General features: G+C 43.7%; 1 pseudogene; it reads left to right on the forward strand.

Annotated features, from left to right (window-relative positions):
• The first annotated feature begins 29,132 nt into the window (after window positions 1–29,132).
• On the forward strand, window positions 29,133–29,250 carry LOC126274596 (5S ribosomal RNA; annotated as a pseudogene).
• Window positions 29,251–72,089: the final 42,839 nt, after the last annotated feature.

Raw genomic sequence — 72,089 nt, forward strand, 5'->3', positions numbered from 1 at the left:
TAACAGGAATGAAAACTATCGGTGCTACTTGGAAGGCCAGTAAACCGATCACAAAACAGACTTTTGTCAACTTCGAGATATGTGGGGCACGATTTGAACAAGAGGTTGTCGTCGTGCCAAACTTAATTACGGAAGTAATTATCGGGTTAGATTGGCTATTAAATTACCGTGCAGTGATTAATTGTGAAAGCAAAACTTTGACATGTACATCACAAGATAAAACAATAGTAGTTACTTTTGACGAAGCAGGAGATGGTGTGCATAGGCAATACCAGCCTATACACATTGTTAACTGGCCGGATGGTGTTGACGTAGGTATGAATTTTAACTACTGTAACGTGAGGAATCTCGGCATTGACAATAGTGTAGAAAGTGTATTGGAAAGTATTGTAGACGGTGTGTCAAACGTAACACACGAACACAGACGAGGCCTGTATGAAATGACAATCAGGAATAAGAGTGTGTTTTCGGACAAACCGGGACTTGTGGAAGGATATAAATGCAAGTTGCATGTAATACCGCACGCATCATTCTTCGTGAGGCCGTATGCTATACCGCTGTCCAAAAAGGAAGCAGTGCAACGGGAGATAGACAAGATGATCGAATGGGGAGTGATTGAAAGAAGTACGAGTCCCTACAATAACGGTTTGGTCATTGTAGCAAAACGGGATGGCAGGGTGCGTATTGTGATTGACGCACGTACGTTGAATAGGGTCGTTCAACGCGAAACAGACAGACCAGAGAGTATGGAGGATATGTTGCAACGTTTTCATGACCTTAAGTTCATAACTAGCCTCGATCTGACGGCTAGTTACTGCCAAATAGAACTCGAAGAAGAATCTAGACCATACTGCCGTTCGGACTTAATATATCTGTGTCCGTATTCATCAGGGCCCTAGATAAAGTGCTAGGGCCGGCTTTGAGTTCAAGATTAACTGTATATAGAATGAGGTTTTCACTCTGCAGCGGAGTGTGCGCTGATATGAAACTTCCTGGCAGATTAAAACTGTGTGCCCGACCGAGACTCGGAAGTTTGGAAGGTAGGAGACGAGATACTGACAGAAGTAAAGCTGTGAGTAGCGGGCGTGAGTCGTGCTTCGGTAGCTCAGAATGTAGAGCACTTGCCCGCGAAAGGCAAAGGTCCCGACTTCGAGTCTCGGTCGGGCACACAGTTTTACTTTGACAGGAAGTTTCTTAACTGTATATGTTGACGACCTATTGTTGGCCAATGCCACTTGGCATGGCCATTGCGACCTGTTAGATGAAGTTTTTAGAGCATTGCGCCGTGGCGGAATGACTCTAAAGCTAAAGAAATGCGAATTTGTGGAGCAGGAACTGAAATTTTTAGGGCATGTAATTACCACTGCTGGTATTGCGAAGGACCCAGAGAAACTAGAGGCAATAACGAATTGTCCTCCACCCAAGTCTAGGAAACAGTTAAAAAGTTTTCTACGGCTCACAGGATTTTACCGTAAATTTGTAAAAGGACAAGTGTTTAATGATGAAAATCTGAATAACCTCTTACGCAAAAATGTTCCGTTTGTGTGGACTGACGGATGTCAGGCCGCTTTCGAGAGATTAAAAGACGAGTTGTCAACATCTAACATACTATTTCATCCTGATTTATCGCTACCCTTCCATCTGGGAACGGATTCGTCGAATTACGGGGTGGGGGTAGAACTGTACCAAGAAGTTGGTAAAGGAGAGGATAAAGAACACCGGCTGATAGAGTTCGCGAGTCGAATTTTATCAAAAAGTGAGCGAAACTACAGGATTTCTGAGAAGGAGTGTCTCGCTATCGTGTGGGGATTCAAGAAGTTCAAAGGTTACCTATGGGAGCGTAAGGTGATTATTCCTACGGACTATAAGGCGCTCACTTATCTGAAGGATTGTAAACTACTTCACGAAAGACTGACTAGGTGGTCGCTGTATTTACAGCAATTTAACTATGACGTCTGTCACGTAAAAGGGACCGACAACTGCGTAGCGGATGCGCTGTCGCGGTTGCCCGAGTCTAATCAAGATGAGGCACATGGAGTGGTCAAATTATACTATTTTAAAGAAGTTGAGGGACGTAAATTAATAATGAACATCTGTAAGAATCTACGTCGTCATCAGAACGACGATGGGGTGTTTAAATATGGTGAAAACCCGATATATACGATAATATCTTGTACATAAGGAAGGGTGAAGATAGTAATATTTGGCGGGTATGCTGGCCCACCAAATACGTCACGGAAATAATAGACTACTACCATTTGTCGTATGGTCACTGTGGACCAAAGAAATGTACGGAAAAGCTGAGTGAGGTAGCGCATTTTAACAACATGTTAAAACGCGTTATTGACCGAGTGAAAACTTGCTATTGCTGTCAGAAGGTGAAGGTTACCAACTATACGAGTCGTGGTCCTATGCAAAGTATAAGGCCTAACGACAGCTTTGAATTACTGTGCGTAGACTTTTACAGGAACTTTGCCTATATTTTAGTAATGTTTGAAGCTTTTTCCAAGTTCATCAAACTACACCCGATTAGTAAAGCTACAGCCAAAGCGGTCTACAGTAAGCTTGTTAACGAATATTCTGTTCATATTGGTAAGCCCAAGGCGATTCTATCAGACAATGGGGCACAATTTACTTCTAAGTTATGGAATGAAGGCATGACAAATAATGGGGTCGAAGTGATCCATATATCCGCTTCCTGTCCGGCTGGAAATCCCGCTGAGAGGTATATGCGTGAGCTAGGCCGACTTTGCCGAACCTGTTGCCACCACAACCATAGGGCATAGGGTAAATATGTAGCAGAATTTGAGAGAATTATGAACACCTTGAGACATGAGTCTACGGGATTTTCTTCAGAGGAAATCCTGTTAGATGACAGAAGTAAAAGTTTAGTGGAAGAGATAGTCAAATTCCCTCCATGGATTGACATTAGTATTGATGTGAAAAAAAATCGTTTACGAGAAATAATGAAGCTAAAAGCCGATGCTCGCATACGTCGTCATAACGCTAAAGCGCGTTTTTCTAAGTTTGCAATCGGAGACTTAGTAATTGTAAAAGCACATGAGAAATCGAGCGAGATAGGCAATGAAATCTATAAATTTAAGTTTGTTTGTAATGGACAATATAAAGTCATTGGTATGCCTCACACAAATTCTTATTCCTTAGAGTATCCAAGCTCTGGAAAACTATTAGGTATACGGAACATTGTAGACTTGAAATTGTACCAACCAAGGATTGATTAATACCACAGAATGGGTAATTTGTACAGTATGTAAATAAATATAGAGTGTAAAATTTAAGGATTTGCTAGGTTGCCATGCTTTTGCCTGACCAAGAGCTCATTAAATAAGTTGTAATTAATAAGTAATTAATTTTGATTAAATGATTCAAGAAAAGGAATGGACAAGGTACAGGGACACAGTACTAGAAGTGGCTAAAGAATGTCTTGGAACAGTAGTATGTAAAAGTAGGATGAAGCAAACAGCTTGGTGGAATGACACAGATAAGGAAGCCTGTAAAAGGAAAAAGAAGGTGTATCAAAAATGGCTACGTACTAGACAGAGAAAGTTATGTTGAAGAAAGAAACAAAGACAAACAGAAACTGCAACATCCAAGAAGAAATCTTGGAGAAGACTTTGGAAACAGGCTGGAGACTATATGTCAAGCTGCTGGAAAACCATTCTGGAGTGTAATTAGCAGTCTTCGAAAGGGAGGTAAGAAGGAAATGACAAGTATTATGGACAGGTCAGGAAAATTGCTGGTGAATTCTGTGGATGCCTTGGGCAGATGGAGGGAATATTTTGAAGAGTTGCTCAATGTAGGTGAAAATACGATCAGTAACGTTTCAGGTTTCGAGGTAGAATGGGATAGGAATGATGATGGAAATAGGATCACATTTGAGGAAGTGGAGAAAATGGTTAATAGGTTGCAGTGCAATAAAGCAGCTGGGGTGGATGAAATTAAGTCAAAACTCAACAAATACAGTGGAATGTCAGGTCTTAATCGGCTACACAGGATAATTGAAATGGCCTGGGAGTCGGGACAGGTTCCATCAGACTGGACGAAAGCAGTAATCACACCAATCTTTAAGCATGGAAACAGAAAAGATTGTAACAACTACAGAGGTATCTCTTTAACCAGCGTTGTGGGTAAAATCTTCTCAGGTATTGTTGAAAGGAAAGTGCGAGTATTAGTTGAGGACCTATTGGATGAAAATCAGTGTGGGTTTAGGCCTCTTAGAGGTTGTCAGGACCAGACCTTTAGCTTACGGCAAATAATGGACAAGTGTTATGAGTGGAACAGGGAATTGTATCTATGCTTTATAGATCTAGAAAAAGCATATGACTGGGTTCCTAGGAGGAAGTTATTGTCTGTTCTACGAGATTATGGAATAGGAGGCAAACTTTTGCAAGCAATTAAAGTTCTTTACATGGATAGTCAGGCAGCAGTTGACGGCAAATTGAGTTCATGGTTCAGAGTAGTTTCAGGGGTAAGACAAGGCTGCAACCTGTCTCCACTATTGTTCATATTATTTATGGATCATATGTTGAAAACAATAGACTGGCTGGGTGAGATTAAGATATGTGAACAGAAAATAAGCAGTCTTGCATATGCAGATGACTTAGTTGTGATGGCAGATTCGATTGAAAGTTTGCAAAGTAATATTTTAGAGCTAGATCAGATATGTAAGGACTATGGTATGAAGATTAGCATCTCCTAAACGAAAGTAATGTCAGTGGGAAAGAAATATAAACGGGTTGAGTGCCAAATAGGAGGAACAAAGATAGAACAAGTGGACGGTTTCAAGTACTTAGGATGCATATTCTCACAGGATGGCAACATAGTGAAAGAACTGGAAGCAAGGTGTAGCAAAGCCAATGCAGTGAGCGCTCAGCTACGATCTACTCTCTTCTGCAAGAAGGAAGTCAGAAGGAAGTCAGTACCAAGACTAAGTTATCTGTGCACCGTTAAATCTTTCGACCAACTTTGTTGTATGGGAGAGAAAGCTGGGTGGATTCAGCTTACCTTATCAACAAGGTTGAGGTTACGGATATGAAAGTAGCGAGGATGGTTGCAGGTACTAGTAGATGGGAACAATTGCAGGAGGGTGTCCACAATGAGGAAAACAAAGAAAAACTGGGAATGAACTCTATAGATGTAGCAGTCAGGGCGAACAGGCTTAGATGGTGGGGTCATGTTACACGCATGGGAGAAGCAAGGTTACCCAAGAGACTCATGGGTTCAGCAGTAGAGGGTAGGAGGAGTCGGGGCAGACCAAGGAGAAGGTACCTGGATTCGGTTAAACATGATTTTGAAGTAATAGGTTTAACATAAGAAGAGGCACCAATGTTAGCACTGAATATGGGAACATGGAGGAATTTTATAAGGGGGCTATGCTCCAGACTGAACGCTGAAAGGCATAATCAGTCTTAAATTATGATGATGATGATGATTATGATGATGATGATTCAAGAGTAACTGACTGTTAATCAAGTGAAAAATCCAAGCTGCTAGTTTAAGTCACAGTAGATTAAGGAATGTAAATATGATTTTGAACTAGCTGTAAGATTTCATGATTATGTGATTTACTAGTCATTGTCGATGTATTTAGACGCTGTTTTAAGTTTCAGGCTAGTACATGCGTGTGATGATGGACAGTGTTGAGTTATCCACTGTAATAGTGTTAATGGACTCCTTGAGATTACTCGGGCGTGAGTTTTTTCCGTAAAAATTCAGTGAAACGGACGTTCAGGAAATGCCGTTACACAGGAAAGTGAGATCAAGCGTGCCGCACAGGCGGGCGCAACAATACTGGCGAGGCGGAGCCTCTGTCGGCATTCTTTGTACTTGCGGGTACGGAAGGTGGAGTTGTTTTTCTTCCCGGACAGCCTATGTGAAGGAATTCTGCTGTCAATATTTATGTTTTTGTCGATCTGTTGTATATTATTTTCTTGTTTAGCGTTAAGTGGACTCTCATAACGACAATATTAATTATTAAAAGGTTATATAAAAAAGTGTATTCTATGTAATTAATTATTAATTTGCTTATTTTGATCTACCTGTTTTTATGACCACGTACGCTGATTAATTTTGTAAATAGTATTCCATTTCTTCATGCTGTTAGCAATCTTGCTGATTTAGAGTAAAACCATTTTCTGTGTTTTCTATGAATTTTAATGTATCGTTAACTTGTTTTCTTTTGTGTAAGATGACAGACTGGAATAAGTTTAGAAGTGTCTCCACTCAATTATTATGGTCTACAATTGGCTTATGGTTAATTAGAATAATGCAAAATTTTCTTGATATTTTGAGCATATGCATTTCCGGTGATTTTTTTCCGTTTTTTGGACATTTTCTGAGTCTGTTTAGGTTACACGAACATCCTCAGACAAATGGTTCAAATGGCTCTGAGCACTATGGGACTCAACTGCTGTGGTCATTAGTCCCCTAGAACTTAGAACTACTTAAACCTAACTAACCTAAGGACATCACACACATCCATGCCCGAGGCAGGATTCGAACCTGCGACCGTAGCAGTCGCACGGTTCCGGACTGCGCGCCTAGAACCGCGAGACCACCGCGGCCGGCATCCTCAGACAATGTGGGACACATGTAACGCTGTAAATGCGTATCCTCCTATTTCCAACTACCGTACTATAAATTTTTTCCTTATTTTGTTACCTGAAGATTACTTGAAGATATGACATTTCTGTGTCTTTATATACTGTAATTGTTTTCCTGTCTGTATGTATATATTTATGCATTTATGTCGATGTATAATTGATTTGTTTTGCAAATACACTCCTGGAACTGGAAAAAAGAACACATTGACGCCGGTGTGTCAGACCCACCATACTTGCTCCGGACACTGCGAGAGAGCTGTACAAGCAATGATCACACGCACGGCACAGCGGACACACCAGGAACCGCGGTGTTGGCCGTCGAATGGCGCTAGCTGCGCAGCATTTGTGCACCGCCGCCGTCAGTGTCAGCCAGTTTGCCGTGGCATAAGAAGCTCCATCGCAGTCTTTAACACTGGTAGCATGCCGCGACAGCGTGGACGTGAACCGTATGTGCAGTTGACGGTCTTTGAGCGAGGGCGTATAGTGGGCATGCGGGAGGCCGGGTGGACGTACCGCCGAATTGCTCAACACTTGGGGCGCGAGGTCTCCACAGTACATCGACGTTGTCGCCAGTGGTCGGCGGAAGGTGCACGTGCCCGTCGACCTGGGACCGGACCGCAGCGACGCACGGATGCACGCCAAGACCGTAGGATCCTACGCAGTGCCGTAGGGGACCGCACCGCCACTTCCCAGCAAATTAGGAACATTGTTGCTCCTGGGGTATCGGCGAGGACCATTCGCAACCGTCTCCATGAAGCTGGGCTACGGTCCCGCACACCGTTAGGCCGTCTTCCGCTCACGCCCCAACATCGTGCAGCCCGCCTCCAGTGGTGTCGCGACAGGCGTGAATGGAGGGACGAATGGAGACGTGTCGTCTTCAGCGATGAGAGTCGCTTCTGCCTTGGTGCCAATGATGGTCGTATGCGTGTTTGGCGCCGTGCAGGTGAGCGCCACAATCAGGACTGCATACGACCGAGGCACACAGGCCCAACACCCGGCATCATGGTGTGGGGAGCGATCTCCTACACTGGTCGTATACCTCTGGTGATCGTCGAGGGGACACTGAATAGTGCACGGTACATCCAAACCGTCATCGAACCCATCGTTCTACTATTCCTAGACCGGCAAGGGAACTTGCTGTTCCAACACGACAAAGCACGTCCTCATGTATCCCGTGCCACCCAACGTGCTCTAGAAGGTGTAAGTCATCTACCCTGGCCAGCAAGATCTCCGGATCTGTCCCCCATTGAGCATGTTTGGGACTGGATGAAGCGTCGTCTCACGCGGTCTGCACGTCCAGCACGAACGCTGGTCCAACTGAGGCGCCAGGTGGAAATGGCATGGCAAGCCGTTCCACAGGACTACATCCAGCATCTCTACGATCGTCTCCATTGGAGAATAGCAGCCTGCATTGCTGCGAAAGGTGGATATACACTGTACTAGTGCCGACATTGTGCATGCTCTGTTGCCTATGTCTATGTGCCTGTGGTTCTGTCAGTGTGATCATGTGATGTATCTGACCCCAGGAATGTGTCAATAAAGTTTCCCCTTCCTGGGACAATGAATTCACGGTGTTCTTATTTCAATTTCCTGGAGTGTATATTCGTATTTTTACGCTGGGTCTTGCCTAGGGAGAACTATGCTATCGAACGATTACATCGATAGATCGTTTAGAGAACCAAAGTGTTTAGGATCTTTGGTAGTGTTAACTCTGCCGCATGGAGCGCGGGCAGAGGGAGTCTGGCGGGAGTAGGGCGGTGGAGCACGTGTGTTGTGTGACACTCCCGCGAGTTGCCGCGCTTTCGGGGTTTGGCAGCATGTCATTGCCCTCGACTTGCTATAATAGTTTCTGATACTGTGTCGCGGACGGGATGCATTAGCTGGTGCCCATCAAGAGCCCGTTTCGCCTGGTGACAGTGTCGAGAAGAAGGCGCGCCAACCTCCAACTTCTTCAACGGCGACGGCCGACAATGAGTGACTGTCGCCACCTCCTCGACCGACGACTTCAAACCTTCAATCAACCAACAAGGAAGACTGGAAGTACGTAAAGTTTTACAACTGTATGCCAGACTTCAGCTTTTCAAACTATTCCATTAGTAAATTACAGCATCTTAGCATGAAACTTTGTTGCTCATTGTCCCAATTGCATTACCAAGCAGGGTCCCTTCTTTTTCCGGAATGAACCCGAGTGTTGTTGAAATTCAAACGCCAGCATTTAAGTAATATCATTCCATTTCACTGCTTTTATTTCAAAGTTCAATTAAAGTATTCATAGCTGGCTACAATATTTAGATTACACAAGCACAAATTAAGAGTGCGAGTTTTGTTATCATATTTTAGCTTACCTGTGACTGCAGCTCAGCTTGGTACGTACTAAATTTTACTATTGTTAATTGCTCAGAATCATTTAATTCAAGTCCAAAGTTAAATCTCTTATTTCTAAATAGCGTAGATTCAAGTAGCTTTTGAAATGATTGTTGAGGTAGCCCAAGACTAACCTTATTTTATTGAATTTCGTAGTGCTACAGAAACAAAGTTCACTATTCAATTCAGTCACTAAATTAACTTTTAATTTTCCAGTTTTATTAATTCTTTTGCTAAATTAAGTCAGAGCATAGCGAAATTTATTACTTCTGACAAACATTCAGTTTTCACACAAGAAGTTTCAACCATCAGTTGCCACGCTTTTAGTGCTAATTATATGTGCATTAATCTTTCATTTTCAGTTATTATAGTAGATGTCCATAGGACTGGCGACTGTAATTTTCCCCAAATCTCAAATATCTAATTAACGCCAATTAGTTGTTAACGTAACGACTTCACATTTACTTTCTTTATTAATTTTACCCTTTTCTCAAAATTAATTTCCATCAATTTCATTTACAGTTTTCCTTTCCTTTAGATGTAACCCTTTCCTCCCTCGTTACCGACAAATTAACTTCGGTGACGATCGCTTTTCCCAAATTTCCATTAGGTGCACGCGGTTTAATTTTTCACTGTCATTAAGGTCGATAAATGAGGTGGAGGTTACAAGCATGCTCATCGCACGAAGATGCAAACGAACTTCTTCTCCTCCACGACAACGCAAGGCCTGCGTACCCCAGAGAAGCTCACCGAACTTTATTGGGCTGTCCTTCCTTATCCAACCTGCAGCCCCGATCTCATACCCTCTGACGCCCAATGGAGAATGCGTTCCATGGGAAGCAGCACGTGGTTGATGGGGAGGCTATTGTTGCAGCAAGACGCTGGATTCGACGTCCACCAGTAGAATGGTAACATGCAGGCATACAGACTTCCCCAGTAAGGTGGTAAGGCCGCCGAACAGTGCAGGTATGTTGAAAAACAGAGATTTGTAGCCAAAAGAATGAGGAGTGGAATGGTGTACTGGGAACCTGAATAAAAATACAATTAAAAGAAAACAGCCCTCGGTCACTAATTTTTAACGAATTAGCCGGGTTTTGACACTGCTAGGAGTGTCTTCCTCAGAATATAAACTAAAGAATGGTCTATAACATGGTCACAGAATTATGACTAAAAACGTATGATACAAATTATAAGTACGGAATTATCGTGAGAGACTGGCAGTACTTATATGTCATTTGTAAAATAATACATATGCCGAAAGGGCATTAGACACAAAGCTATATAAGATAAAAAAAAAAAAAAGCTGTGATGGCGAGACACTAAGGGCTGCTCTTTACTTTCGTGGTGCAGGTTATCTTAAATATCTTTAACGATAATTCCGTACGCATAATTTGTGTCATACGTTTTTAGCCATAATTCTGTGACCAAGTTGTAGACCATTCTTTAGTTTAAATTCAGAGGAAGGCACTCCTAGCAGTGTTAAAACCCGGTTCATTCGTTAAAAATTACTGACCGAGAGCTGTTTTCTTTTAATTGTAACTATTCACGGTCTCTGAACGTGCAGGCATGTACAAAATTTTGTGAATAAAAATAACTTGCTTTCAGAAAAAAATTTGTTTCGTTACGTACTGAACGCCCCTCGTACGTCACACTATTTGTAACAAGAGAAAAAAAATAGAGAGAGAGCGAGAGAGACGGAGAGGTAAAAGAAATTAGATACTGTTAGAACATACCTAGAAATGTATCTATACAAACTTCATGAGTTAAGCTACCAAAAAAAAAAAAAAAAAAAAAATTGCTCTGAGCACTATGGGACTTAACTGCTGAGGTCATCAGTCCTCTACAACTTAGAACTACTTAAACCTAACTAACCTAAGAACATCAGACACATCCATGCCCGAGGCAGGATTCGAACCTTCGACCGTAACGGTCGCGCGGTTCCAGACTGTAGCGCTTAGAACCGCTCGGCCACCCCGGCCGGCAAACTCGGCTGCAAACTCGTAAACATGCTATCAATAGGTCCAAATGGGGATGATCTCTGAAATAACACCACTTTACTTCGCTGCGCGGCTCAGACGAATGTTGGCCAACATAACCTGGGTAGACACCCAGTTTACGGACGGTGTACAAGACTGTTGTCTCTACTGTGGGAACGCAGTGATCTACCGCAAAGCGACGGCGACACGTGTCTCTTGGCCAGCGACTCTCTTCTGTGTTCCTCTACCGGTCGGGCTGAGCAGTGAGCCTAAAAAGGACGGGTGGTAGTCGCTGGTACAGGCGACGCCCAGCACGTGACCGGCATAGCTGTGCGCTGCTCTTCTCTTCTCTTCTCGCAGCCACCGCCTGACGTATTCCGGTTCCTCCGGCCGCTCCTAATTGCTTATAAGAGGAAGTTAATTAACTGTGACCGCGGGACGGTTTACGTGCGCCGCCTGGCCTCGTGCTTGCAAGGAAACCCATCCTTAGCCGTCGTAAAGTTTGCCGACAACGTATTATGTGTCAAAACGTTAAGGACGCTGTCACCGTGGGCTGTATTTTAGGAGGAGGTTAAAGATCACACAGGCGCCGTATCCCGAATACTGGAGACGATTCTGCATGAAGAAAACGCTGATGTTAGCAGTAGAAAGAATAAAGTGAATCACTGTACACGACATGGCTCTTCGCCAATTACTAGGTGGTCCAGTGGTAAATTTCTAAATTTCCGACCTAACAAACCGACGACTTTTCGGTCAAATCAAGTTACTTTTTGACAACGGAGGTAACGTGGGCCTTACACAGAGGGGTTAACTGTAGAGGAAATTAGTTAATATTAGGGCGCTGAAATATCATTTGGTAGCTTTGTCAATTATCATTGATCAATGGACTTATTTAATTAGTAAGCTAAGGGAAATAAATTTCCTGAATGGGCTCGCGAACAGTGTGAATATTTTGTGAATTCAGTAAAACCGTCTGGGCCATTTAATGTGTGTTTTTATTAATAGCGTCGTTTCTGCTACTGCCATCATCAGATGAAACCTTAGAACTTATAAAACAAGGTTCAGTGTCAATATCAATCAGCCCTAAGCCTAACTGGGTGTGAAGTGATAGCTTATGTTAAATTGCTGGAAACGTTTATGAAACGCAGAATGTCGGGCAGTGAAAAGCCCCAGTACATGTGTTGCCTCCACTTTTGATGACTGAGAACAGTAATGAACATTTCGTTAGTACACTACTGACCACTAAACTTGCTACACCACGAAGATGCAATGTTACAGACACGAAATTTAACCGACAGGAAGAAGATGCTGTGATACGTAAATGATTAGCTTTTCAGAGCATTCACACGAGGTTGGCGCCGGTGGCGACACCTACAACGTCCTGACACGAGGAAAGTTTCCAACCGATTTCTCATACAGAAACAGCAATTGACCGGCGTTGCTTGGTGAAACGTTGTTGTGATTTCTCGTGTAAAGAGGAGAAATGCGTACCATCAGGTTTCAGACTTTGATAAAGGTCGGATTGAAGTCAATCGCGCTTGCGGGATATCGTATCGCGACATTTGCTGCTAGCGTTGGTCAAGATCCAATGACTATTAGCAGAATGTCGAATCGGTGGGTTCAGTAGGGTAATACGGAACGCCGTGCTGGAACCCAACGGCCTCGTATCACTAGCAGTCGAGATGACGGGCATCTTATCTGCATGGCTGTAACGGATCGTGCAGCCACGTCTAGATCCCTGAGTCAACAGATGCAGACGTTTGCAAGACAACATCCATCTGCACGAACAGTTCGACGACGTTTTGCAGCAGCATGGACTATCAACTCGCAGACCATGGGTGCGGTTACCCTTGACACTACATCACAGACTGGACCACCTGCGATGGTGTACTCAATGACAAACCTGGGTGCACGAATGGCAAAACGTCGTTTTTTAGGATGAATCCAGGTTCTGTTTACAGCATCATGATGGTCGCATCCGTGTATGGCGACATCGCGGTGAACGCACATTAGAAGCGTGTATTCGTCATCGCCATACTGCGGCGTGATGGTATGGGTTGCCATTGGTTACACGTCTGGTTCACCTCTTGTTCGCATCTACGGCACTTTGAACAGTGGACGTTACATCCGATCCCTGCGAAACCCCACATTTCAGCAGGATAACGCACGACCGCATGTTGGAAGTCCTGTACGAGCCTTTCTGGATACAGAAAATGTTCGACTGCTGCCCTGGCCGGCACATTCTCCTGATCTCTCACCAACTGAAAATGTCTGGTCAATGGTGGGCGAGCAACTGGCTCGTCGCAATACGCCAGTCACTACCCTTAATGAACTGTGGTATCGTGTTGAAGCTGCGTGGGCAGCTGTACCTGTACATGCTATCCAATCTCTGTTTGACTCAATGTCCAGGCGTATCCAGGCCGTTATTACGGCCAGGTGTGGTTGTTCTGGGTACTGATTTCTCAGGATCTATGCACCCAAATTGCGTTGACATGTAATCACATCTCAGTTCTAGTAAAATATATTTGTCCAATGAGTACCCGTTTATCATCTGCATTTCTTGTTGGTGTAGCAATTTTAGTGTCCAGTAGTATATTTACGTCATTTTAATAATTAAAGTATTACGAGTCATATGTTTTCAGGTTGGCTAGTACTTCCAAGTACATGTGGCAACAACAAACGATTAAACCTTATTTTTTCCTGGGCAGGATGTCAGGTAACGAAGTGTGGAGGCGTGGATGAAAAACGGTTAGTCTACACTGTCAGCCGTTTGTCAGTGGTGCTACTATGATCATGCAGAGAACATCAGGTTGTACATTATATTTCGTGTTGCTGTGAAGGCAGATGTAGAGAGAAAACAACCAATACACTGATGTGTGTACGTATTAATGTAACACATGTAAAAATATCTGCACTTACAACCGTTATAACATGTACGCATACGAGAGTGTTTCGTTTCTTTCCCTAGGAGTGGGAACTAGATGCGTGGCTCACAATCTTTTCTGGTTCTGCAGAATGCCGTAATAGGAAGGTATCAAAACTAGCAATGAATACCACATGGCTGGAATGTCGGCGTACTAACGCGAACTTGTATTTCCAGAATCCAGTTTTTCTGCTCGTTCATTTACGGCGTGAAGAGTGCTCTTTTTTGCTCCCTTGCTTTTACATTTCCGGCATTTTCCAGTGTAGTTTTGGTGACAAGCTGTTAACGAACAAAGCTTCATAATATACGCTTTCATCTTCAGAAAAGCATAAACAGTTCATTGAGAGTCGATGTTTGCTCTTTTCGCTGCGCATACGTATGTCATACTTAATTCTTAATTGACTTCTGTTATCAGCGGCCAACAACGCAGGAATTACAGCTTGCTTTCTTGTGGGTAATAAATCCGTGGTCCAAGTTGTTCGCGAATGCCTGTACAAAATCATCTTCCTACCCATGTTATCAAAACTGCACTTAGAAAGTGAATATGAGTTAAGGATTCTGCCGCTGTTGGTTGTAGCTCCAGTACACACACTTGCGCTCGTCTGCTCAGTGGTGTGCTTTAGTTGCCCGCCACGCGGAGTGGCAGCGCGGTTCGAGGCGCCATGTGACGGATTGCGCGGCCCCTCCCGCCGGAGGCTCGAGTCCTCCCTCGGGCATGGGTGTGCCTCTTGTTCTTAGCATAAGTTAGTTTAAGTAACGTGTAAGTTTAGGCATCGGTGACCTCAGCAGTTTGGTCCCATAGGAATTCACACACGTTTGAAAATTTTGTTACCCAGACGAATTATATTTTCTATACACAAAAAGTCGAACACCGTGAAGACATGGCTGGATGTTAAGGTAACTATGTATACGTACACATCATCAGCGGGTATGTGACTGATTTGAATTTCAAGTCTCGGTTGCATGCAGAATGGTCACCAGACTGTGTTGATAATATTCGTAGCAGTACTGTTACCAGGCTCGGTAGCGCATAAAAGGGGCTTTAACAGCGTCAGACATTGAGTGTTCACCGTGAAGAACACGGAAATGCCGCGTACTCGTGTGAGACAGCATTATCACCATCAGACAGAGTCTGAAAGAGACTTCATCGGGTACCTCCACTTAGCTGGCTGGCCCAGTCGTACTGTTTCCAGATTTGTGTGGTATTCGGATGTAACAGTGGCCCGATCTGGCACTACATGGAAACGTGACGGCGTGTGTACTCATCGCCAAGGTCCCAGTTGGCTACGTTTGACCAACACAACGGAGGATCGGCTTATAGTGAACCAGGCACATCGTAATCCATTTTCGCTATACCCGTCATATTTGATCTCAGTTGTGCTTTTTTAAATACATAACATGTTACGAACAACCTGCATCATCTTCAGATCCATGTAGTTACATTAGTAACTTGTCGACTCTGTATCAGAAACCCCATATCAGAGCAGAGTACTGGCAAGAGGCCCCATTCTTCCACTGTTTTGGAGAGGCACAGAGGTGTTACTCCTGGTGTCATGGTTTGGGAAGCCATCAGGTATAGCTTCAGGTCGTGGCAGGTACTAATTGAGGTATCTGTGATGGCATGCAAATTATGCGTCCTCATGTGTTAGCTCTCATGTGACAGCATCGCGCTGCCGTTTTATAGCAGAGTTATGCTCGTCCACACCAGACATGTGTCACTATGAACTGTCTACGTGACGTTTAGGTATTTACCCAAGGTATTTTACCCAAGAGGATGCCATCATCATTTAATCGTACAGTAAAGCTGCATACCCTCGGGAAAGGTTGGTTGGCTCTGAGCACTATGGGACTTAACTTCTAAGGTCATCAGTCCCCTGGAACTTAGAACTACTTAAACCTAACTAACCTAAGGACATTACACACATCCATGCCCGAGGCAGTATTCGAACCTGCGACCGTAGCGGCCGCGCGGTTCCAGACTGTAGCGCCTAGAACCGCTTGGCCACCGCGGCCGGCCCCTCGGGAAAAATTACGGCTGTAGTTTCCCCTTGCTTTTAGCCGTTCGCAGTACCACAACAGGCCGTTTTGGTTAGTGTTACAAGGCCAGATAAGTCAATCATCCAGACTGTTGCCCCTGCAACTACTGAAAAGGCTGCTGCCCCTCTTCAGGAACCGCACGTTTGTCTGGCCTCTCAACAGATACCCCTCCGTTGTGGTTGCACCTACGGTACAGCTATCTGTATCGTTGAGGCACGCAAGCCTCTCCACCAACGGCAAGGTCCATGGTTCATGGGGGGGGGGGGGGGGGGGGGTGTTTAATTATGATCTAATTAATGCCCAACAATTGTCATTTTAATTCACACAATGCATGAACCGAGATGGCCATTGAGTAGTAGTGCGCTTGTGCTTTGGTTTTCGCATGTGTCCAAATGACAGCAGCTTCTATCATTATCGAAGATAAATTTGAGAGTCGTATGTCTACCAGATCAATAGGTGTCCACTTGTTTTTGGGCTAATCTGACAACTGACATCTTAATAATCAAAATATGTCCTTATATGGACAGAATTATAAAGCAATGACGACAACAAACTCTAATAATTACATATACACTTTCTCTGACATGAAAATATTTTTTTTTAAATAAGGTTGGGGCAAGTGGTCAGTATGGCTACGTAAGAAAACAATGGCCCCTTCGTCCTGAAAGAGACCATGTCCCGCTACTTTTAATACTTAAGACTGTAGTATATCGTATCCTCTGTAACCACGTTAATACCGTTTTCAGATCGTTAGGGATATAATTTTACAAAAATGTCTTCGCAGTGGAAGCCTACGATAACAAATAATTATTCATATCAAATTTCGCGTTTGTGTTACCGATAACTTAGCTTCGCTGTCCATTCAACAAAAAACTTGCAACTCCTCTTCTTCCCTTAGTGGTGGAATTTGAAAAATCTCTTTCCTAGCCGGATCCGATGCCATTCCTCCAAATTTCGTTTTTGTAGGACCAGTAGATAAGGCTATATGTTGTTCCATCAGTCAACCGGTTCCTCCTTTCATATATAAAGGATTTAGTGAAAAGTGTGAGATGTTAAATTGGCAACCGACTTAAAAGAAACAGCAATTTTCTTCAAATTTCTTGGTAGATATGCTGCAGTTCTAAACTTCTCTGTCCTAAATTTGTATAGTTCTGCAAAATTCTACAGAGAAAACAAGAGTATTCGAGAAAATTTTAATCTTGTGAAAAATTTAAATACCAAATTTGCGAAAAAAGTAATGATTACACTTCTGAATAGCTTCCCAACAGTCCTACAGAAAACTCTAACGACGTTTTTTTCTGCAGATAATAGTTTATGATATAATTTGTAAAATGAGGAACCCACTGTCACTACTTGTGAAGTTGGCACCCGACATTCGAGAACTGTACATTTTTTTCAGAGTAATTGGTAGACGACTATACTTTAAGAGTTATCTATACAATATTTGAATAATTTCTGTAGAATTTCTTTAAAATTATGATCATATTTCTAAAAAACTGAATAGCTATGAAGTTGGCACCTGACTTTTGAGAAATGTATATGTTTCACAGAGTTCTTGGTAGATGTGCTGTAGTTCTAAGGATCTCTATTTGAATAGTCCTGTACAATTTCGCGAAAAAAATAACACCATGATAGTGATATCCCGTTTGTGGCTTTGTAAAAACTGAAATACTGTTTATGTATACAGTTCCTGTTCTATTGGCTTAATGCTCTAAATCAAAAATGAAAACAGTCTGAATCGTGAAACAGAACCAAAAAAAGAAGACGCGTAAGGAATAAAGTAGGATCGATCATATCGCTGGAACTGAATTGAATTGAACTCATCGTTTATACAAAATGAGGGAGTATTTAAACAATTTTATCTGAGTGACAAGTTCTTTAAGATAGAATCTTCACAGTGCCCAGTAAATGAAGATGTCAGATATAGTTACTTAACTAAACGACGTAAATTATTCGACTGAGACAGATTATAATTTCACATAACGCTGTAAAAAATAATTTAAAAGAAATAAAAAACGGGAACAGAAGCTGTATATACTTAGGTTGCGTCTTATTATCCCGGTTAGGTTGGTTCCAGGGCATAAAAAAGTATGTTTAAATGAAAATGTGACATGCAATTAGTAGGTTTATAAGCCGTTTTATTAAAGATAATACCAATACACTTTTAATAAGTAAGTTGATACGAAAAAAGTTTTCGCTAAAAAGTTGCTTCCATAAGAATAAGCTTCAGAGATATGTCATTAACGTCTTCGACTTTTCTTTTAACAGAATTCCGTACTGTTCCCCTGTGTAATAAATATTCTGGAGATGGTGTGTGGTCATGATCGTCCTCCAAACGTAAAAATAAGTTGCCGCTGTCTCCAGTAAATAAATGAAAAGTGCACCGAAAGTTCTTAGCACAGTATCTCCACACTGCCTCAGACTCTGGACCGCTTCGCTTTGCAAACGAAATGTACATTAAGAACTTTGAGCATTGCACCGCATCAGCAATCGTAAGTATCGAAATAATTATTACCGCGATAACTAAAAACGCTGAAAAATATACCTCTGTCACAATTTTACTTTAAATGGCTAACTTAAATTAGACAACGAGACGCTACGTAATCTTGCGCAGATGACTAACCCGGTTGGATGTTAGGCAGTTCTGCTGCCTGAAAGCAAAGTTTTCCGATCTCGAGTAAGGGTTTAACTGACCATTTTCGGCAGGACTCTTGGGGTGCTATCCAATACTGTGATCAGAAACATTGTATATTACAGCAATCATCAGATAAATTTTTATCTGCAAACAACAAATGTCCTTAATGTTTTCAGTATTTTTTCCGAATTTCTGACGAAATATTAAACTTTTGTGCGGAGGACACAAGAACTATAGCATACCTACCAGTACCTCTGGAAAAGTGTATATTTATCGAAAGTCAGTTGCCAACTTCACAGCTTTTCAGTTATTCAGAAAAATGATCACAACTTTTTTCGCGAAATTCGGGAGAAGTACTCAAATTTTGAGCAGAGAGCTCTAGAATCGTATCATACCTATTAAGAATTCTGGAAAATGTATATTTGTCGAAAGTCGCATCCAACTTCACAAGTAGTGAAAGTGGGTCCCTCATTATTGCAGTTACGTTATAAATTACTATTTACAGAAAAAATGTCACTAGAGTTTTCTGTAGAAATCTTCCGGAGCTATTCAGAATTGTGCTCATAATTTTTTCGCAAATTGGCAGATAATTTTTTTGCAAGATTAATATTTTTCAGAATACCACTGTTTTTCGCGGAATTCTGCTGAGCTATTCAAATTTGGTTGTGAGAACACTAAAACTATAACATATTTGTTAGGAACTGTGATAAAAATGAATATTTCACAGAAATGGCGTGCCAGCTTCACCAGACTATGGACTGGCAGTGCTATTCGATATTCCTCGATACGGAGAAGCAAGTCCAGTTAAAACGGATGCAAAAACGAATGCTTTCTGATACATGAAGGCTTTTAGCTACCAGTAAAAGCACAGTCTACAGCGCGCCTGGCAATTAAAATAACTAATGCTCTCTCTCACCCACTCATGTGATTGCTGCGGAAAGTTGCTTCAAACAGAGACACGTGGATGCGATATTTTACGAGCGCGAATATAAATTCCACGTACCTCATTCCCCGCAGCGGTTGTCGTATTGCTGCTCCCACTGTCAGCAAAGGTTAAAATCCTACAACGTTAATTAACTGAAAACGAGTTGTAGAGGCAATTTCACAACGGAAATCCCCAGCCACTGTTAGAGATTGTAATTTATTGTACCATGAAGTCTAATAGTTGGGCTGCAGTGTTCACAATTGAAATTACAGTGTAATTGGTTTAGTCATTAATTGGCACTCAGCAACGCAGCCTGTTTTAATGATACCGAAGTGTATTATCGGACTGTTAATCATTCAGTTCAACTACTTACAAGATAAATACGTAAAATCCACTGTTCGAATAGGTTGTTATAAGTTCAGACGCATGACACAGTTCTTGCAATTAACATTTATCCATTCTGGCAGCATTACCAATTCTTCTCATGAGCGAAGTACCATCGACCTGCGAAGTGCTTGTCTAACGATTTAGCGATACGATATCCGAACGAAAAGTATCTAGCTAGCGATATTTAGTCATATTGGTTATATTGTTATACGTCTCTCTTCACTTCACTCGGATGTAATCAAGTCCACGTCATTTGTCCCGCAACCGTCGCGACACGAGTGGTTGTTGTCCAACAACACGATACACGATTTCGGAAATTTTAACGCTCATCTGACTCACTAATGACGATCTGTTAACGTGATATACACAACTTCCTTGATAAGACCTTTCATTAATTCATCAAAATACCGCAGATTGCATTTCTGCAATTGCAACGTCAGCACTGCACGTGACACCCTGTAGGAATGTCGAACCACCACTTTCGACAATCTTGCTTTGCACCATCCGGAGAGACGACTACCGATACTGCCGCGAGATAGACAGCGAAACTACAGGATGCTTACAACTCGTGTTGGCACTCAATCAGAGGGGTCAAAAGAGTGTTTCAATGTTTTTCTGCATCAGGCAGTATGTAATCAGTTTTTTAGCTCGAACTGCGTTGTACCGTAGTTTCAGTTGTGACGTGCGAGTGTTGTTGTTGTGGTCTTCAGTCCTGAGACTGGTTTGATGCAGCTCTCCATGCTACTCTATGCTGTGCAAGCTTCTTCATCTCCCAGTACCTACTGCAGCCTACATCCTTCTGAATCTGCTTAGTGTATTCACCTCTTGGTCTCCCTCTAAGATTTTTACCCTCCACGCTGCCCTTCAGTACTAAATTTGTGTTCCCTTGATGTCTCAGAACATGTCCTACCAACCGATCCCTTCTTCTACTCAAGTTGTGCCACAAACTCCTCTTCTCCCCAGTTCTGTTAAATACCTTCTCATTAGTTATGTGATCTACCCATCTAATCTTCATCATTCTTCTGTAGCAACAAATTTCGAAAGCTTCTATTCTCTTCTTGTCTAAACTATTTATCGTCCGTGTTTCACTTCCATACATGGCTACACTATATACAAATACTTTCAGAAACGACTTCCTGACACTTAAATCTATACTCGATGTTAACAAATTTCTCTTCTTCAGAAACGCTTTCCTTACCATTGCCAGTCTACATTTTATATCCTGTCTACTTCGACCAGCATCAGTTATTTTGTTCCCCAAATAGCAAAACTCCTTTAAGTGTCTCATTTCCTAACAAAATATCCTCATCATCTCCCGACTTAGTTCGACTACATTCCATTATCCTCGTTTTGCTTTTGTTGATGTTCATCTTATATCCTCCTTTCAAGACGCTATCCATTCCGTTCAACTGATGTTTCAAGTCCTTTGCTGTCTCTGACAGAATTACAATGTCATCGGCGAACCTCAAAGTTTTTATTTCTTCTCGATGGATTTTAATACCTACTCCAAATTTTTCTTTTGTTTCCTTCACTGCTTGCTCAATATACAGATTGAATAACATTTGTGAGAGGCTGCAACCCTGTCTCACTCCCTTCCCAACCACTGCTTCCCTTTCACGCCCCTCAACTCTTATAACTGCCATTTGGTTTCTGTACAGATTGTAAATAGCCTTTCGCTCTCTGTATTTTGTGAGTAATTGTACAGTAAATTACTTCTAACTCTGGGTATGATTCATGACGTCCTATCTAATCACAGAAATGACTTCACTTTCATTCCGACTGTTGTTATGCTTTGTATGTACGATTGGTACATTACATTTCTTTGTCTTTGTCTTCTACTACTGCTCAAGTGATATGGCACATTCGATTTCCTGCAATGGTGTAGCAAATGGAAGCAGCATTCGAGCCCTTAACGTCCACGCTGAAAAAAAAATCCACGTTGCAGCATACTATCGCAGAAGCTGTTCGTACTGAAACTTAGTGTACACGATTGAGGATTATACACTGAAGAGCCAAAGGAACTGGTACACCTGCCTAATATCGTGTAGGGCCCCCGCCAGTACGCGGAAGTGCCGCAACTGGACGTGGCATGGTCTCGACTAATGTCTGAAGTAGTGCTGGAGGGAACTGACACCATGAATCCTTCAGGGTTGTCCATAAATCTGCAGGAGGACGAGGGACGGTGATCTCTTCTGAACAGGACGTTACAAGGTGTCACAGATATAATATTCATATTGATGCAGCTCTCCATGCTACTCTATGCTGTGCAAGCTTCTTCATCTCCCAGTACCTACTGCAGCTGGCGGAAACATTTAAACTCAGAAGAGCGTTCCTGGAGCCACTCTGCGGCAGTTCTGGTCGTGCGGGGTGTCACATTGTCCTGCTGGAATTGCCCAAGTCCGTTGGAGTGATGGATGGATGCAGGTGATCAGACAGGACGCTTACATACGTGTCACCTGTCAGAGTCGTATCTAGGCCTCACACCGGTCCCTTATCACTCCAACTGCACACGCCCCACACCATTACAAAGCCTCCACTAGTGACCCCTGCTGACATGCAGGTTCCATGGCTTCATGAGACTGTCCATCCGCTCGATACAATTTGAAACGAGACTCGTCCCATCAGGCAACATGTTTCCAGTCATCAACAGTCCAATGTCGGTGTTGACGGGCCCAGGCGAGGCGTAAAGCTTTGTGTCGTGCAGTCATCAAGGGTACACGAGTGGGCCTTCGGCTCCGAAAGCCCATATCGATGATGTTTCGTTGAATGGTTCGCACGCTCACACTTGTTGATGTCCCGGCACTGAAATCTGCAGTAATTTGGGGGAGGGTTGCACTTCTGTCACGTTAAAAGATTCTCTTCAGTCGTCGTTCGCCCCGTTCTTTTCCAGACACAGCCACGTCGGAGATTTGATGTTCTACCGGCACGCTCTTGGACACGGTCGTACGGGAAAATCCCCACCTCGTCGCTACCTCGGAGATGCTGTGTCCCATCGCTTGTGCGCCGACCATAACACCACATTCAAACTCACTTACATCTTGATTACGTGCCGTTGTAGCAGCAGTAACCTATCTAACATCTACGCCAGACCCTTTCTGTCTTATGTAGGCGTTGCCGACTGCAGCGCCGTATCCTGCCTGTTTACGTATCTCTGTATATGAATAGGCATGCCTATACCAGTTTCTTGGGCGCTTCATTGTAGAAGGTATTAATCAATCCCACCTGATTATTTCTGTAACTTATACACTCCTGGAGTTGGAAAAAAGAACACATTGACACCGGTGTGTCAGACCCACCATACTTGCTCCGGACACTGCGAGAGGGCTGTACAAGCAATGATCACACGCACGGCACAGCGGACACACCAGGAACCGCGGTGTTGGCCGTCGAATGGCGCTAGCTGCGCAGCATTTGTGCACCGCCGCCGTCAGTGTCAGCCAGTTTGCCGTGGCATACGGAGCTCCATCGCAGTCCTTAACACTGGTAGCATGCCGCGACAGCGTGGACGTGAACCGTATGTGCAGTTGACGGACTTTGAGCGAGGGCGTATAGTGGGCATGCGGGAGGCCGGGTGGACGTACCGCCGAATTGCTCAACACGTGGGGCGTGAGGTCTCCACAGTACATCGATGTTGTCGCCAGTGGTCGGCAGAAGGTGCACGTGCCCGTCGACCTGGGACCGGACCGCAGCGACGCACGGATGCACGCCAAGACCGTAGGATCCTACGCAGTGCCGTAGGGGACCGCACCGCCACTTCCCAGCAAATTAGAGACACTGTTGCTCCTGGGGTATCGGCGAGGACCATTCGCAACCGTCTCCATGAAGCTGGGCTACGGTCCCGCACATCGTTAGGCTGTCTTCCGCTCACGCCCTAACATCGTGCAGTCCGCCTCCAGTGGTGTCGCGACAGGCGTGAATGCAGGGACGAATGGAGACGTGTCGTCTTCAGCGATGAGAGTCGCTTCTGCCTTGTGCCAATGATGGTCGTATGCGTGTTTGGCGCCGTGCAGGTGAGCGCCACAATCAGGACTGCATACGACCGAGGCACACAGGGCCAACACCCGGCATCATGGTGTGGGGAGCGATCTCCTACACTGGCCGTACACCTCTGGTGATCGTCGAGGGGACATCCAAACCGCCATCGAACCCATCGTTCTACCATTCCTAGACCGGCAAGGGAACTTGCTGTTCCAACAGGACAATGCACGTCCGCATGTATCCCGTGCCACCCAAAGTGCTCTAGAAGGTGTAAGTCAACTACCCTGGCCAGCAAGATCTCCAGATCTGTCCCCCATTGAGCATGTTTGGGACTGGATGAAGCGTCGTCTCACGCGGTCTGCACGTCCAGCACGAACGCTGGTCCAACTGAGGCGCCAGGTGGAAATGGCATGGTAAGCCGTTCCACAGGACTACATCCAGCATCTCTACGATCGTCTCCATGGGAGAATAGCAGCCTGCATTGCTGCGAAAGGTGGATATACACTGTACTAGTGCCGACATTGTGCATACTCTGTTGCCTGTGTCTATGTACCTGTGGTTCTGTCAGTGTGATCATGTGATGTATCTGACCCCAGGAATGTGTCAATAAAGTTTCCCCTTCCTGGGACAATGAATTCACGGTGTTCTTATTTCAATTTCCAGGAGTGTATAATGCTAATTTTAATTCCAGTGTCTAAACATAAATGTTTTTAAGTTTTAGCGATTGAATGCCAGTGACTAGTTACTTGAGTGCAGTGGTGCCGTTCTCTCCTTTTACCAGGGCGCGCAGCATGCTAACGGCCATGTCACGTTTGTGAAATGCCGCGAGCGCCACGAACCCGTATATTTCACCATCTCGTAGAAAAGGCGCTCAAGGATAGGTCTGTTAATCTGCTCTTTTAGGTACACGCTGTATATATACAAGTCATAACTACTCTAGGGTCGCCGTGGACAGAACTGCAATAATCCTAAAATGTAATTGAGAGACGCTTTGTCATCTAATCAGCAGCAATTACAATAGCAAGGGATTGACAATTACAATTGTGTTTGGTACCTGTTGTTTAAGATGAGAGGACAGAATAATAGAGATATCAGTCGAACGTCTTCTCTTATGTGCCTTGTATCACAGTTCCATCAGTCATGAATGGTGTAACAACAGGAAACTAAAAATTGCAGCTAATAAAACATACTACTGAAAGGCGAATATAAAGCCGAATAACACAACCTTGCAACGCAAAAGAGTAACAAGATATCTAGGTTTAGACATTGACGACAAACTGAAGTTCACTGAACATATCAAGACTTACAACCGACAAAACAATGAAAATGATACACATATTAGCAAGACTAAATACTACAAAGATAATACCTACATATCATATTACACTATTAGAATCTTTAGCATGCTTTACAGCGAGCGACTGGGAGCATCGACAGTGGGTTGCAACACATATAATCATTGTGAGACGTGGCCAAAGAAGTCTTCTTCTCAGGATTTCGGGGATCTTCACCACAACATCAGCAGATGTGCTATGCTTGGTGATAGAGTGCCCCATTGACATCACCATCCGTCAAAGAGCAACAGCGTACTGGTTGAAGGGCAGACAGGACAAAGTATTTGAAATGATAGGAGAGGGCATCACAGAGAGGTGCAACCTCAACCATTGGTGAAATATTACGTCGCCGAGAAAATAGGATTCGCCGGAAAAGGTGCGTCGCGCCCACACCTTTCTTCCAGACGTCAAGATACGCTGAAGGCTAAAACAAATAGATCCCGCATGTGGCTTGGTACATTTCTTCATGGGCCATGGTCTATACCCAAAACGCCTCCATCAGTTTGGTCTCAGCCACACACCCGTGTGCACTTGCAGAGAACTGGGAACTCCTGAAAATGTAACCTTACACTACGACAGACTCATAAACGTACGACCCCGAACTGACTATGGATACTTAGGACAAATTCTACGACTGGAGCATACTGAATGACATTTCCCATAATGCTCACGTACGTTACGCGAATTATACAAACGGAACATACACAAATAAGAACAAACAAACAAGGGAACAGGATACTTGGAATGACACAGAGACAGACACCAACACAGAAAGAGACTCACGTGCAGGAACAGATACAAACAATACACAGATCTAGACGTAGGATAACATTAAACTAAGGAACAAAGAAATGGATCGTCTATCATTTTAATACATGTCTTGAGTAATGCGTGTGATTTAAATGATATATCTGTTAAATAAGCTTAGGTAAAATAATAACTGTAACGAAAATGATGCAATTGGTTATCAGACTTAGATAACGTTTTATCATGCAGACAACACAGACACCATGCACATAACATGTAGAAATAAGGAAACAAAAGATGCGCAAATAACATACCGTTTATGCCCTGTGTAAAGTACATACAACCTGCAACAAATTTAATATAACATTAATACAACACACATCAGTACACATACATTTATCAAATGAGTATTAAAGTAACGTTTTTTCGCTACCTCTAATGTGACAATCTCGATAACTTGCCGGTCCCTGACACCCGAGGTAGGTAAGTAATGGGATCTGTGATACAAATATATGTACTTCCCTTTTACCTTTATTTTCTCCTTCTTAAATGCAAGATTCTTGTTATTTTAGAAAAATTTTCTGAATTTGTAATATGTTATAAAGTCATAGTATGTCATAACCTCTTTCCATACCGGGCAAGGTGGCGCAGTAGTTAACACACTAAACTCGTATTCGAGAAGACGGCAGTTCAAACCCGCGTCTGGCCATCCTGATTTATATATTCCGTGAGTTCCCTTAATTGCTTCAGGCAAATGCCGGGATTGTTCCTTTGAAACGGCACGGCCAACTACCTTTCCTAGTCCTGTGGTACTGATAACATCCCTGTTTGGTCCCATCCCCCGAATCAACTGAAACGTCCCTTGAGAAAAATCAATGAATTACTGTGCGGAATAAACCCCTTACATTATTTGATTTTCAAACAGCTAAGCAAAACTGAACGTACTCAGTCATTTCTCTCTTTACTTATTCTGATCATCACTAAACTGACACACAATATTTTTAGCGCAACGCAATCTGACTTTCAATAATCCCTGCAAGAGAATGGCCCTGACTAACAACTACCTACACCTTCGTGAATCACTCACCTAACAAAAATCTTCATTACTCGAACTACTGCAAAACAGCGAGCGCCAATACTGCCAGCTAAATAAAAGATTCTAACTACTGAAGTCACTAACTACTGATAGGCATAGTTAGCAAATGAAAGATTTTGATAGAGAACAAACAATGTACTTACCTTAACAGTGTTCAAAAGCCATTATATATATATATATATATATATATATATATATATATATATATATATATATATATATATATATATATATATATCATTATATGTCATGACATCCCGTCTTACAAAGTTACTGTCTGTGATGGACACACGTCCAGATCATCCGCTCTCAAAACTCAGCCACATCCACCATTGCTGCAGGCTCACCTCCAACTGCGCAACGCTACGCGCTGTTCACATCCAACTGCCCAACACTACCATAGCGACTATTCCAACAATGCCACCCAACTACAGACTGCACACAGCACAGCCAGTGTTTTCGTACAGAGTGCTACGTGGCGTTACCAACGTAAAAACCTAAACAGCCTACTGACACAATCAACCAACCTCCTTCCATTTTTCTAAAATTCTGTCTTCTATTCATAAATCGTTGATTTTAAGATTTTCATTTCTTAATCACTATTAAGTCTATAAGTATTTAAAGTTCGAATATTATTAATCCTTATTACAAATAAGAAATATGAAATAAGTTTTACATCCTCTATATGCACAGTTTCATATTGTGGAAATGCGACCTTCTTAATAACTAATAAATAGTCATGTTAAATATAATTCTCCTCACAAAACAAGTAATCACTAAGAAGAGAATCGTTATTCACTTTAGCCATCTCAAGAACTCCAGAAATCTATCTCAAGTATTGATACTTTAACATAGTTACAAATCGAATGTAGTCGAATTAAATCGGCTGATGCTGCAGGAATTAGATTAGGAAATCAGACGCTTAAAGTAGTAAATGTGTTTTGATATTTGGGGAGCAAAATAACTGATGATGGGCGAAGTAGACAGGATATAAAATGTAGACTGGCAATGGTAAGGAAAGCGTTTCTGAAGAAGAGAAATTTGTTAACATCGAGTATAGATCCACAATGGATAAAAGTCTTATAGATTTAAGTGTCAGGAAGTCGTTTCTGAAAGTATTTGTATGGTGTGTAGCCAAGTATGGAAGTGAAACGTGGACGATAAATAGTTTAGACAAGAAGAGAATAGAAGCTTTCGAAGTGTGGTGCTACAGAAGAATGCTGAAGATCAGATGGGTAGATCACATAAGTAATGAGGAGATACTGAATCGAATTGGAGAGAAGAGAAATTTGTGGTACACCTTGACTAGAAGAAGGGATCGGTTGTTAGCGCATTGTCTGAGGCATCAAGGGATCACCAATTTAGTATTGGAGGGCAGCGTGGAGGGTAAAAATCGTAGAGGGAGACCAAGAGATGAATACACTAGGCAGATTCGGAAGGATGTAGGTTGCAACAGGTACTGGGAGATGAAGAAGCTTGCACAGGATAGAGTAGCATGGAGAGCTGCATCAAACAAGTCTCTGGACTGAAGACCATAAGCACAACAACAAATGGTTGAAATGGCTCTGAGCACTACGGGACGTAACATTTGAGGTCAACAGTCCCCAAGAACTTAGAACTACTTAAACCTAACCAACCTAAGGACATCACATACATCCATGCCCGAGGCAGGGTTCGAACCTGCGACCGTATTGGTCGCGCGGTTCCAGACTGAAGCGCCAGAACCGCTCGGATTCTTCGGGAATGCATGAATGTCCAGAGGATCAGGCACTTCCACAACTATAGTCGTTGTGAAATACGTAAAATGTATTCGCAGTTGCGAATTTGGGCAACCATGAGTTGCATACTGGAATGACGACAATGTCTGCAATGTAAGGAAATATACACAATGGATGTACGAGAGCAGGTTGTAGACACTTGGTTGACGACATACAGGAGTTTGGGTTTGGCCGTGAAGCGCTCCCGGATAGCTCACGATATGCGGGAAATGCGGGTTCTTTCTCAGATTTTCCACAAACATTCGTTGCATCCTTCCCATTAAACAATTACTGCTAGTCTGTATTCGCAACTGCGAATAAGTGTAATGCATTTCATATCGGCTGTAGTGGCCAACGGTCTTACCGCAGTGGTAACACCGGCTCCCGTCAGATCACAGAAGTTAAGCGCTGTCGGGCTGGGCTAGCGCTTGGATGGGTGACCATCCGGTCTGCCGAGCGCTGTTGGCAAAGCGAGGTGCACTCAGCCCTTGTGGGGCAAACTATGGAGGTACTTGATTGAGAACTAGCGGCTCCATTCTTGTAAAGTGATATACGACCGGGAGAGCGGTGTGCTGACCACATACCCCTCCATGTCCGCATCCAGCCACCCCTGTGGGCTACGGATGACTCGGCGGCCGGTCATAACCGTTAAGCCTTGATGGCCTGTTCGGGCAGAGTTCAGCTTATAAGGGCTGTAGTGCCCTCAGTTCCTGTTCCTTTGTACATGCACATATGTCCGAAGGACATCGTGCTTTTGAACGACAGGCGCTGCGATATCGTATTTATCCGCCGGTACAAGACAAGCGACTTTCACTTAAAACGTCTGCTCTGTACTGGAGTATAAATAACGAATGCACGAGCCAGGCTGCTGACATATAGTTGACGACATATTGAAGTTTGGGTCTGCTTGTGGAACGTCCTAATTCTAAGGAGACAGATTTTCACTGTCGTCATTCTATCAAACATCTGGTGGTTGTCCATACTCGCAACTGCGAAGACATTTCGTGTACATAAGAATTCATTCTGTCGCCATCTGACCGTGGCAGTCGGACGCATTTTCTGCCGTGCTAACTTGGCGTCGCTGGGACCGCTACAATTCACACCACCTGGAAACGAAATGACCGCCGTCTACTTGAAAGCCGCCGAGCTTCTGCGGCCGCGGTTGCGGAAGCAAGTATCTACGTACTACAACTAGCTTTATTACTACACTACTGGCCATTAAAATTGCTACACCACGAACATGAAGTGCTACAGACGCGAAATGTAACCGACAGGAACAAGATATTGTGATATGCAAATGATTAGCTTTTCAGAGCATTCACACGAGGTTGGCGCCGGTGGCGACACCTACAACGTGCTGAAACGAAGAAAGTTTCCAACCGATTTCTCATAAACAAACAGCAGTTGACCGGCGTTGCCTGGTGTAACGTTGTTGTGATGCCTCGTGTAAGGAGGAGAAATACGTACCATCATGTTTCCGACTTTGATAAAGGTCGGATTGTAGCCTATCGCGATTCCGGTTTATCGTATCGCGACATTGCTGCTCGCGTTGGTCGAGATCCAACGCCTGTTAGCAGAATATGGAATCGGTAGGTTCATGAGGGTAATATGGAACGCCGTGATGGATCCCAACGGCATCGTATCACTAGCAGTCAGGATGGCAGCAATCTTATCCGCATGGCTGTAACAGATCGTGCAGCCACGTCTCGATCGCTGAGTCAACAGATGGGGACGTTTGCAAGACAACAACCATCTGCACCAACAGTTCGACGACGTTTTGCAGCAGCATGGACTATCAGCTCGGAGACCGTGGATGCGGTTACCCTTGACGTTTCATCACAGGCAGGAGCGTCTGTACTCAACGACGAACCTGGGTGCACGAATGGCAAAAGGTCATTTTTTCGGACGAATCCAGGTTCTGTTTACAGCATCATGATGGTGGCATCCGTGTTTGGCGACATGGCGGTGAACGCACATTGGAAGCGTGTATTCGTCATCGCCATACTGGCGTATCACCTGGCGTGATGGTATGAGGTGCCATCGGATACACCTCTAGGTCACCTCTTGTTCGCATTGACGGCAGTTTGAACAGTGGACGTCACATTTCAGATGTGTTACGACACGTGCCTCTACTCTTCATTCGATCCCTGCGAAACCCTACATTTAAGCAGGATAATGCACGACCGCATGTTGCGAGTCCTTTATGGGCCTTTCTGGATACAGAAAACGTTCGACTGCTGCCCTGGCCAGCACATTCTTCCAGATCTCTAACCAATTGAAAACGACTGGCCGAGCGGCTGGCTTATCACTATACGCTAGTCACTACTCTTGATGAACTGAGGTATCGTGTTGAAGCTGTATCTGTCCACGCCATCCAAGCTCTGTTCCAGTCAATGCCCAGGCGTATCAAGGCCGTTATTACGGCCAGAGGTGGTTGTTCTGGGCAGTGATTTCTCAGGATCTATGCACCCAAATTGCGTGAAAATGTAATCACATGTCAGTTCCAGTATAATATATTCGTCCAATGAATGCCCGTGCATCATCTGCATTTCTTCTTGTTGTAGCAATTTTAATGGCCAGTAGTGTATTTGGGCGCCGGTGTTTTGGAATGAGGTAAGGGGCTCCTGCCGGTCGCCCTGTGAGCTGGAGCCGCGTGTCCTTTGAGGAGAGGAGTGCGCCTTGCCCACTGGACAGGGAGCGTGGGCGCGGCCGGTAGCCGCTCTGGAGCCAGCCGGTAGCCGCCGGAGACACAGGCGGGCTCATTAAGATGCGCCCGATAACCGACCGGTAGGCGCGCTCGTGCCGGCAGGCGGGCCAGCACAGTCAAGTTTACCACCGCTCCCGTCTGCGCCCTATCGTACGTTCGTCTGCAGCGTTTCGTTCGAGAGAGCGCTATGCAGGGCGCTTGCTTTCAACTGTCCCATGAGCTCACGGGACATAATACTCCCGAAACTACGGAGTGTTTCACAATTCATGATACACACTTCTAGAGGTTGTAGAGGGGACTCAGTATACAGGGTGTGGTAGATAAGTAATGAGACTGGCCGCCGCGCGGCGGCCCAGTCGCTCGCAGGGCGGTCTCCACCTGTACGTCACGTCACGTGGTGGGGGATGTGAGCTAACAATAGCACCGGTTCGCAGTCGTGTCAGAGCTCTGGTGCAGTGAGGGTCGAGCTTCGCGTATTACGTTGTTTGTGTGCCCGTGACACTTGTGAAAACGCTGACGATGGATCGCTCGATAGAACAGCGGTATGCAATCAAATTTTGCTTTCGCTTGGGCAAAACTGCTTCGGAAACTTTTGCTATGATTACGGAGGCCTACAAAGAAGACTCCCTATCAAGAGCTCAAGTGTTCCGGTGGTTTAATGAATTTAAAAACGGGAGGGAATCCGTTGAAGACATGGAACGATCTGGACGCCCTTCAACGAGTCGTGTGGATGAAACGGTGGCCAAAGTGAAAGAACTCCTGGACTCCGACCGTCGTTTAAGTCTCAAAATGATCGCCGATGAGGTCTCCATGAATAAATTTACGGTTCACCAAATTGTTACGCAAGATTTGAGGATGAGGATAGTTTGCGCAAAATTGGTTCCTCGAGTGCTCACCGCCGAACAAAAGCAACAACGAGTGGACGTTTGCCGTGAGATGTTGAATGATTTGGAAAATAATCCGGACTTTTTAGACAACGTAGTAACAGGCGACGAATCGTGGACATTCCAGTACGACCCGGAGACGAAAGCCCAGAGCTTGGAGTGGCACACACCGGCATCCCCGCGGCCGAAGAAAGCAAGAATGTCAAAGTCCCGCATCAAGACAATGCTGATTGTGTTTTTCGACAAGAGGGGGGTTAATTCACAAAGAGTTTGTCCCTTAGGGGAAGACTGTCAATGCCGAATACTACAAAGAAGTCCTTCAGCGATTGCACAGAGCCGTCAAACGGAAGCGACAGGACCTTGCTCAACGCTGGCGTCTCCACCACGACAACACTCCGGCGCACACAGCGTTCCTCGTGACCTCCTACTTGACCCGAATTGGAGTTGAAGTTCTGCCACAGCCACCATACAGCCCTGTCTTGAGTCCTCCTGATTTCTTCCTATTTCCGAAGGTCAAAAGATGCCTGAATGGTCATCGTTTCGACGATATTCCGAACATCCAACGTGCTGTCACGAAGGCACTAACTGGGATAGCTCAAACGGACTACAGTGGGGCCTATGAAGCTTGGAAAATGCGCTGGCAACGTTGTGTCGACGCTTAAGGCGAGTACTTTGAAGAATATTAACGTTTTGTACAAATTGGATCAATAAATTTGTTTTTCTAGACTGAGTCTCATTACTTATCTACCACACCCTGTATCACGTTTTACATCGGAACACATGTCCGGAAACGTCATCCAACGACGTTGCATAACGGCAAAGTTATAGGCGCCTGTAAATGTACACTGAACCGCGAAACAAACTGGTAGAGGCATGCGTATTGAAATCCAGAGATATGTAAACAGGCGCACTAGGGCCCTGCAGTTGGCAACGCCTATGTACGACTACAAGCGTCTGGCTCAGTTGTTAGATTTGTTACTACAGCTACAGTGGCAGGTTATCAAGATTTAAATGAGTTTGAACGTGGTGTTACATTCGGTGCACCAGCGATGGGAGACGGCATCTCCGAAGTAGCGATGAAGTGGGGATTTTATCGTTCCACCATTTCACGAGCGTACCGTGGATATCAGGAATCCAGTAAAACATCAAATCATCTGACATCGCTGCGGCTGGGAAAAGATCCTGTAAGAATGGGACCAACAACGACTGAAGAGAATCGTGCAACATGACACAAGTACAATCCTTCCTCAGATTGCTGCAGATTTCAATGCTGGGCCATGTAACAAGTCTCAGAATGCGAATCATTCAACTAAACGTCATCGACGTGGGCTTTCGGAGTCGAAGGCCAATTTGTGTACCCTTGATGTCTGCACGACACAAAGCTTTACGCCCCCACCCCTCTCCCGCCCAGCCCCCCTGAGCCCGCCAACACCGTCATTGGACTGTTGATGACTGGAAACATGTAGTCTGGTCGGACGAGTCTGTTTCATATTCTACCGAGCGGATGAACATATACAGATATGGAGACAACCTCATGAAACCATGGAGCCTGCATATCAGTAGGGAACTGTTCAAGCTGGTAGAACCTCTCTACTGGTGGATGCATGTGCAGTTGGGGTGACATGGGATCCCTGATACACCTAGATACGACTCTGACAGGTGACACGTACGTAAGCATCCTATCTCATCACGTAGCCAGTGGGATTAGCCCACAGGTGCTGTAATGGTACAGTTGCTGTTACGGTACAGCTGAGCTTCTGACATGCCGTGGTGGATATCAGAATGATCCACATCATCTGGACTAGCCGACAGTCGATCGTTCCCAATATAAAAGGTTCTGCGCAATGATGACTAATAGGATAGGCGTGGCCCTAGCAAACATGGGACATGGCTTAGCACCTCACAAAAGAATGCAAACAGGGTTATCAACTAAGAAATGAAGCAATGTTCTGCTTTAATATCTGTTTATTAAAAAGTCCCCTGTTAAGGTACATGAATCACAAATTATTACAGGATCTATTCGATCGCGAAAAATGGATAGAACGCGAAAATTGATGCTTATGTCATAGTACAGAACAAATCTAAGACCTGAATGTCTCGGAAAAGACAGGTTAGTTAGATGAATGAGATAAAATTGTGATCTACAAATGGGTTAAAGAAAGACAAATCTGCAGTGAATGCACAGTGTCTGCCCGAATCCGCCAGAAGAATGAAAAACTGCCACTTGCAAGTAACAAGACCGATCGAATCAAGAATGAGCTTCAGTCACTCGGGAAAAACATAATATTCGTCGGATACACACTGGCAGAAAAAAATTAGTACATCCTTTTAGAGATTTCTAGTTCACTCAAGATTTATTGTTGCAACAGAGCATATGGAGTACATAAAATTATTGCATTTACATATCAATAGCACTGGCGGTCCAGAGGTACCAGATGTCGACTCATGCTGAAACACCCATGGGTGGCAGTCCAGGCGCGAACTCTGGCATCCAGTCGATCATAAACATGGCGAATACCGTGGTGGGGTACTTTATTCGACGCCTGCTCGACCTGTTGACGTAGTTCTGTAAGAGTTGTTGGCTGACGAGTCGCATGAGTCGCTTCTCTTCTCTTAATACCCCAAATGGTCTCCATTGTAGACAAGTCCGGAGATCGTGCTTGCCAGGGAAGTTGTTGGACGTCTTCCAGAGTACCCTGAGTTCCAGGGACAGTGACTGAACGAGCATTATCCTATTGGAACAACACAACACATTTCTTAAAATCTTATATTGGTGGGGATCCACAGCCTCCAGATGCTGAATAAACGTGAACATGGTCCGTAGCAGGCTGTAACGTGATTTTTTTTAATGACGCGATTAGCTATTTTCTAAATTAGCTAATCACACGATTAAATAAAAATCACGTTACAGCCTACTATGGAGCATGTTTAGGTTTGTTCATGTTGTGTACATAGTTCCACGTAGTGAGCACGCCCACAACTTTCCCACTAAAGCGCGCCCCGCTAAGCACAACAGTGCAGGCGCAGCGCTCGTCCGTCTCCGCACTATGAGATGGCGCTGTCTTAGAGACGGACCAAATTCTGCTTCCGCCGATGCGCGTATTAATATGTTACACAGCCAATGAGATCGCTGCTAACGTAGAACCTTTTCTCCTCGCAGATGACACTCGCGCAGTGATACCTGAACACACCTCCGATTAGTCAGTCTACATTAGTTTGTACCACTCTGCATTAGTTTGTAACAGTCTATAGTCAAGTTTCAGTCTGCACCTAAGGAGATTATCACATTCCTGTACATAGCCAGGAAGATAAATGTATAGACACTTTGTCAAGTATCAGAGACATGTGAGAATAAGATTAACATACCAAGACCAAAGGAACTTCAGATTTTCAATTGTAAATAGCATCCAGAATCAAGTTACGTAAGGTTTATGCTTGTTACTATTTTAATAAAAGTGTGTCAAAATTTATCAAGTTCTGCTTAAAATTGGTCACTGTCAATCTAAGCGTGCAAGTGGCATTTCTATCGTCTGACCTAACGGCAGAAGATAAACACGCCACGATAAGACCACGAGACATATTGCTGACACTCGCCTACTTGGTTAGAGCGACAAGTCAAATAATCTGATGGTGTGTGTGTGCCGAAGGTCTTACAGTACGCACACCACAATTCAGCACCTTCTGCTGCAAGCACAGCAAAAGAACGGGTCTAACAACATCCTGCCCGTACTAAGCGCTGGTTAGCGTCCCCTCCAGAAACACCAAAGGTAAACGAGGGTTGTAGTTATCACCCCCCTCCTCCCCTCCAGACCATAAAATCTGGGATAGGGCAGTGTGTCTTGGACGAATACACCATGAGACAGATCATAGCAGATCTACGACGCACGTGCAAACTACCATGATTGCATGCAGGCAGAAATTGCACAGCATTCCATCTTCCGAGTGATCCTCTGGCGGCACTAGTTCAGCCGTGCACGTCGATGCTGTGGCATGAGTGGGGGGCGGTCTGGTCTGTTTTGCAACATCTCGGGCTGACACGTCTGGGATCGCAAGCCCTCTTATCTGCGTGTGACAGTTGTACGACCTGCCACTGCTGCCCCAACAATATGACGATCCTGGCTACCCAGTGTGTAGCGCGGACGTATACCACCTCGCCTACGAGTGTGAAAATGTTCACGTAACCACTGGTAGTATCGTCGTTGCACAACCGCCGCAGCACGTCCAACTTGCTGGACCATCCGGAAGGACCTACCTGCCACTCGGAAGGCCGTACTTGAACCTCTTTCAGACACCCTCAGTTGGCTGTAGGAAGCACGAGTGCATCTCCGCGGACTGCTTGCTTCACATGTTTGCACCAAACTGAGCCTTCTGCCTGTGAGTATTCCCTATTAAACGATAGACTCAGATGGAGCTCTTATAGCTATGCCACTACGCTGTCTGTTCGCGGACGATGTTGAAACCATCATCAGTACATCTACTATCCCCCAGATGGCATATGCTGCCATCGGATCAGCATCGAGTTCTTCTTTCCAGGTGTACTCTTTTTTCTGACACCTTACTTGATCCTAGCAATAGGCCTACAAAGGCTCTCTAATTCTCGTAAACTGCTCGCCCAAACTGCAATTTCAGCACTTAGTAGCGTGGAGAGATTCGAGCGCCGTGATGTGCTACAGACTGCAACACATCAGTTGCCGACTGCTGGGACACCACTTCTCTACAACTGTAGACACTCTCCTCACCTCCGCGTTCCCACACTGTCTCGTTCCGTGTCACCAACCCAAGTGTTCTCTTCAGCGTCTCCAGATGATGTGGGTTCTGTACCAGCAAGATATTCGTTTTGCCCTCTTCCTGTCAACTTACTTCCCGTGCGCCAATGAAAGAAATTCCCGCAAAATGCTGATATTTTGTTAATAAGACAAATTCTCCCCTACCATCAAAAATTTCACAACATTATCCAATCATTTTACTACAGTGTAAACAGGCCTTAAACAATTCTACCGAGCGAGGTGGCGCACTGTTTAGCACACTGGACTCGCATTAGGGAGGACGACGGTTCAAACCCGTCTCCGGCCATCCTGATTTAGGTTTTCCGTGATTTCCCTAAATAGTTCCAGGTAAATGCCGGGATGGTTCTTTTGAAAGGGCACGGCCGATTTCCTTCCCCATCCTTCTCTAATCCGAGCTTGTGCTCCGTCTCTAATAGCCTCGTTATCGACGGGTCGTTAAACACTAACCTCCTCCTCCTCCTTAAAAAATTCTAAGTTATTCCCCCATTATTCATCTAAATTTTATACTCCAGCCATCCACAGGTTTCAGACATTGGTATGCTGGCTTCCGCTTCTCTGCAGTTCTTTTAAGATTATCCAATGAGGAACACCCTTACAATTTTTTAGACAAGAGGTTGTTCACCCACATGTTAAACGGTGCTAGAAAGTCAGCCTATCGCTTCACAAACAGAGGAAATTCCTGCCTACAATGCAGCTGTGTCGCTTCACACAGAACCCCACTACCTGTTACTGACATCCCCTCACACAGCGTTCTCGGAAGGCAACTCGTCGACACAAGACAAATTTCCTTTGGTATGTGTTTTTCGCAGCATGTCACCGATTGTAAAAAACTAAGATTCTCCGTGGACGCAGGTGTGCATCGCACAACTTTATACAACTTCTTTGAATGTAGGTCTGGGCCCCATATTGGCAAGTGTGTAGTACGCAAAAAATTGAATCAATGCAATTTCTTGTCAGCCGTGGTAAAAAAATGTCTGGACATACATGCGGTACCTGCGACGGGTGGTCACTTCGTCGTTCCCTCCTCTGACAGGCGAGCCGCAAATACCAGGGGGTCGGACCGGACACCAAGTCACTGGCCTGTGCGTCTATGGCCAGCCTGTTTCGTTATAGGCCCAAAAGAACATTACATGCACAGCAAACATTAGCAAACAGAAGGAATCCATGAAGAAGTAGATGGCTTAATACTGACAATCACTGACGTTACTCATAATAATCGTTAAATATTTGACTGACGGGTGAGAACGGAATTCAGATAGTAACGACTTTAAATCACTTACGAACAACACATGAGAGGTTTCATTCGAGCAGTGGGATGCAGCATATCACACCGCACGAAGAAAGAATCTAGGACTCGTGGGCTATCCTTCCCACTGGCCGAGTCTCGGAGCGTAGAATGTGTTATCGATGCAGTCTGAGGAACCGGCGCATTCTTAAAAAAAAATCGCAATGTTAACATTTGAAAGTTCACTGTTAAGAAGCTACTTTCACTTTTCAATTTCTTTTCATTTAATGGTGCGATTTAGTGTTTGCATAAAATTCACAAAGGTGACACTTAACCAGTATCGATTCAGGTTGTCAGTATCTTCACAGAGTTCTCTCTTCGATGTGTGGTCACGTGTCTTTCAGGTACTTTAGCCAGTAAACATCTTAGTCGGTTCGCTAGCTTGCACTAGCAGCTTTTCCAGTTACTTTTCTGCTCCGGTTCCTGCCTCTCCTATTCTCAGAGGGGTGGTGTATGTGTGCTGTCTAGCAGATTTAGTGAGACAGTTTAAATTAATGCAGTGAAAACAGTTAATAACAAGTTAGTGGCCAGAACTAAATCTTGGTTGTTCATTACTGGGAGAGTAAATTCAGAGTATTTCGTGACCTTGTACCGCAATAAAGGTTTTGGATACTGGCGACCGCATTGTTAATTAACACTTTTGTACACAAGAGGCACAGTTAAGTCCGGTAGTGTTACTGAAGTTTCTCTGTGACGCTGTCACAAATGTCTCGATAATAAATCATGATCGCATGTACTGGAGGCGCAGCACTTTTCAAGTATTGGTGTATACATAATCTGTAATGAGAATTCTTCCATCCTATACTTCACAGTATTCAGTCCACGTTGCAAGAGAACGTATAACATTATCGGAAGCATTACGACGCCCCCCATAACACGACTTATATTCCGATACAGCATTGCATTGCTGCGAATATGGACCCTGACACACAATGCCGTGCTGGCGACAAAGCCCAGACGCGCCGACGACTCTTCAAATCGAATTACGAGCTCCGGCGCGCTGCTTAAATGTTCAAATACTGTAAGTTGGTATTAAGTACTCTCACAGGTGTGCAGCAGAAAGAACGTTGTAAGTGGTAACGCTTAACCCGCTAGTGATAATGGCATTAATGGACAAGCACTGGGATGGTGTACACGTTGCGCTACATCTGTACCTCCATCTACAATGCGCAAGTCACCGTACAGTGTGTGGCGGAGGGCACTTTGTGTACCATTGTCACTTCCCCACTCTCCTGCTGCGGTGGCCAATTATCCGCAAGGAGAACAATTATAGGTAATCCTGTGTGCGAGCACGAATCTCTCCAATTTCACATTCGTGACATTTTCTCCAGGTATACGTTAGAGTAAGCAAAATATTGGTGCCTCCAGTCTTCTTTCATCTTCCTTCCTCAATGTCCAGGTCTCCGCACCATATAGTGCAACGCTCCAGATGTAACATTTAGCAAGTCTTTTCCTCAGATATTTGTTTAGTGGTCAACAAAGTAATTTCTATTTCCTCTTGAATCCCTCTTTTGCCATTGCAATTCTTTATCTAATTTCTGTTGAGCAATACATATCATTCATTACTACACTTCCCAAGTAACTGAAGTCACTCACTTGCTCTCTTTCCTTTCGCCCCATTTTCATACGGCATTTTCTCCCATATCCTCCAATTACCATGCTTTCCGTTTCTTCTCGTTAATCTTCATTCCATATTCTTCTAATTTTGTGTTCAGGCCATCTAACATTTGTTCCATCTCTCTTGAACTCCCTGCCATCACAACCATGTCGTCTGTAAATCTTAAGAATAGGGGATGTGATGAGTGAAGAAGTTGAATTGGGAAGAGGTGAAAGACAAGGCTGTTGTGTATCATCAACACTGTTCAGTATATATCTGGAGGAAATTATTAATGTAAGTTTTGATGGAAGAAGAGGAGTTTGTATAGGGGGTCGGAGAGTGAAGTGTATAAGATTTGCAGAACATCCGGAAGCACACTATTACTCAATCACGCCGAGAAAATCTGAGAGACCACAGTAGTAAAATACTGGTCAAACCAGGGTTTCGTAAGTTATCTCTTGCGTTGCTGCACTACACCTCCTGAGAATTCTTCCTGTGAATCTCAGTATGATACATGCCTTACCTGTTATTTGTTTCATGTGGTCGCTCCATCCGAAATCGCTATGTAAGCACATTCCTAGTTATTCTACGGATGTAACTTCTTCCAGCGATTGTTCTGCAATCGTGTAATCAAGCAGTAAGGAGTCATTCTGCCTACTTTTTGCGTTATACGTTACATTTCTTTATGTTTCTGGTCAGTTGCCAATCCCTCCAGCAAGTTTAGATCTTCTTCACGTCTTTCTGCACATCAGCACAAAATTCTAGCGTTGCGACATCTCTGTATACAACAGCACCATCCACGACAAGCCCCATGGAACTTCCGACGTTAGCCACATGATCATTTTGTACAGACAGGTGTTTGACAAATAATATGGAAAGACCAAAACCACAGCAATGCCTAATACGCTGTAGTAAATCAGTCGGCATTCAAAACAGCTTCCAGGCGTCTCGAAATGTATAAATCCAGGTCATATATGGTTTTCAAGGGAATCTTGTACCATTCTTCTTATAAGCGAGTGGCGAGTGATGGAGGTGGGTAGCGATCACGCGACCTTCTCTCCGAAGTACACCACGAAGTCGCAATAATACTGAGATCCGTTGGCTGTGGTGACTAGCGAAGATGAGACAATTCCCCCTCGTGCTCACAACAGCAGCCGTGGACCAGTGTGAGCAGCGACACTGCCACCACAGGGGACACAAACTACACCATGGTATTGACCTGATCGGCCAAATTGGTCACATAGTTCTTGGCAGAAATGCTACTTGGGGCATGTCGAACACCACGGTATGAATGTCGAAACCATATTGCTCTAGTCCATCACGTTTCCGGCATGCAGCCCTCAAATAAAATTTCTTCCACTGATATTTCGGCCGCATATCGTCCGGCCATCGTCAGAGTAAGGCACAGGACTGACGACAAGATGAGAAGCGCGGCCTTATATGCGGTAGTGCGCTTGAGGGTCACCGACGCTGGTCAGTGACAAAGAAATACGCTTACACATGCACCGCCTGTGGCGAAGGCATAATTCATAAATTTTTCTAAGGGGACGTTTCATATGTATGTAACGTCCCTTGGAAAAATTTAAAAATGACAGTGCTGGAAAACCTCTTACGTTATTCGATTTTCAAACAACTGAGCAGAACTGAACGTACTCACACATTCCTCTGTTTACTTATTCTGATCAACACTAAACTGACACACAATATTTTTAGTGCAACGCAATCTGATTTTCAATAATCTCTACAAAAGAATGGCCCTGACTAACAATACCCTAACCTTTCATGAATCACTTACCTCACAAAAATCTTCGTTGCTCGAACTGCTGCAATACAGCGAGCGCCAATACTGCCAGCTAAATAAAAGATTCTAACTACTGATAGGCGTAGTTAGCAAATGAAAGATTTTGATAGACAACAAAGAATGCATTTACCTTAATCATGTTCAAAAGTCATCATATATACATCAGTTCATGATATGCAGTCTTACAAATTTCCTTTTTCTGACGGACGCACGTCCAGATCGTCCGCTCTCAAAATTCTGCCATCTCACTCCCCACATCCACCACTGCTGGCGGCTCACCTCCAACTGCGCAACGCTACGCGCTGTTCACATCCAACTGCCTAACGCTACAATAGCGAATATTCCAACAATGCAAAGCAGCCACATGCTTCACACAGCACAGTCAGTGATTTTCATATAGAGCGCTACGTGGTGTTACCAACATAAAAACCTAAACAGCCTACTTACAATGGAACTTCCTGGCTGATTAAAACTGTATGCTGGACCGAGACTCGAACTCGGGACCTTTGCCTGCAACACTACAGTAGTTCTATAACTCTCCCTCGCGGTACCCCGAAGCTAAGTTTACATCTGAATAGTTCTCTCCGTTGAGAAGAAAACGCTCTTTTGTGTCTGCTAGGTTGTGAGGCTTAGAAACCTAGACAGAAGCGAAGAAAATTGTAATTTTTCCTCCTATCTACGTAATTATGTAGTTATGTAGTTGTCAATTCGTTCGAGCGATGAATCATTCATAATAGGAAACACAGTCATAACTCAGTCACTCATAATGATTCAGAAATATTACTTGTTATGATGAAATCAGCCGATGATTCTTCTTCTCTGCAGGCTCGTGCTTTGCGGCAGTCTGCTAATTAGTTCAAATAAAATGCCTCGTATTTTTGAGAGCGTTGTGTAATCAGTCGGGAAACCTCAGATCATGCGGATATTTGGCGTTGATGAAATTTAACCTCCCGAAGAAGTAATGGAGCTCTTGGATTATATATATATATATATATGTACTCTCGGAAATTGAAATAAGAACACCGTGAATTCATTGTCCCAGGAAGGGGAAACTTTATTGACACATTCCTGGGGTCAGATACATCACATGATCACACTGACAGAACCACAGGCACATAGACACAGACAACAGAGCATGCACAATGTCGGCACTAGTACAGTGTAAATCCACCTTTCGCAGCAATGCAGGCTGCTATTCTCCCATGGAGACGATCGTAGAGATGCTGGATGTAGTCCTGTGGAACGGCTTGCCATGCCATTTCCACCTGGCGCCTCAGTTGGACCAGCGTTCGTGCTGGACGTGCAGACCGCGTGAGACGACGCTTCATCCAGTCCCAAACACGCTCAATGGGGGAAAGATCCGGAGATCTTGCTGGCCAGGGTAGTTTACTTACACCTTCTAGAGCACGTTGAGTGGCACGGGATACATGCGGACGTGCATTGTCCTGTTGGAACAGCAAGTTCCCTTGCCGGTCTAGGAATGGTAGAACGATGGGTTCGATGACGGTTTGGATGTACCGTGCACTATTCAGTGTCCCCTCGACGATCACCAGAGGTGTACGGCCAGTGTAGGAGATCGCTCCCCACACCAAGATGCCGGGTGTTGGCCCTGTGTACCTCGGTCGTATGCAGTCCTGATTGTGGCGCTCACCTGCCGGCGCCAAACACGCATACGACCATCATTGGCACCAAGGCAGAAGCGACTCTCATCGCTGAAGACGACACGTCTCCATTCGTCCCTCCATTCACGCCTGTCGCGACACCACTGGAGGCGGGCTGCACGATGTTGGGGCGTGAGCGGAAGACGGCCTAACGGTGTGCGGGACCGTAGCCCAGCTTCATGGAGACGGTTGCGAATGGTCCTCGCCGATACCCCAGGAGCAACAGTGTCCCTAATTTGCTGGGAAGTGGCGGTGCGGTCCCCTACGGCACTGCGTAGGATCCTACGGTCTTGGCGTGCATCCGTGCGTCGCTGCGGTCCGGTCCCAGGTCGACGGGCACGTGCACCTTCCGCCGACCACTGGCGACAACATCGATGTACTGTGGAGACCTCACGCCCCACGTGTTGAGCAATTCGGCGGTACGTCCACCCGGCCTCCCGCATGCCCACTATACGCCCTCGCTCAAAGTCCATCAACTGTATATACGGTTCACGTCCACGCTGTCGCGGCATGCTACCAGTGTTAAAGACTGCGATGGAGCTCCGTATGCCACGGCAAACTGGCTGACACTGACGGCGGCAATGCACAAATGCTGCGCAGCTAGCGCCATTCGACGGCCAACACCGCGGTTCCTGGTGTGTCCGCTGTGCCGTGCGTGTGATCATTGCTTGTACAGCCCTCTCACAGTGTCCGGAGCAAGTATGGTGGGTCTGACACACCGGTGTCAATGTGTTCTTTTTTCCATTTCCAGGAGTGTATATATATATATATATATATATATATATATATATATATATATATATCCCTTTTAATCGTACAATTTCGTATCAGTTATCTTTTGTCATAAATCTCAATATTCAGCTTACAATTCTTCAAACAATGCTCAGGTTAACCGGCACGAAGACAATCTCGGAAGCTTTTTTCTAACGACCACCAGAGAGAGTACTACAAAGAATAATTATGCGCTCATGGCATAGCTATTGTATGAAACTATTTTGCGCATGGATTCTGCGAGTATGAAGATAGAAAGTTAGTAAACGTCATTCAAGAGTAGAATTGTATCGGAATAATTCATCGAATATAAAGAGATACTACAAAATGATAACAGGTAACGCCGTGCTTTCAGGGTAAGGCCGGCCTGGCAGAAGTGTGAGTAAATTCAGAGTTGCCGATCATCGATGGTGGTGACTGCACGCGCGCCTGCTCTGAGAGAGCGGCGGCTGGACGGACGTGCGATGGCCTCGGCCGATACAGACAGCGCCCGCCGAATCCGGCCTGTGCGGCTGCCCGCCGCTATGACGCCATCGGCGCCGTGCCTCGTGCCTCGGAACCGATCACGCCGGAGGTCTATTGTTCGCGTTCCAGATCTCGTTTCGTCACGACCTGCCAATCCAGAGAGCAGGGGTCGCAGTCCGCAGGAGACTGTACCGCCCTATCCTTCAGCCGTTACCGCTCTGGTTTCCAGAATTCAAGTCAAAAGAGAATAAACAACCAACCGTAACTCACTGGAGCAAGACCGCATCGAATACTCTGACAGTTTAAGGCAATGTGTCGGAGTGTGTGTGTGTGTGTGTGTGTGTGTGTGTGTGTGTGTGTGTGTGTGTGTGCGCGCGTGTGTGTGTGTGTGTGTGTGTTTGTGTGTGTGTGTGTGTGTGTGTTTGTGTGTGTGTGTGTGTGTGTGTGTGTGTGTGTGTGTGTGCGTGCGCGCGCGTGTGTGTGTGTTTGTGTGTGTGTGTGTGTGTGTGTGTGTGTGTGTGTGTGTCTGTGTGTGTGTCTAGGCAGCCCTTTTCTAAATCTACATCTACATTATTACTCTGCAATTCGTATTTAAGTGCTTGGCAGAGGGTTCATCGAACCACAATCATACTATCTCTCTACCATTCCACTCCCGAACAGCGCGCAGGAAAAACGAACACATAAACCTTTCTGTTCGAGCTCTGATTTCTCTTATTTTATTTTGATGATAATTCCTACCTATGTAGGTTGGGCTCAACAAAATATTTTCGCAATCGGAAGAGAAAGTTGGTGATTGAAATGTCGTAAATAGAGCTCGCTGCGACGAAAAACGTCTCTCCTTTAATAACGTCCATCCCAACTCGCGTATCATATCTGCCACACTCTCTCCCCTATTACGTGATAATACAAAACGAGCTGCTCTTTTTTGCACCCTTTCAATGTCCCCCGTCAATCCCACCTCGTAAGGATCCCACACCGTGCAGCAGTATTCTAACAGAGGACGAACGAGTGTAGTGTAAGCTGTCTCTTTAGTGGACTTGTTGCATCTTCTAAGTCTCCTGCCAATGAAACGCAACCTTTGGCTCACCTTCGTCACAACATTATCTATGAGGTCTTTCCAACTGAAGTTGTTCGTAATTTTAACACCCAGGTACTTAGTTGAATTGACAGCCTTGAGAATTGTACTATTTATCGAGTAATCAAATTCCAACGAATTTCTTTTGGATCGCACGTGGATCACCTCACACTTTTCGTTATTTAGCGTCAACTGCCACCTGCCACACCATACAGCAATCTTTTCTAAATCGGTTTGCAACTGATACTGGTCTTCGGATGACCTTACTAGACGGTAAATTACAGCATCATCTGCTAACAGCCTGAGAGAAGTGCTCAGATTGTCACCCAGGTCATATATATAGATCAGGAACAGCAGAGGTCCCAGGACCTTTCCCTGGGGAACACGTGATATCACTTCAGTTTTACTCGATGATTTGCCGTCTATTACTACGAACTGCGACCTTCCTGACAGGAAATCACGAATCCAGTCGCACAACTGAGACGATACCCCATAGGACTGCAGCTTGATTAGAAGTCGCTTGTGAGGAACGGTGTCAAAAGCTTTTCGGAAATCTAGAAATACGGAACCAACTTGAGATCCCCTGTCGATAGCGCCCATTACTTCGTGCGAATAAAGAGCTAGCTGCGTTGCACAAGAACGATGTTTTCTGAAACCATGCCGATTACGTATCAATAGGTCGTTCCCTTCGAGGCGATTCATTATGTTTGAATACAGTATATGTTCCATAACCCTACTGCAAATCGACGTCAATGATATGGGTCTGTAGTTCGATGGATTACTCCTACTACCCTTCTTAAACACTGGTGCGACCTGCGCAAGTTTCTAATCTGTGGCTACAGATCTATCGCTGAGCGAGCGTTTGTATATGATTGCTAAGTAGGGAGCTATTGTATCAGCGTAATCTGAAAGGTCAGTTCTTTAGTCTCCATCCATCTGCTCATAACGGAACACAATTTGCGCTATTTAATTTTATCCATATTTTGCAGCTTAAAACGTGACTGTATTCAAAACATTTGAGGTACGAATTAAACAACGCCTTCAGTCACAACTTTTTCGTGTTTTGTTAACTACACGATGCATTTCGGACCCTGTGGGTCCATCGTCAGGTGTAATTTGTCGTAAGACATGTTTTATTTCTTCTCTTGAATGAGATGAAGTGCCTATTCCTGTCAAGAAAAGGTTTAATGTTAGGTTATGAATGTCGTAAGTAGAACGCGGAAAATATGTGCAAAGTAGTGGAAAATGAACAGTGTAAACTTCCCACATAATCCAAGGAAAGCATTTTTAACGTTTTAGTACTGGCAAACATTCTTTTGTCCGTCATTTTAGTACATGTCACTTCATTCAAGATGTACATTTGGACACACATGTTTATACACACTTTACACATGTTTTTGTACATGGTGTTGTCAAAGATGAATTTATTTGCAGTGCTAAACATGTAACTATTAAACAATTGACATATGCAAGAAATAACGTTAGAATAGGTCTTTAAAATTACTGAAATAACTATGGCTTGCGAAATCTGTTTCTTCATTTAACATAGATTCTGGTTTTTTGATTTTCTGGAGGCATATCTCCAGTTGTTCTAACAGACTTAGGGTCTTACCATTGGCCTCGTTATTTAATATTACCAAATTGTTTTCTACGCTGTTGATGACGTTTCGTTTCCAACATATGTTGTGCAATGACTGCTTTGTCGAGCTTCTCCAGAGTGAATGGATTAACATGTTCTTGAAAACGGGTCTTGAAGTTTCTGACTGTTTTCTCTACATAGTGGGCAGGACAACTGGGGCATGATACTTTGTACACTCCGCTGTTGTTGTATGTTTGTGTATTTGACTCTACGTTATGGACGAGTAGGTTTCCTAACCTATTATTGGTTGAGAATGCAACTGTTACATTTGTTCTCCTGGAAAGGTTGGCGATTTTCTGTGATATGGGGACCAGGTATCGGATACTGGCGAATATTTTCTCTTTTGTCACTATTCAGAAGTAATGTATAATTGCGTTATTGACAGAAGATGTTACTGCTTGATAAAGACTACTTCACACTACGTAATTTCCTTCAGCTCCCAGACATCATATATATTCTTACAAAAAACATGGACTGTCTTGAGGACTCGACTTCACCTACATCCCACTACGATGTGTGTGGTGTAGATTTGAATATTTAAAGAAGACTGACTGTACAACAAAAGACTAAAATATGGTTTGTCGGTTTTAAGAAGAATCTATAGAGAGGGAGAATATTCCGTGGTTTCGAGGATATGATTCGCCTAAAGCAGTTACGAGGAAGGGGAGCCGAGCTTTGCTGGGAAGCCAGCGGTGGAGAGAAAGGGGTCTTCTGTTTTGAGCGCCCGTGTTTAACGGTCGCTCAGTATCAGCTTTTGTTGGTGCAGACAGACTTGCTGTCTTTTCTCTCGGAAGACTGTATAGTGAGAACGGTTAGGCACTGCACTGTTGCGATCTTATACGACTCTGTACTTCACCTCCAGGTAGCGAGTCGTCGTTGATGACGCAGCGTTCAGTGATTGAGAGTGCTTCTCCTGTCTATACTCACGTTGAGACGTTATCTGAATTCCGAACTTGTGGCTGGGAGTTCGCGTATCTTGTCTGTAGAACACTACAAATAAACAGCTGTGATCATGTAAGTGGTACTTCCACTGAGGTTGCACACCACTGTAGGTCATCTTTGGAAGTAGTGTCTTCTAGTGCTTGGTACGTAGATGATGTTGAAACGTCGCCTTTGAACAATTATACATGAATGTGCTTAAACTGACACACAATATTTTTAGCGCAACGCAATCTGACTTCCAAAAGTCCCTACGAAAGAATGGCCCTGACTAACATTAACCTATACGTTTCACAAATCACTTACCTCACAACAATCTTCGTTACTCAAGCTACTGCAGTACAGCGAGCGCCACTACTGCCAGCTACATAAAAGATTCAAACTACTGAAGGCACTAACTACTGATAGGCGTTGTTAGCAAATGAAAGATTTTAATACAGAACAAACAATGTATTTACCTTAATAGTCATAATATATATATCAGTTCATGACACCAATTCTTACAAAGTTCAAAACTCCGCCATCTCTCTCCCCACGTCCACCACTGCTGGCGGCTCACCTCCAACTGCGCAACGCTACGCGTTGTTAACATCCAGCTGCCGCTGCCCAACACTACAATGGCAGACAACAATGCAAACCAGCCACAGACTGCATACGGCACAGCCAGTGATTTTTCATACAGAGCGCGACGTGGCGTTACCAATAAGAAAACGTTAACAGCCTACTTACAATGTCAGTCGTTTCGCGTACTGCAACGCGGTGTAGCTTGCTGTCCAGGTTTCGAGAGGGCGCGTTTCTGGATGAGATATCGAACATATTGCTTCCCCCTACTTGTACCTCCCGAGGAGATCACGAATGTAAAATTAGAGAGATTCGAGCACGCACGGGGGCTTTCCAGAGGTCGTTCTTCCTGCTAACCATACGGGACTGGAACAGGAAAGGGAGGTAATCACAGTGGCACGTAAAGTGCCCTCCGCCACACACCGTTGGGTGGCTGCGGAGTATAAATGTAGATATACACTCCTGGAAATTGAAATAAGAACACCGTGAATTCATTGTCCCAGGAAGGGGAAACTTTATTGACACATTTCTGGGGTCAGATACATCACATGATCACACTGACAGAACCACAGGCACATAGACACAGGCAACAGAGCATGCACAATGTCGGCACTAGTACAGTGTATATCCACCTTTCGCAGCAATGCAGGCTGCTATTCTCCCATGGAGACGATCGTAGAGATGCTGGATGTAGTCCTGTGGAACGGCTTGACATGCCATTTCCACCTGGCGCCTCAGTTGGACCAGCGTTTGTGCTGGACGTGCAGACCGCGTGAGACGACGCTTCATCCAGTCCCAAACATGCTCATTGGGCGACAGATCCGGAGATCTTGCTGGCCAGGGTAGTAGACTTACACCTTCTAGAGCACGTTGGGTGGCACGGGATATATGCGGACGTGCATTGTCCTGTTGGAACAGCAAGTTCCCTTGCCGGTCTAGGAATGGTAGAACGATGGGTTCGATGACGGTTTGGATGTACCGTGCACTATTCAGTGTCCCCTCGACGATCACCAGAGGTCTACAGCCAGTGTAGGAGATCGCTCCCCACACCATGATCCCGGGTGTTGGCCCTGTGTGCCTCGGCCGTATGCAGTCTTGATTGTGGCGCTCACCTGCACGGCGCCAAACACGCATACGACCATCATTGGCACCAAGGCAGAAGCGACTCTCATCGCTGAAGACGACACGTCTCCATTCGTCCCTCCATTCACGCCTGTCGCCTCTGTGCGTCGCTGCGGTCCGGTCCCAGGTCGACGGGCACGTGCACCATCCGCCGACCACTGGTGACAACATCGATGTACTGTGGAGACCTCACGCCCCACGTGTTGAGCAATTCGGCGGTACGTCCACCCGGCCTCCCGCATGCCCACTATACGCCCTCGCTCAAAGTCCGTCAACAGCACATACGGTTCACGTCCACGCTGTCGCGGCATGCTACCAGTGTTAAAAGATTGCGATGGAGCTCCGTATGCCACGGCAAACTGGCTGACACTGACGGCGGCGGTGCACAAATGCTGCGCAGCTAGCGCCATTCGAGGGCCAACACCGCGCTTCCTGGTGTGTCCGCTGTGCCGTGCGTGTGATCATTGCTTGTACAGCCCTATCGCAGTGTCCGGAGGAAGTATGGTTGGTCTGACAGACCGGTGTCAATGTGTTCTTTTTTCCATTTCCAGGAGTGTAGATGTAGATACTAGATCCCGTAGTCATAAAAATGGCAGAATTGGGCAATTGATCAATAATATTAGCTAGGAAATTCGTTAGTATCTCTTTAAGTCTATTGGGCAGCGATATATAAACATTTGTAATATATACAAGAGGTTTTAATCTAGAATAATTGCATAAGCAGAATCAATATTTATCATTTTGTAGTTACTATTTCCCTTAATCATTCATTTATGTAATTTATATATTAAAGAGCAACAAGGAGGAAATAGTATCACCATTAAGAGATCCTAAGATCTGCTTCATGAGGTTGTCAAACAGGGCCAAATCTTCACTTTCGCGTTCAGTATTTTCCGTTCCGCACATTCATTTTTACACCCGCCTGGTGTAGCATCTTGGAAGGTTATACACATATATTGACACTAGATGTGGATCCAAAATTGAACCCTGTAGGACTCACTTTCTGTCAGTAAATTTTTCTAACCTTCCAACATTTTGTGAACTATCCATTACAGCTCTTTCAATCTATTCATTTAGGATGATTCAAAACAGCTGCGTGTAAAACCATCAGTTCCAGGAAACTTGAGGTTTTCTAAGACAGTAACATGATGTACTCAATCGAACGTCTTGGAAAGACCACAAAAAATTCCAGCTGGCCACATTTTGTTATTTGATGAGTAAATGAATAAATAGGATCCTCAGTTGAGCAACGCTTCTGAAATCCAAACTCTGATACGCAAAGCATATATCGAAACCATCCCAACAGGAGTCACGCAGTTGGCAAGACAGACGCCGACAGCGGTCGCGCGAGGCTCCAGTGGATCAAATGGTGGAAGCCCGCTGCGCCACACCTTTAGCGGCTCCGACTATGAGCGCCCTCTGCAGCTGCGGCAGACGATGGCCGTGGGCCCGGTCTCAGTCATAATCTTCGACAGTCAGTGCTAGTCAGCCATCGACAGTTCGCTCATGCTGTAGTAGCAGCAGCCTCACACTGCACAATGCACTCTAGTTTGCTTCTTGTTATAGCTAGACTTAATTACTGTTTGTTCTTTTAATACGTTTCTTCGCAACTCTTGGAGAAGACTACTACAAACAAGATAGTGAACGCATTATTGTGGCCAAGATAGATACGAAGCCCACACCTACTACAGTAGTACAAGTTTATATGCCAACTAGCTCTGCAGATGAAGAAGAAATTGAAGAAATGTATGATGAAATAAAAGAAATTATTCAGGTAGTGAAGGGAGACGAAAATTTAATAGTCATGGGTGACTGGAATTCGTCAGAAGGAAAAGGGAGAGAAGGAAACATAGTAGGTGAATATGGATTGGGGCTAAGAAATGAAAGAGGAAGCCGCCTAGTAGAATTTTGCACAGAGCACAACTTAATCATAGCTAACACTTGGTTTAAGAATCATGAAAGAAGGTTGTATACGTGGAAGAACCCTGGAGATACTAAAAGGTATCAGATAGATTATATAATGGTAAGACAGAGATTTAGGAACCAGGTTTTAAGTTGTAAGACATTTCCAGGGGCAGATGTGGACTCTGACCACAATCTATTGGTTATGACCTGTAGGTTAAAACTGACGAAACTGCAAAAAGGTGGGAATTTAAGGAAATGGGATCTGGATAAGCTGAAAGAACCAGAGGTTGTACAGAGTATCAAGGAGAGCATAAGGGTACAATTGACAGGAATGGGGGAAAGAAACACAGTAAAAGAAGAATGGGTAGCTCTGAGGGATGAAGTAGTGAAAGCAGCAGAGGATAAAGTAGGTCAAAAGACGAGGGCTACTAGAAATCCTTGGGTAACAGAAGAAATATTGAATTTAATTGATGAAAGGAGAAAATATAAAAATACGGTAAATGAAGCGGGCAAAAAGGAATACAAACGTCTCAAAAATGAGATCGACATGAAGTGCAAAATGGCTAAGCAGGGATGGCTAGAGGACAAATGTAAGGATGTAGAAGCTTATCTCACTAGCGGTAAGATAGATATTGCCTACAGCAAAGTTAAAGAGACCTTTGGAGAGAAGAGAACCACGTGTATGAATATCAAGAGCTCAGACGGCAAACCAGTTCTAAGCAAAGAAGGGAAGGCAGAAAGTTGGAAGGAGTATATAGAGGGTTTATACACGGGCGATGTACTTCAGGACAATATTGTGGAAATGGAAGAGCATGTAGATGAAGACGAAATGGGAGATAAGATACTGCGTGAAGAGTTTGACAGCACAATAAAAGACTTGAGTCGAAACAAGGCCCCCGGAGTAGACAACATTCCATTAGAACTACTGACTGCCTTGGGAGAGCAAGTCATGACAAAACTCTACCAGCTGGTGAGCAAGATGTATGAGACAGGCGAAATACCCTCAGACTTCAAGAATAATATAATAATTCCAATCCCAAAGGAAGCAGGTGCTGACAGATGTGAAAATTACTATCAGTTTAATAAGTTACAGCTGCAAAACACTAACGCGAATTCTTTGCAGACGAATGGAAAAACTGGCAGATCCGGACCTCTGGGAGGATCAGTTTGGATTCCGTAGAAATGTTGGAACACGTGAGGCAATACTGACCTTACGACTTATCTTAGAAGAAAGATTAAGAAAAGGAAAACCTACGTTTCTAGCATTTGTAGACTTAGAGAAAGCTTTTGACAATGTTGACTGGAATACTCTCTTTCAAATTCTGAAGGTGGCAGGGGTAAAATACAGGGAGCGAAAGGCTATTTACAATTTGTACAGAAACCAGATGGCAGTCATAAGAGTCGAGGGGCATGAAAGGGAAGCAGTGGTTGGGAAAGGAGTGAGACAGGGTTGTAGCCTCTCCCCAATGTTATTCAATCTGTATATTGAGCAAGCAGTAAAGGAAACAAAAGAAAAATTTGGAGTAGGTATTAAAATTCATGGAGAAGAAGTAAAAACTTTGAGGTTTGCCGATGACATTTTAATTCTGTCAGAGACGGCAAAGGACTTGGAAGAGCAGTTGAACGGAATGGACAGTGTCTTGAAAGGAGGATATAAGATGAACATCAACAAAAGCAAAACGAGGATAATGGAATGTAGTCAAATTAAATCGGTTGATGCTGAGGGAATTAGATTAGGAAATGAGACACTTAAAGTAGTAAAGGAGTTTTGCTATTTAGGAAGTAAAATAACTGATTATGGTCGTAGTAGAGAGGATATAAAATGTAGACTGGCAATGTCAAGGAAAGCGTTTCTGAAGAAGAGAAATTTGTTAACATCGAATACAGATTTATGTATCAGGAAGTCGTTTCTGAAAGTATTTGTTTGAAGTGTAGCCATGTATGGAAGTGAAACATGGACGATAACTAGTTTGGACAAGAAGAGAATAGAAGCTTTCGAAATGTGGTGCTACAGGAGAATGCTGAAGATAAGGTGGATAGATCACGTAACTAATGAGGAGGTATTGAATAGGATTGGGGAGAAGAGACGTTTGTGGCACAACTTGACTAGGAGAAGGGATCGGTTGGTAGGACATGTTTTGAGGCATCAAGGGATCACCAATTTAGCATTGGAGGGCAGCGTGGAGGGTAAAAATCGTAGAGGGAGACCAAGAGATGAATACACTAAGCAGATTCAGAAGGATGTAGGTTGCAGTAGGTACTGGGAGATGAAGAAGCTTGCACAGGATAGAGTAGCATGGAGAGATGCATCAAACCAGTCTCAGGACTGAAGACAACAACAACAACAACAATTGTTAAAATATTCATTGTCACCTTTCTTTTTAAAAGGTTTAACAACTGCATATTTTAACCCATCTGGAAAAATTCCCTGTGCCAGTACTGCATTTCGTAAATCACTAAGGACTTTACTTATTAATTTGATGCAAATTTTCAAAATTCTGTCTAAAATTCAATCATCTTGCCGCCTAACTCGGAATCCATACCACCGTGGCGCGGGCACGAAACCAAACAACACTGGATAGCCAATGCTAACTGCTTCCAGCTTGATTCGATATCTGAGTCCAGTGATGATGATAAAATGCTGGTTCTTGAAACTTCGTAATTAAATTTTCGTAGGATATTAGACAACTATCTTCAGGCGTCGTCTAGTTTAGCTTTCTTATCTCAGTGTGTTTTCTGTGGCTCACACAAACTTGTCATAATTCGAATTGTCATTCTTTGTATACGTAAAAATATCTCGTGTTCGACCTATTTTGTATGGGTCGTACACAATTGAGCAATATTCTAAGATCGTTTGCACTAGTGCTTTGTATGCAGTGTCTTTTTCTTTATTTATTTAACCTAATCTGATTAGGGACATCAGGCCCTCTTTACATAGGACCTGGATTTCACACATACACTACCTTTCTTACATCACAGTTGCCTAAGAAGTATCAATTTCAATGCGACAACTGGTATTAAAATGATCTGACTGTCTGTATTGGCAGTGTGAGTAAATAATACTGGCTATGAACTAATAAAGTTGATATTGACATTACTTCTCTTACTGCACCTGCATCCACTAATAACAGTAATAGAGATATTATGGAATATTCCGTCGGTTCTTGAAGGAACATAGACATATTAACTTGAATAAAATGTAGTAATGTTCCGCAATAATATTTATCATTTCGTTATGAATCGGATTTCGGCTTCTTAGACCGTCGTCAGTTAACTTAATACTAAACTGATAGTCCAAAAACTTCAAGGAGAATTCATAGCTCCACATAGATTGCTATACAGAGATATGTGACATATTTTATGAATATATCGATAGAAAACAAGCATAATCAAATACCTAAAGAGTCTCTGAACAAATCAGGCTTATATATTAGTTCAGAGTCTCTATAGATATTAGATTACGCTTGTGTTTTGTATCGATATAGATATAAAATGTCACATATCTTTGTTCAACGATCTTTGTGCAGTTACGAATTCTGTTTAGTATTAATTTATCTGACTATGGCCTAAGAAGTCGAAAGCCGGTTCATACCGAATAACTAAATATTATGTAGAATGTTAATACATTGTATTCAAGTTGTTATTAACTGATAAAAGTGATAATAATAATAATAATAATGACCATAATAATGACAAAATAACAGTAATGAGAGTGGCAGATACAGAAAGAATTTATCGATGCACAAAATAGGTGTTCTCTGATACAATGAGTTCTTAAGTAGATTGAACAATCTAAGAATCATTATTGTTTCTTTAGTAGATATCTCACTAAGTGTCTTCTGAAGCACGAGATGTTGTTCAGTTCTTTAATGTAATGCGGGAGATTATTCCTGAGACAGATTACTGCTACTAAGAAAAATTTTGATAATGTTGCTGAACGATGGAGTGGGACAGAAAGGATTTTGCCCTAATGGAAAAGATTGTTTCTGTCATGTCGTTCAGATAACAGCGTTAAGGTCGAGGAGAGCTGTGATTCACAGTGTTCGTTGATAAAACAGTAAAGAAGACAGAGGGTATGGAAATGTCTGCCTATCAAAGAGCTGAACATCACTGACATAACGATCTCAGACGTTCATAACCAGTCCCAGGTGCCGTAAACAGGATAACGTCGTTGTAATAAATAATTGGAAATGTATGTGTTTGCACAAGTATCTTTTTCAGGTCAACAGCAAATAGCTTTTTATATTATTATAGGGCATGGGGAGATGCTGATGTCTTCTTGCACATTGCAGTTATGTGCTCAGTACTGTATAAATTTTAACCTTTTATTACTCCTAAACTCTACGCTGAGAGAGAGAAGTTGATTTGGTCTCACTCACGGTCAAATATGGCAGGGATTCCCGATATTTCGTTCTAATGAACAGCCACCCAGTACCACTTAGAATCTGGGTGGGTTGAGCTTTAACCCTATATTCTGCGTCCTGTCTTTTGCCGAATGACTGCATTTTCCCAGCGTCTTAGCAATGTACTGAAACCTGCCATCTGATTATCCTACAACTGAGCCCAAATGAACATCCCATTTCATATAACTGTAAACTGTTACACGTGGTACTGTAGTTGTGCGATACTACGGTTTGTCTTCACTGAGTCTCGTTGTGATTCAGTGATGTTGTGGTCCTAGGATACTACGTTCTGTCGTTCTGTGATTACATAGGGTGAGAAATGTAGCACGTGTCAGAAAATGTCCTTGACCCCAAATAAAATCATTGGACTCGGAAAGTATATAAAAAACGATGATTTTGTGACTGCCTTATCGAAGTGTTTATGGGAAGGTGTTTATGACTACCTTGCTCGTAGTTGGTCGCATATAGCCGGGCGCGGTGGCCGAGCGGTTCTAGACGCTTCAGTCTGGAACCAAGCGGCTGTTACTGTCGCAGGTTCGAATCCTGCCTCGGGCATCGATGTGTGTGATGTCCTTAGATTAGTTAAGTTTAAGTAGTTTTAAGTCTAGGGGCTGATGACCTCAGATGTTAAGTCCCATAGTGCTTAGAGCCATTTGAACTTTTTTTTTTCTTTAAGGTCGCATACATCAAGGAAGGAGTGACAGAAACATTTCTACAGATTTACCACGGCTGCGACTCCTCGCTCGGAGTGAGTTCTATGGTATTCACGCTGGTATAACAGGCTGGCAGCTACATGAATGGAATCCATTCTGTTCAAGGGAGTTTTTCAACGACACGAGCTATACTTGCTGCAGGACAGAGTCGTGGCTTGACACAATTTCATCCCGTAAATGTTTAAATACGTGACAAACAATCAAGGGTTTAATCGCCAAACATCGCAGTTACGCCTGGGAAAAAAGTGGAGGTTTCGTCTTCCGTATCTTCCGTATACAGCTATACAGTTCGACACATATACATTACACTAGCCCGTCAGACGATATTTTTATCATCGTTATTTTACGAATGTTAACGAATTTCCTAATCGCTCTGAATCAAAACACACCTTCCGTCACGTATGAATCTGAATTGAGACCAATCTGTGAGGAGTACGTTCCGAACAATAGAAGCACTTTCTGCCCTAAAGAAATAGTGCTTGAAGTATTCCTCGGAGGTTCTCGGGAGATTTACGGCATCTATTTTGGAGTGTCCGCCAGGATTCTGCAACATTTCTTTTGCGTTCTCTAGGGAGTCAGACAATTACGTGACGATTCTCACAACCTCCTTTGAATACGCTCTTCCCTCTTACTTCAATCTGAGGTGGGCCTATACAACTGAACCTACATAAACGTTCTATTTCCTAACTCTGCACGTTGTTACACACCAATTATTTTCAAAATATGACTGGCTCTCTGACGTAATAACCATACAGTGAAATGATACCACGCTAATACATTTCGTGAAGAGTGCAAATCTGCTTAAGTGTACATTATGAGATAGATGCCAGTCTTTGCGCCAGCCTGTGTGTTGTCAGGTAATAACTAGTTACTACTGCAACTTGTACTGAGTAGAATCTCATTTTACTGCATTGCAAGAGTAGAATGAAGTTGAAAGCTCGCTACATGATAATAAGGACAGAAGATCGGCTTACCTCAAATATTGCCGCTTTCCTGTGCAGTTTTAAATCCGCTAAAAGGGACGTATATCAATCAAGAAAAAGCCCCAAGCTATTTTACAGGATTGATTTCGATGAGATATACCTAAAATGTGTACTTCCACCGACGAAGTGGTCATTTATAACGGAGGGCATCGTAGTGATACGTGACAGTGGATATGTGCTGAGTGAACTTAGTAGTCTCCGTTGCATGTAAACGTGGGTGCAAATCATGTTTCTGGAAGTCGCTGTATTCCGTGCGCCGACCAATCTCCGACTTGGATTTTGGTTTTGGTATCGAAGCTTCTGGAATATCTCCCTGCTTCATCGACGAAATGTGAACTTACCAATCCGCGTCAAGTCGGTTACACCTTCCGCAGGAACAAGCCGTGTTACCTGCTCATCAAGGTAACGGCTAGCGGCACATTGGTGGGGGGGGTCTCGAGCCGTAGACAATCCGCTGTATTGCCTGCGGTCGCGACTGCCAGGCGCCGAACGGAACCGCGTCTCAGGGTTCACGGCTTTCGAGCTACTGCTCCTATTCACTGCCGAACTCTGCAAGGACTCTGCCACGGATCGCTAGCCTTTCCCACGGCTGTGCGTCTCAAGAACTTTCCGGAAGGGAAACGGCTTGGTGTAAGCATACACTCGCACTCTTTGTTGCACTGAGTTAGTACAGCATTGCTTCTACCCAGCCTCACCCAAAGTGCACAGACAATATGTGTCAATTACACAGATGATCCAGTAACGAATTAGAACTTATTTAATATCCACTTGTAGTCACTTAGTCAAGTAATATAGATGGCAAAGGCTTTTTGTAAGGTGCAAAGCCGGCAGGGGTGGCCGAGCGGTTCTAGGCGCTAGTCTGGAACCGAGGGACCGATACGGTCGCAGGTTCGAATCCTGCATCGGGCATGGATGTGTGTGATGTACCTAGGTTATTTAAGTTTAAGCAGTTCTAAGTTCTAGGGGACTGATGACCACAGCAGTTAAGTCCCATAGTGCTCAGAGCCATTTTAAGGTGCAAAACCGATGCTTATTGCCGGGAATAATTCGTGCAAATTTTTATTGGTTTTCGTCGGCGAATCAGGTGAAAGCTCCCATTGTAAAGTGGAGGTAATACCTGTATTAACTTGTTGGAAATTTGTGGTAAGGTCTTCTGGGACCAAACTGCTCGGGTCATCGGTCCCTAAGCTTACGCACTACTTAATGTAACTTAAACTAACTTACGCTAAGGAAACACACACACCCATGCCCGAGGGAGGACTCGAACCTCCGACGGGGGGCGGCGAAGGGGGGGGGGGGGGGGGGGGGGAGCTGCGTGGATAATGACTAGGCGCCTTAGGCCGCGCGGCTACACCCCGCGGAATTAACTTGTTCTTGGAGCTAAGTCAGATAGCATTAAAATAAAATGCTTGTGGGTCAGTATTCATTGTTTATAAGGGGAATTTTATCCAGGACAATTTTCTGTAGGCATTCTTACGTGTACTCTGAATTCACCAACAATCAGGACACCTGCAACCTCCACACACGTTGGTCAGAACACCGTTTTGCCGAAACTTTCGTCATATTCAGGGTGCAACGAAATTGTCTTTCCGGACGTTGAGGACCTGTAATGTGAACCCAAGACGGTTAAATTTAACATAGGGACTTCTCTCCAGAAATGCTCCGTATTCCGGCAATACGCAATATATCACAACACACGCTCAAAACTGCCGAATTTGCGGCGCTACTGGCGAGGATACTACGTAGGTCATTCAATGATCACCTAATGTCCCATGTCCTCTACACGTTTGTTTACATGTAGTTCCAGCACGATGGCACACCATCTCTTTTTGTACGTGCAGTCTGAGATTATCTGGACCAACAGTTTGGGCAGCAGTGGACAGGTCTCGGTGGCCTGCACATTCTCCCGACTTGAGCGCGCTAGACACCCACCTGTGGGGTTTCGTGAAATCCTTGATTTACGAGACCCCTGTGGCGACTGAGGAAGGTCTACCGGCTCTCGGAAACGCTGGATAATCAGGGACTGGTGACAGTGTGCACCGGGAAATGGTGCTGAAGTAATATACCTGATCTGACGTCGATGTTCGTGACATCGGGCCCTACTTGTAAAACGACACGTACCACTAGCAGCAGAAGTCAGACAGCGATGTGTGTTGTATTTTGCGGAATTTAGCTACACTCTGCATGTTCGTCCTCTGTTAGAATATTGCTGCGCCGTGTGGGATCCTTACCAGGTGGGATTAACGGAGGACATCGAAAGGGTGCAAAAAAGATCAGCTCGTTTTGTATTATCACGTAATAGGGGAGAGAGTGTGGCAGATATGATACGGGAATTGGGATGAAAGTCATTACAGCAAATACGTTTTTCGTCGCGGCGAGATCTAAATTTCAGTCACCAACTTTCTCTTCCGAATGCGAAAATATTTTGTTGAGCCCAACATACATAGGTAGGAATGATCATCAAAATAAAATACGAGAAATCAGAGCTCGAACAGAAAGGTTTAGGTGTTCGTTTTTCGCGCGCGCTGTTCGGGAGTTCGATGAACCCTCTGTCAACCACTTAAATGTGAATTGCAGAGTAGTCATGTAGATGTAGATGTGACACCGGCAACAGTAACCGGTAACCCGAAATTGTTGGAGATAAGCAAGAAAAGCATTGGTCATCTTCTCCGACAAAATACTACAGTTCATCGCGAAAATAGTCTTCAGTCCTAGGAAATTTTGGACACGACGAAATTCCGACTAAAACTTGTTCAAACATATCACCGGCTCGTGTCACAAACAACGTGCCTTCTACGAAAACGGCACAGACCAATACCACAGGCATGCTCATACAAACCATACAAAATCTAGAAACTACGAAACAAATATTGGAAATCAGCCCACAGCCATGAGGTCATCTAAAAATGGGAGGTCACGAGGTTGGGATCACTGATTTACTTCAGACTTTGTACGCATTTAGTAGGCCGTTAACACAACATAACGTACAAGTAGAGAGGGGCACTACTCTGGAAATTCCGAGAAGATCACAATCTACTATGTAACTAATGTATCTGCACGTAGGTGCCGACCGTTATACTTCACGGTGGTCATGTAGCTAGCGTTAGAGCTTATGAAAAAAAAAAACGTGGATGAGATAACGGATCCACTCCCGCTCTAACCTTCATTTTTGTATACAAGTGTAAATTTTGTGATATTCAAACACTTTGCACCTACAGTGCTCGTTCTTGCTACGTTAGCAACGACTCGCCGCTACGTAGGTTAACTGCCAAATGGGACCTGCCTATATGTCTGCAGCTCGAAGCGTCAAGGTGCAAAGTAGTTCCGAATACTTTACCAGACTGCATGTATAAGGGATTTCGCAAATCACGACAGGCATTCATTTCAGCAAAACTGTATGCGTTTCTTCATTTACTTGTCGATAGTTATAACTATTGTTGGATCTGATGTTCGGCACTTATGCAAAACACCGTTTTTTCTCAGTACCCAAACATGTATCGCCACCACTGTGCCATCATCAGTGGGTTTTCGTTTTTATTTATTCGCTGATGTGAACATTTTACAATACAGAATAAATAAACACGAAAACCCACTGATGATGGCACAGCGATGCCGAAACATGTTTGAATGCTGAGAAAAACCGGTGATTTGCATAACTGGCGGACCTCACCATCCAACAATTTTACCTGTAAATACGGCCAACACAAGCAGCTGCAAATCAAAATCATGAATATAGTTATAACTATATTTGATCTAATAATTAAATTTAATTACAAATAGTAAGTAGTCAAATAACACGAAATTCCCTGAAATTCAGGCAAATACTCCAGGGTTTTTTAAATTACACTACCGTTCAAATGTTATATAAATTAAATAATATGACTAATGATGAAAAAAGTACGGATTAAAGGTTAAGTTTCAACGGTAACCTTCGCCTCATACACCTTTCTCATCCGTTGCTCGAACGCTAACCACTTCAGTACCATGAACTCTTAACGTCCAGTTGCAACGCAAGATCCACTGAACCACCAAAGAAACTTATGTAGACCTGCGTATTCAAATACAGAGATATGTAAACAGGCAGAATACGGTACTGCGGTCGGCGACGCCTGTGTAAGAGTAGAAGCGTCTGGCGCAGTTGTCAGATCGGTTAATGCTGCTACAATGGCACGAGCGATGGGACGTAGCATCTTCGAGGTAATGAAGTGAGGATTGTCAGAACGACCATTTCACGAGTGTACCGTGTATATCAGGAATCCGGTAAAACATCAAATCTCCGAAATCGCTGCGGCCGGAAAAAGGTCCTGCAAGAACGGGACCAACGACGACTGAAGACAATCGTTAAACGTGACAGAAGTGCAACCCTTCTGCAAATTGCTGCAGATTTCAATGCTGCGCCATCAGCAACTGTCAGCGTGCGAATCATTCAATGACGCATCATCGATATGGGCTTACGGAGCCGAAGATTCACTCGTGTTCCCTTGATGACTGCACGACCCAAAGCTTTACGCCTCTCCTGGGCCCGTCAACACCGACAGTGGACTCTTGATAAATGGGAACATGTTGCCTGGTCGGACGAGTCTAGTTTCGAATTACATAGAGCGAATGGACGTGCACGGGTATGAAAACTACCTCATGAAACCATGGACGCTGCATGTCCGCAGAGACTGTTCAAGCTAGTGGAGGCTTTGTAATGGTGTGTGGTATGTGCAGTTGGAGTGATGTGGGATCCCTGATACGTCTAGATACGACTCTGACAGGTGACACGTACGTAAGCATCCTGTCTGATCACCTGCATCCGTATTCATGTCAGTTGTACATTCCGACGGACTTGGACAATTCCAGCAGGACGATGCGACACCCTACACGTCCAAAATTGCTACAGAGTGGCTCCAGGAACGCTCTTCTGAGTTTAAACACTTCCGCTGGCCACCAAACTCCCCAGAAATTGACTTTGTTGAGCATATCTGAGATGCCTTGCAGCGTGCTATTCAGAAGAGATATCCACCCCTTCGTACTACTTTGGGTTTATGGACAGCGCTGTAGAATTCAAGATGTTGACACGCTACTTCAGCGCTACTTCAGACATTAGGCGAGTCCATGCCACGTCGTGCTGCGGCACTTCTGCTTTCTCGCAGGGGCCCTACGCGATATTAGGTATGTGTACCAGTTCCTTTGGCTCTTCAGCGCACATTAGTTACGTAATAAAAGCGTAAAACGTATCTTGCGATTTTCTTGGAACTGCATGAGTAATGTACCTTACTACTCGCACGCTGTATTGTTTTAATGGCTTACTAAAGCCGTACAAAGTTGTAAGTAAATCTGTGAGCCCCAAGTCGTTGCCTCCTCTTGCAAGAGAACACCGTTACGTCAAGGCTCAAAGCCGATGAGCGTTGCCGCAAATTTCTATTGCACTTATCGTTCACGCTTCGCAGTACGCGATTTGTTGGGGTGTCGCCTGTCACTGATATGGACTTGACATTGGTATTCAACGTCATGAGGCAATTTTCCATTCCTTCCTGTAACCCTAGGCCTAGGCTGTAGCCTTAGCCATAGAGTTATCCTTAATTCAAATGATATACAACGTTATCTAAAATAGATTATAATATTTATAAGATACTAACTAGTATAAAAATGATGATTATGCTGTAAATGTATTAAATAAAGACTGGAACGAAGTTACAGATAGCACACACAGAAACGTTATATGAATCTGTATGTATCCTTTACGAGAAGGTGGTGCAAACCGAATTTGTAATACGTTCTTGTATATTATCATCTTTCTAAGTTGCTAGACAGTATTTTGAAAACTGTAATCTGAATTTTTGTAGGTGTAATTTGATTATTTCCAAAAGTCCATTGACAATACTAACCTCATTTCGTCCACTATGCCCCAAAACAGATGAAAAACTGCAGTATTCCCTTTATCAATGCAATCAATCCAAAACAAAACATTCCTACAAAACCCCTTTACTTTCTCCCCAGCTTTAAAAATATCTGTGTCAAAACCTTTCAGTTGAAGACTGAGCTCGTTAAATTTGTTGAATATATACGTCAATTAAGCTAACTGGCATTCCACTCTTTATCTTCAAAATACTTCGCCATGTCGGATTTCAGTACGTAAGGAAGCATTTTACTTAACTTTTCAGTTCGAAAAGACGAGTCAAAACGCGTCCTGGTGATAACCAACTCACCTCGGTGTGCAAAAACAAGTGTTTCGTGTGTATCAAGAACTATTTTTCTTTTTTCGCAACCAAATTGTAACCGACTGTGACGCAGTGCTGTTAAATTATTTTGGGGTTAATTTCGCAAACAGAAGCAATAATACCGCTTTTTTTTAATGTGTCAACAGCACCATCTGTGGACAAACCTACACACTAGTCTCACTACAAATTTAATTTTAATCTCATAAAATTATCAGAAATTTTAAAAATATCCTCTCCCTTAATCTGCTCCGGTAATTTTTTACATCCTAGAATTATATCAGCAACAGCACCTATTTTAACGTCAGACACTGAACGTATATAAGAGCTTAGAATCGATAGACACACCCAACGATTCATCGATCTGCGTCGCAAAGTTTTTATCCATTTTAATTGCTCAACAATATCTTGTGTCGTATCATGAATTATATGCCCTATACTTGTAACAGAATTCGGAATTTTGTGATTACTTTAGCGGAATTTTTGTCTAATGTTTTATCTGCTATAATCGAAGAACAAGGAAGTCTGAGAGACTCATCTGCGGTATAAGGTGATTTACTTTTTGCAATTAGCAACGCCGTATGTCTCTAGACTCACATTTTTTGGTTTTGTAAAATTATCTATTGTATTTGAACTTTCGTCAAAGTTTTCTACTTTGTGCCTGAAAAATTCGACTACCTTTACTTTGCAATCGCCACGGTTGGTTACCAAGTGTTTGTGAAGTAGGGATGGGTTATCGTTAATCCACAGATTTTTGTTGCAAATAATGCACAGGGGAAGAGGTGGATCATATATATTTAATACGTACCCATATTTAATGTAAGCTTAACTGTAATATCTGTATTTCAAATTTATCGGGTTCGACTTGTTCGTTGACGTTTCAACTTCAGCGCCATTTTCACCGATGTACCGCCGTGGAACACGCTTTGTCGCACTTTCCACTGGTTGTGGTGCAATACAACCGTCACTATCACTTGTTTCGTTGATCTCGTGTGTTCCTCTCATAACGAATTAATCCATCTTATAACAAAAGTTAAAATTTGTAACCAACTACCATAATAATAATGATATTCGACGGCGATAATGTGAAAATCAATTTACAATTACAAAGAATGAGATGTGAGACTCTGAGTAAATAAACCGAACGTGCTCATAACAGTCACGAAAACGTAGTGAGTTCTGAAGGATTATAAATCAGTCGGTAACATACATTCGCAGAAACTGTTATTGTTGTCGGGGTTTTAAACATAAAATACGAATGATTAGCGAAGGCAACTGTAAGGTATTGCTAGTAGAGACAGCAAACTGAATTCTTGGATAGAAATCAGATCTCTCCGGCTGAAATATTTTTCGTTATTTGTGACCATTCAGGAAACATGTTACACTGACTATTTTAAGCTTTATGTACCCCATAAGAACTCCTTGCATATCCCTAGTGATACGCGTACAACAGTTTGAATATCACTGGACTAGAGCACGATCGCAGCTGCTCGTGTACTTCTGGCGTGTGTAGCTTGCCCACGGTGTCTTTAACGAAGCCCATAAAGTCTCTTATTTTGCTGCCGCTCTTGAAAATAAGTCTGATTCCCCTCACTCAGTGTAGAACCTCACGCAAACTTTTACAAACGTACGGTAGGCCGGCGATGTGCCGTGCAGGTTCTTCTTGTAGTCACCATCACGAAGCTACCTGCAGTTATTGTCGAAACAGCGTCAATTCATCACATTTTACGCGGTAACATGCCTATAAATGATTTATTGAAACGAACCCAGGCTGCGAAAGCCTACACTTCTGCAGAAAAGTGATATAACTAAATTAAATACCGATCACGTGGGAATATTACCTGTCCCACATAAAATTTCCTGAAAAGTACCTTGTTTAGTTCTGCTTAATTATATTTTAATAATTGTTGCTTCCTTTCCGTTGTGTAATCCATTATCCTTGAAAACGTTGTGGAAGTACATACATATTGAGGCGTGACCTTTGTAACCCTGCACTACGCACCACGATACTGTCGGTTCAGTGAATAAAGGACGATGTTGTCGACAAAACACAGGGCAGTGGATCTTGGCATTCTGAGGAAAACTTCGACTGATTTTTTAGAAAAGCCCCTTGTTTTCACAAGTACCTCTATTTACAGCACAAAAGCCTACTCTCTTGTCCACGTTCCATTCTTCTACACAAGAAGGCTGAACGGTTTCGGGAAGGTAATCTCATCAAATCGAAAATGGCCCAATATCTCGAAAAAAAAGCAATCAATATAAAGGCAGAACACGGCCTACACCAAATTTATTTGCTTGTCAAAGCAGTCGTCCGGTTATTGATCGAACTGCCATTATTCTGCTGCATGTTACGAGCAACAGAACATCAGAGCTGGTCTGTGACGCTAATAGCTGGTATTGTGTAAACAAATTATGAGCGGTAACTGCGCTTAAAAATTGATTATTATTTAAAGTTTACGGTGGGTTACAACGTAAAAGTTCTACTTGCCGAACCCAGCTTCGACCATTGGCTCGAGCTGCAAAACAGATAATTTATTCAAATGTATGCACCAGAGGCAAAGTGGCAGCTGGGTCAGAAATAACGACGCTAAAACGTGATGAACGTCGAAGGCCTGTTTTGCCCGCGCTGATGTGGCTTGGACGACGGCACCCGGCGCGGAATGCTAATTAATGCTAATTGTCACTGCTCTCAGAGTTGTTAAAACCGAAGTCACGTGTGCTTGCGACGGGTCGTCTGAATGATTTTATCTATAGATCTCCTCGCAGACGCTTCATTCATTAAAAAGGGCACGGACGCTCGTACGGCAGCAGACATTATAAAAGCAGCGAATCTGGTTATGTATATATTGACTAAATCTAAATATATACATCAAAACTACTGACGTGGTCGCAAATAAACAACCCGAGTAGCAGAAGGGAGCGACGAAGTGGCTGATACAATTAGAGGGGCTGTCCTTGAACTTGTCTCAGGATCGACAACCCCTACAGAAGCTGTTCTCCGAGACAGGAACAGCTTCGGAGTTGAAAGATGTATAGCGTGATAATTCAAATATGAACAACAGGAGACAATTTTTTTTTATACAGATTGAAATTTTCATTCCGATTCATTAAGAAAGACGACAGGCACTGCTCTAACTCCGATTGAAAGTGTTCCAACTGTAGGAAGGCTGTTTAGGTTTTCATGTTGGTAACGCCACGTAGCGCTCTGTATGAAAATCACTGACTGTGCTGTGTGCAGTCTGTGGCTGTTTGGCATTGTTGGAATATTCGCTATTGTAGTGTTGGGCAGTTGAATGTGAACAGCGCGTAGCGTTGCGTAGTTGGAGGTGAGCCACCAGCAGTGGTGTATGTGGGGAGAGAGGTGGCAGATTTTTGAGAGCGGACAGTCTGGACGTGTGTCAGTCAGAAAGAGTAATTTTGTAAAACTGTATATCATGACTAACAGTCTAATGAGTACACAGTATGGTTTGAGAGTAAATCGGAGAAAGACGAAAGTAATGAGAAGTAATAGAAATGAGAACAGCGAGAAACTTAACATCAGGATTGATGGTCACGAAGTCAATGAAGTTACGGAATTCTGCTACCTAGACAGTAAAATAACCAATGACGGACGGAGCAAGGAGGACATCAAAAGCAGACTCGCTATGGCAAAAAAGGCATTTCTGGCCAAGAGAAGTCTACTAATATCAAATACCGGCCTTAATTTGAGGAAGAAATTTCTGAGGATGTACGTCTGGAGTACAGCATTGTATGGTAGTGAAACATGGACTGTGGGAAAACCGGAACAGAAGAGAATCGAAGAATTTGAGATGTGGTGCTATAGACGAATGTTGAAAATTAGGTGGACTGATAAGGTAAGGAATGAGGAGGTTCTACGCAGAATCGGAGAGGAAAGGAATATGTGGAAAACACTGATAAGGAGAAGGGACAGGATGATAGGACATCTGCTAAGACATGAGGGAATGACTTTCAAGGTACTAGAGGGAGCTGTAGAGGGCAAAAACTGTAGAACAAGACAGAGATTGGAATACGTCAAGCAAATAATTGAGGATGTAGGTTGCAAGTGATACTCTGAGATGAAGAGGTTAGCACAAGAAACCAGTCAGTAGACTATGACCAAAAAAAAAAAAAAAAAAAAAAAAAGATTTTGAATATTACTAAGGTAAATACATTCATTGTTCTCTGTCAAAATCTTTCATTTGCTAACTACCCCTATCAGTAGTTAGAATCTTTTATTTAGCTGGCAGTATTGGCGCTCGCTGTATCGCAATAGTTTGAGTAACGAAGATTTTTGTGAGGTAAGTCATTCATGAAAGGTATAGGTTATTGTTAGTCAGGGCCATACTTTTGTAGGGATTATTGAAAATCAGATTGCGTTGCGTTAAAAAAACTACTGTGTGTCAGTTTAGTGACGATCAGAATAAGGAGAGAAATGTCTGAGTACGTTCAGTTCTGCTCAGCTGTTTGAAAATCAAATAACGTAGAAGTTTACCGGCACAGTAATTCATAATTTTGCTAAGGGAATATTTCACAACGTCGAGGAAAAGAAAGTTTTTGGACAATATTTTTACTCCGTCACCACCGCTCTCCATACTACCTGGAGGGAGAACAATTGTTATGGGGCATAGAAATTCAGCGTGCTTGGAGATGTTTGTCGTGTGCACCGCCCACCATACTGCATTTAGGCAAAAGTTTCGATCCTTACGTTCCTGATTAAAGATTATTTACTTATTAGTTACGTCAGTCAATTGGAAAAAACAGACAGCAGAACCTTAACCAGGCCCAAGAAGGCGAAACACGTCAATAAAATTTTTGCTGTCTTGGGAGCACGGACCGTTTCTTCCCACTAAAGATACGAGGGCTATTCAGAAAGTAAGGAACGATCGGTCGCGAAATGGAAACCACAGTGAAAACCAAAATTGTTTTATTTGCAACGGTAAGCTACACTTTGCAGCTACGTCTCTACGCGGTCGTCTCTCAGACTTAGACAATTGTCGTAGCGTAGTACCAACTTTTCAATTCCCTCGTTATAGAAGACAGCAGCCAGTGCATTTCGAAAATTCTCTACTCTAGACCGCAGCTCGTTGTCTGTGTCAAAATATTGTCTTCATAACCAGCGGTTCATTTGAGTAGAGATGAACTTCAGCGGTAGCCAACTATGGGCTGTAGTGTGGGAGTTCAAGCACTTCCCATCAAAAACGCTGCAGGAGCATCTTCATTGCCCCTGCAGAGTGCGGCCGAGAATTGTCGTGTAGAACGAACCGCATGACAGTTATGTCATGTGGATTGCACAGCTTTAGGCGAAATCTTTCTCCAGGCCCTCATACTTGGTTGGAGACGCTAATTTCTAGCCAACTTTACTTTCTCACTGTGAGCTCAGAACTGAAAATAGCGACATGATGCGATCGACGGTCGTACTAAACACAGTGCCCAACGCAAGTGCGCAAAGCTTCATCAGATTTTCATTGTATTTTCCATTTCGCGACCGATCGTTCCATACTTTCCGAATAACCCTCGTATATCAAGGTTGCTCCACCTTGGCCACTGAATGGGAAGATTCATCTTACCTCATTGACTGTAATAGTATTGTGTCATTGACTGTAATAGTATCTAAATAAACGAACTACCAGCGTAGTACAAAATTGCTGTCCCTCATTATATGACCCAAACGTAGCCAGAGTATTTCTTTTTTCACTTTACCTAAGAGTTTCACAGTTTGTCTTGTGATTTCGTTCATGCAGGTGGTAACAGAAAATTGTAAATGGCTTTTAAAGCATATTTATTGTTACTTATCCCGCAGGAAGTTACCAAGCGTTTGAAACGTGCTTCCGAAACCAGATGTCTGTGACGAAGTGCATGTATATTTGCCGCTAAATGACAGGTGTAGTACCCAGAAGTGCAGATTATATTCTGGAAAACTCGAGATTTAATATTCTTCCAAGAGATGTGAACGTCAGACAGAACCAAACATTTATTTCAACATATAACGCTACAGCTTAAAGGTATGAGAACGTAAGTCTGCGGTGATGAGAAGCATGGAATAATCTAGAACTCTCAAGTCAAAGAGTAAGAAGGATAATTCATCTGAATTACAGTTACATGTTTATGTATCACTTTACTCTCGCACTTGCGGGGGTAGAATGAGGCACGACGTGACTGCACCCCTAGTGCTAACGACATCGCAGATGGAACTTCAGGTGACGTCAAGCACGCGTTACCACTGCTTTCTTGAAACCCGCCGTTGTGTTGCTGGAGTCGGTGGTTACAACGGATTGTGAGGTACCAATCTTCGGTGTCGGTTTCTTCATCGACTCACCTGCCGTACGTTCTGACAGCTATTTAATGGAACATTTCCTGACGCTCTATTCTCATCTTTCACTTGTGTGCATCTTGCGACGTTAGAAATGTCCAGTGTGTCGAAAAATGCAGGCTTGAGTCGGGCCAGCGCCGCAATTTCGGAATGTCTTACTGCCTCCGCTAATCACCGATATGACCCACTGTGTGGTGGGTGTGACGACTTGCGTACTGCATCATTACGTAAGCAAACGTGTGTGCAGTTGTCAAGACCTGCAAACACAAACGTGTGTCCTCCAGGCTGACTTGTGAGCGCTGTTGGTTGCATGGGGGCTTAATTAAATAAAATGCTAATAATTTTAATTTTTGTCGCTGTTTGTAGGATTACGAAGTCTCGTAACCGGTTGGCCCTGACTAGTATTACTCCGCACTCTGACTGCACAGAATAACAACAAAGAATGAAAGGAAATTTCCGTTAACATAGTTAATTAATTAAGTCCCCAGCAACTATAAAAGCTACGAAACAGTCAAGTACAAATGTAACTGTTCTGTGTGTGGAAGTGTGATGCAACGTATACATCTGGCAAGGTTCAAAATGGCTCTGAGCACTATGCGACTTAACATCTGTGGTCATCAGTCGCCTAGAACTTAGAACTAATTAAACCTAACTAACCTAAGGACATCACACACATCCATGCCCGAGGCAGGATTCGAACCTGCGACCGTAGCAGTCGCGCGGTTCCGGACTGAGCGCCTAGAACCGCGAGACCACCGCGGCCGGCTGGCAAGGTTCTTCCACGATAAGACTAGATATTTTAAACACCCTTTACACTGAAGTAATTTAAAAAAAAAAACAGAAATACTATAATTACATATAGAAACCAGAATTACACTCTAATACATGAACCTGTGAGCAAGAGGCATTGTTATTTACGAAATTTAAAATACAAAAATGCTTTAATTACCTTCATATATATTGACGAAAAATACAGTCTGATCATTACAACATCCCCAATCGAACAGCATCGGCTGTCTAGCCCATCAGAACAACTGCACACGACATGCTCACAACTAGTACTCTATCGACATCGTCTCAACAAGCACTGATCACGCCTACCTAAGAACTACAACTGCCCATAGCAGCTTCTCAACAAGCACCGCCAGTGGAGGCGGCTGAATAATACTCTGTGGCGCAATCTCTGGTGCTGTGACACAGTGTAGCCACATTTCATGGCCTAAGCTGGAGAATGCGTTACCGTAATCTGGTAGCAAAGTCTGACGCAGCCATTGTTTCATCTGCCATGCTGTACAAGAATTCTCCAGACAGACGTAACGTTTTCTTGAATGCTAATTCTGCTAACGCAGGCTTCAGATGACTTCTGAATAATTTCCGTAGACCGAGGAGTTCAGTAAGTAGTGTCTCCATCCAGTTCTGCGTCACATGACATCGCAGAGCTGATTTTTATTGTCAATGCAGTCTCTCGATTCCGCCGTTTGATGCAGGATGATAGG

Source organism: Schistocerca gregaria, chromosome 5 (assembly GCF_023897955.1).
Source record: "Schistocerca gregaria isolate iqSchGreg1 chromosome 5, iqSchGreg1.2, whole genome shotgun sequence".
Taxonomy (NCBI): Eukaryota; Metazoa; Arthropoda; class Insecta; order Orthoptera; family Acrididae; genus Schistocerca; species Schistocerca gregaria.